The following is a 72,089-nucleotide window of genomic DNA, read 5'->3' as shown; positions in this document are numbered from 1 at the left end:
TATGACAGGGAGACGATAGAGCACCAACGTCGTCACCACCTACGACGCCTATTTCTTATGGAGTATGGTGAATGGGCACGTCATCGACCTTGCCTACTTTATTGCCCTCGCCATTCGCCACCAGACGGAGCAGCACAGGAGAGGGGTCATCTCTATTGGGCCTTATGTGACTCCATTGGCTCGGCACTTTGGGCTCCTCAACACAGCAGCACAATTATCCCCCCTCACTCTCATCGGCCAGATGTCCCCACAGGGCATCTCGAGCATGCTAAGTATGAGGATGATCGAGAAACGACGTGGCACATACCCTCCTTAGTACTGCCTCGCCCAGTCCACCAAAGAGGAGGACTCAGAAGACATTACTGATGATGTCCCTCCACGTCACGAGGAGCCACCGACTCAGCCACCACCTCCTCATCGTCCAGTTCATGCGACGGCTTCATATTCTGACATCTCTGAGCACCTTACACGATTTGAGCAACAGTATTTTCAGCGTTTTGATCACATTGATGCTACACTTCACCAGATTTGTCAACACATTCACATCTCATCGTCACCCCCACCTATCGAACCATCTAGCGATGAAGATGTTTAAAAACTTTTATTTATTATTTTATGTTTTTACTTTTATTCTATTTTAAGACTACTTTTTTATTTTTCTTTAAGCTTATTTTTACTAGGTTTTATAATTATTATTTTACAATTTTTAATTTCGACTATTTCATTACGAGTAATTATGCTTCTTTATATTCCTTAAAAAGTTCTCGATTCTATCACAGTTATAAAGAGCTCCAGAGCTCATCATCACATAGGAACTAAAAACTCCACCGGGAAAGGTTCTCCACGACTGCCATGTCCTGCTCGACCACGACTATAGCTACCACTGGATATAATATTTTTTTGGTGCAGGATTTATGGATTAATGAACCTCTACCACCGTCGAAGTATCCTCCTCTACTCTCATCATTGCTTTGGCCGATTACTCTCCATCATTCCAATTCAAGGAGTTCATTCATCATTCAGAAAGTCTCACTTCTATCCCTATCTTATGATTATTTTTATCAGTATATCTATCTTTGTACATTGAGGACAATGTACATCCTAAGTGTGGGGAGTTATTTATTTCTTTATCAGAAAAATCCCTAATTTCTGTCTTATTCTCATGTGATCTTCTCATATCATTATTAGAATGAATTTTAATTAATTTATGATTTTTATTTATATGTCTTGAATTAAAACATAGGCATTTATGCATTGATTATTTAAACTTGAAGACATTAGGGAATCAAGCATGATAAGTTGATTTTTGAAGAATTAAAAACTTTTAGGTTGTTTCCCTAAGTTTAAGTATTATCTTGAGTTGAAATTCACAAGTTTGAACATAAAAAAGCCATAATTTTTGTGAGATCTTGAGCCTTTAGAGCATATTTTACTCCTTTCATGCTCACTTTTATTATGAGTGCGTCAGTATTGATCTGTTATTCTAGAACTTGCTTGATTATGCATGTCAAGACCACACCATTTGATTTGATATGTCAAGATGATAAAGGCACTTAGTTTTAACCCGCTCACTCCACAAAACCCTACCTTCATAATTAACCCTTAGTGAACCCCTTTGAGCCTAACAAGCCATTAATTGATTTACCCTCAATATTAATCCATAACCCATTATTGTTGAAATACCCTAATTTGATCCCTATTTTTGTCAAGATTTGATTTGAACTAATTGCTTAGCTATGTTTTGCTCTTCTATGTATTTGACTTGTTCTTAAAAAAAAGTGTACTTCAATATATATTAGTTGTAATTCGTCGTTTTTGAGCTTAAGTGTCAATTCCATATTCTGAGAAGAAGCTTACATGTATTCAACTGACGGCTAGTCATTTTTCTAGCTAGTAATTTTTTAATTCAATCTCAATTCTAACCTTTTCTTTCAGCTTGTGACCATACCCCCTAACCAAAGCCACGTTACAACCTTCTAAAAAGACTTTTTTGATTAATGTATCAGCTCAATGTATAGTGGTGGAGATTTGATTTTCAAACAAACCTATGGTAATAACTTTTCATATTGACTAATGAGTGCCTTTATTGATGTCTTTAAACACCTTGAGTGATTTGAGTAAATCTTTAGTGAGGATGTTAAACTCTGTGATATTTTGATCAAAGGTAATCACTTAGATAAGGGGAGACACCTATGTTTTCGTGATAAAATGCTCAACTTGGAATGTTTGAAACTCTGATGTACTTTTAGTTGAATTTTAAATGTATGAATACTTATGGATTATTTTGTGATATTATTGATAGGGATTATAAATTGAGAAAAATTTATTTTGATTGTGAGTTGAGGATTTTGCTTGAAGACAAGCAAATGCTTAAGTGTGAAGGTATTTGATAAACCATAATTTATACATACTTTTATCCCAAGCTTAGCACATTTATGGATGGTTTCTCTTTAGAATTGGTGAATTCGATGCTCCTAATCCTTTAATTTCATATTTTATACTTAGGTGAGCATAAGAGAGTAAAAAGAGCGAGAAACAGGCCGAAAATAGAAAAAATGGACCCACGTGGGAAATCAACACGACCTGGACTTTTTCACACGGGCGTGTCCCTTTGGCAGGATTGAAGCACGGCTTACACGAGTATACTACACGCCCGTGCCTATTCAACAGCCTCGACCACGGGCTGGAGTAGTCGCACACGGGCATGTCACACAGGCGTGTCCCTGCCAAGCCCAAGTATAACCTATTTGGAAAAGGCCAATTTTGGGGGCTCTTAGGCATTCTAAAGCCTATTTAAACACCTAAGGAGGCACTTAGAAGGGGACGCAGAGTAGGAAGCAAGGAATTACTCAAGGAAAGTCGATTGATCCATCTTAGAAGCCGGATTCATCATCAAAACTGAAGATCTCCCTAAATACCTAAGGGGGCTCTTATGTTTTGTTATCTTTATGCTTTTGAGATGTTTTCTTTCATAAGTATGAACTAAACCCCCTAAATACCTAAGGGGAATGAAACCTAAGGCAAATCTTGTTATTATTATCTGAATTGTATTATAAATATTTGACTTGTTCTTAATTATGTGTTCTTAATTCTTTTTTTGATATTCCAGGATATAGATTCAAGCTCTTATTCAGAGGAGGAATAGACCTTGTCTAAGAGTAAATTTGTCATAATTAAGCAGAGTTGATTGCACGCCTAGAGATAGGGTGATAAGATTTTGCCGGATTAGGGTGAAACCTAATAAGGGAATCCATAGATCGAGTTAATGCAATTCTAGGGTGTTAATTAGAAAGAGATTTCAATTATTCAACCTAGGTTTGGACATTATTAGTCTCAAGAGAGATAATAATATAACTTAGGGATTTCTACGGATCAAGTTAAATGAATAAATCGTCTGATTCAGAGTTAAATAACAAGTGAAGTCTAGGTGGATTTTTCCTTAGGTATTGTTTTAATCAATCGAACTTTCCCAAAAGTATTTTCCCAAATTTTCTTTCTGTGCATTCTTAGTTAGTAATTAGTTTAGATAACCAAACCTCTTAATTTTTAGGCTAGATAATAAAAAGGAAGTAAATACTAGTACTCGTAGTTCCTTTGGGATCGACAATCCGATCTTGCTAAACTATACTACTATTCGATAGGTACACTTGCCTTAATCGTGATAATAAGTTAGTCTTAAGAACGATCCATTCATAAATCTTTAAAACCTGTCACGAATATCACGTACCAGCAAGTGTAGATTGAACAATCGATCCTGTTTTCGGTGTAGTTCTGAAGACCATTTTATCAAGGATTGCCCTGAGATGAACGAGAAAGAAAATTTTCAAAGTACAAGACAAAATGGCATAAATTCTAAAGGAAGACCATAGAAAAATGTTGGAATTGAGACTAGCAACAAAAATGTAACGAGAGACACCACAGTGAGATCAGAAGCTAGAGCTCTGACTAGAACCTACACCATACGCGCTCGTGAAGATGCATCTTCTCCCGATGTGATCACCGGTACATTTTCTCTCTATGATAATACTAATATTGCTTTGATTGATCCTGGCTCCACTCATTCGTATGTGTGCATGAAATTGGTGTCTAACATGAACATACCTGTCGAGTTTACAGAGTTTATGATTAAGGTGTCAAACCCTCTAGGCAAGCATGTGATAGTCGATAAAGTATGCAAGAAATGCCCTTTGATAGTTAGAGGTCACTATTTTCCGGCCGATTTGATGTTGTTACCATTCAATGAGTTTGATGTCATTTTGGGTATGGACTAGTTGACACTTCATGATACTGTAGTAAATTGTAGGAAAAAGTTTATTAAATTGAAATGTGAAAATGGTGAAACTCTTTGGGTTAAATCAGATGAACCGAAGAATTTGCCTAGTGTAATATCCTCAATGTCTACCCGAAAATGTTTGAAGAAAGGTTGTGAAGCTTATTTGGCTGTTATAATGAATGCTAAGGAGTCTGAGCTAAAGGTTGAGATAGTACCAGTTGTATGCGAATATGCGGACGTATTTTTGGAAGAATTGCCCGGGTTACCCCCAAATAGAGAAGTTGAATTTGGTATAGAGCTAATGCTAGGGACAACACCTATTTCAATTGCTCCGTATCGAATGGCTCTGACTGAGTTGAAGGAACTAAAGTCACAATTACAAGAATTGACCGAAAAAGGCTTTGTAAGACAAAGCTTCTCACCGTGGGGTGCTCCGGTGCTTTTTGTGAAAAAGAAAGATGGATCCATGAGGCCGTACATAGATTACCGGCAGATAAATAAGATAAAAATCACAAATAAATATCCGTTGCAGTGCATTAACGACTTGTTTGATGTGCCTAAGACTGCTTTTAGGACGAGGTATGGTCATTACGAGTTCCTCGTTATGTCTTTTGGTTTAACAAATGCTCTCACCGTGTTTATGGATTTAATGAATAGGATTTTTCAGCCATACTTGGATAAGTTTGTCGTTGTATTTATCAATGACATGCTGATCTATTCCAGAGATGAGGTGGAGCATATCGAACACTTGGGAATCATTCTACAGACTCTGAGAAATAATCATTTGTACGCCAAGTTTAGTAAGCGTGAGTTTTGGCCTCGAGAAGTCAAATTTTTGGGTCAGATTGTCTCGAACGATGGCATTAGGGTTGATCCCAGCAAGGTTTCTGCTATTGTTGACTTGAAACCCCCAAAGAATGTGACCGAGGTTAGAAGCTTTTTGGGTTTGGCAGGTTATTACAGACGATTTGTAAAGTATTTCTCCATGATTCCTACTCCTATGATGAGGTTATTACAAAAATAAGTTAAGTTTCAATCGTCGGATAAGTGCCAGTAAAGTTTCGAGAAGTTGAAGAAGTTATAGACTAAGGCTCCAGTATTAGTACAACCCGAATCTGGAAAAGAGATCGTGATTTATAGCGATGCTTCTCTAAATGGCTTGGGATGCGTACTTATCCAGGAAGGCAAGGTTATAGCTTATGCCTCGAGACAATTGAAGCCTCACGAGAAGAGTTATCTGACACATGATCTAGAGCTGGCGGCCATAGTGTTTGCCTTGAAGATTTGGCGACATTATTTGTTCGGAGAGATATGTCATGTATACACCAATCATAAAAGTCTTAAGTACTTGATGACTCAGAAGGATTTAAATCTGAGAAAACGTAGGTGTTTGGAACTATTAAAAGATAATGAATTGATTATCGACTACCATCCGGGTAAGGTGAATGTGGTCGCAGATGCATTGAGTAGAAAATCATTATTTGCACTAAGAGCAATGAACACCCAATTGGCATTGTCAGAGGATGGTTCGATTCTAGCTGAGTTAAAAGCTAGATCGACGTTTCTCCAAGAAATTTTTGAAGTTCAGATGAGTGACAATGAATTGTTAGCCAAGAGAACTCAGTGTAAATCGGGTGTTGAGTCGAACTTTCAGATTTATTCCGATGGTTGCTTGAGGTTCCGGGGTAGGATTTGCGTTCCTAAGGATACCGAGTTAATTCAGAAAATTTTAATTGAGGCACATAGTGGTTGTTTGTCGGTACACCCGGAAGTATGAAAGTGTACAAAAATTTGAAGAAAATGTATTGGTGGCTGGGTATGAAAAGAGATATTTTGGAGCTTGTATCAAAATGTTCAGTGTGCGAACAAGTGAAGGTAGAGCACCAAGTACCTTCGAGTTTACTTCAGCCTATCATGGTTCCCGAGTGAAAGTGGGATCGGGTTACTATGGATTTTGTGACAGGTTTACCAGTAACTCCGAGGAAGAAAGATGCTGTATGGGTTGTAGTTGATCGACTGACAAAGTCAGCTCACTTTATCAGGTACGAACGGATTTCTCACTTGATAAGCTAGTCGAGTTGTACATTTCAGAGATTTTGAGGCTTCATGGAGTTCCCTTTTCGATTATTTCGGATAGGGGCCCGAGGTTTGCTTCGAGGTTTTAAAAGAAGTTGCAAGAAGCTTTGGGGACAAAATTGAATTTTAGCACAGCTTTCCATCTACAAACCGACGGTCAATCGGAGAGAGTAATTCAAACTCTTGAGGATATGTTGTGTTGTTGTGTCCTAGAGTTCTAAGGTAGTTGGGAGAATTATCTACCACGGGTTGAATTGCTTATAACAATAGCTATAAGTCGAGTTTGAAAATGGAACCTTACGAAGCGTTGTATGGGTGTAAGTGCCAATCGCCTTTGTATTGGACCGAGCTTAGAAAGAGTCAGATTCACGGGGTCGACTTGGTCAAGGAGACTGAATAAAAAGTTAAGGTGATTCATGATTGTCTAAAGGCCGCTTCCGATAGACAGAAATCCTATGAAGGTTTGAAACGAAAAGAGATTGAGTTTCAAGTCGGAGATAAGGTATTTCTAAAAGTATCCCCGTGGAGAAAGGTTCTTAGATTCGGTAAAAAGTGTAAACTGAGTCTGTGTTTTATCGAAACTTATGAGGTGATTGAGAAAATTAGGCTAGTAGCCTATCGATTAGCCTTACCATCGAAATTAGAAAAGATTCACGACGTATTCCATGTGTCCATGTTACGCTGATACTGCTCTGACCTTTACATGTGATTTCTCCGACTGAAGCAGAGATTAGATCGAATATGTCTTACGGTGAGGAACCTGTTAAGATCCTAGCTCGAGAAGTTAAGCAATTAAGAAATAAGAATGTTCCCCTTATGAAAGTGTTATGGCAGAGACATAGGGTTGAAGAGGCCACATGAGAGCCCGAGGAAATCATGAAAAGCCAATACCCAAATCTTTTTACCAGTAAGAGTTTCGAGGACGAAAATCCCTAAGGAGGAGAATTGTAACAGCCTGATTTTGGGCCTAGTCAGAACAGTGGTTTTGGAACCACTCACCCAAGGTCAGAGAAAATATTTTTGATATTATTTTATGTGTTATAACATGATTATATGAGTGCATGAAAATTTTGGTGAAATTATTTTAGCAATTGCATGCTTAATTACGAAAAAGGACTAAATCGCATAAAGTGCGAACGTCCCATTTTGATAGCTAAGGGTGTTAATTTGCTATGATTCATAATGTGGAGGTATTTAAAGGACAATTAGCCCAATTTTAGAAGGTTCACCGGCCATAGGGGACAAGTTGGTCAAAAAGTCAAAAGTCTAAGTGGTTTGGTAACTTAATTGAATAAAATAAAACAAAATGACTTCATCTTTTCATTCTTCTCCTACCACCAAAATTTTCAGCCATTAGAGGGGGTTTTGAGCTTCAAAATTTTAGCAACTTTAAACCTTTGCAAGTAAGTGATCTTGATGACTTTTCTTAAATATTTTTGTACTTTTGAGACCCCTGTAGCATGAGCTTCCTAATGGGCGAACTATTTTGCAAAATGGTTGAAAGTCTAGGGTTTTGCCATGAGAGCATTTAGGTTGTTTGCTGAATTTTTATGGAATAAAATGAGCCTTGGATAGGTAATAAACAACTTTTGTGAAGAAGTTTTCCTGGAAAGCCTAACTAAGGACCATTTTGCATAAGTTGAAAAATAGGTGATAAATGTATGAAATAATGAAAATTGTTGACTGCTTTTAGTATAAAAGTATTCGGCTAGGCTTGATTAGTGAGAAAATGTGAGAAAAATTGAATTTCAAGCCTAGGGGAAAATGGTCATTTTGCCCAATTATAAAATTTTGAGTATCTAGATTGATATGCTGATGAAAAGAATGAATTTTATCAATATAGATCAAGAGAAGCGTGATTCGGGTCTTGATCGGGGTAAGAACAAAGTTTACGAGGATTAAGCTCTTTCCTATCATTATGTACCGATGTAAGTACATATGTAAATAATGTGTCATTATAGCTTACTTTTAAATGTTTTATTTTTACCATGTATCATAATTTTACTTGATGTCATAAAAGTATAAATAATGCGAGGTAAGAGTAACCTACGATATGAACAAGTGCGACAACGTCAGGTTAGATACGAAACCCCGTTGAACCTCGAAAATAGTATAGGATATAAAAAGGTAAGTCATGAGAAATTGAGTGGTCTGAATTCATAAGTTGAGTCTGAGTTCAAGAGATAAGCGAAATATGTAATGTAGGTCCGGGTACTAACTTTGTGTGCATACCCGTGAGTAGCTCAATGAGCGGGCATTACATGATAGAGCTATAGGGTCCGGGTACTGACTTGGTAAAAAGGCCCGTGAGTAGCTCAATTATGCAAGTATTACAAAGTACGAGGTAGCTTTGGCTACTTGTATACTACTTAGGAGTAAACTATCCGAGTATTCATTGGTATTTCTGAGTGTTCAATGGGTAACTCGATGAATGGATTGGCGATACTTCCAATGAGGTATGTTAATAAAGAGAATGAATTTGATTTATTTTATAGGTAATTGTAGGTATGTATACTAAACTCCCGAATGAAGACCTTAGTATGTGATGAGATGTAGTAAGTATGCATAGAATAAATGAAGAGTAAGATAGTGATATTAAAATGATATATCCGTTAAGTATGATAAACCACTATTTGATGAATGTGTTTCTAATTACACTTATTTACATATATGTACTTACTAAGCTCCTATGCTTACCCTATTTCCTTTCCATTTTCTTATAGTGTTGCCAAAGTAGTTCGAGGATTGTCGCCTACGTCGGAGAAGCCAGTCACACTATCCTTGAAGCACTTGGCATAGCTAGTTTTATCATTTTGATTGTGGCATGTATAGGAACTTTTTCTTTTATTTTTGTGTCACATTGTTTTGGGGCCAAAGGTGTTGGCTTGCTTTAGCATTTGACTCATTTTGTATAAGGCCATGAAATTGGCTAATATTGTAAGCCAATATATGAACGCAAGATAGTCTTTTACGACTGTGAAATTATTGGCTTGGTTGAATTTATGAAATGTATATAGGTCTTAGCTATGGTTGCTGGTTGATAAATCATATTAAGTTAGATTTTGATATGTTGATCGGTATTAAATTGTGTTTCAGGGTGGCATAGGACTTTGTAAATAGCCTTATATTGCCTACACGGGTAGACACACGGGCATGTGTCTAGGCCGTGTCTGACCCACGACCAGCCCCATGGGCGTGTTGTCCGACTTTGTGTCCCCTACACGTAAAATCTTCAAGTCAGTTTGCATGGTAGTAAACATACAGGCAGAGACACGGCCGTGTGTCTCAACCGTGTGGAGGACACGGCCTATGGCCATGGGAGTGTGCCCCTTATTGGATGCTGACGTCAAAATAGAATGTCAAGGTTTTTGGACACAAGTATGCCATGGCCGTGTGAGGGACACAGGCCTTAGACACAAGCGTCTGTCAGGCCAGGTGAAAACCCCTATAGGTTCGAATCTAGAATTTAATTCACATGGGCATGGGACACGTGCGTGTCTCTTGATGCTTAGGTCGTGTTTATTACACGGGCCATTAGCACGGCCATGTCTTAATGACCACACAGGCATGTCGCCCATCCACACAAGCGTGTGCTCTGTTTCAAGGGTTATTTTTCTAAAGTTGGTTAAGGACCTGAGCCGGTCTCGAATGGTTTCCAATAGACGTTTGAGGTCTCGTAGGCAAATGTTAAGGAGTTTGTATAAAGTTTTAAAATTTATCAAGTCTTGATGATTCAAAAAAGTTGGAATGAACCTGTTTAAGTGTGGTAACGCCTCGTATCCTGTCTCGACGTAGGACTCAGGTGTGGGGTGTTACATTTATGCTTACCCTTAACACATGCATCACAAACTTAATCCAGTTCAAAATCAATTTTTGTCAAACCTCTTACTAAGTCATTTTTAACTCATTTATATAGTATGCTCATGCTAGCATGTCGTAGTTTCTATGTCATAACAAATAGTTATTCTCGTTTTTAGCAACAAGGCATAAGTTAGAGTTATGCATATCATCTAAATACACAATATATATATTCTATCCTATGTTCTACAAGCACAATCTTATTAGAGGCAATGTCAATAACTTTACAACCTTTAGACTCAAATATGACATTGAAACCTTTATCATATAATTGATTAATACTTAGAATATTATGCTTAAGACCGTTGACATATAAGACATTCTCAATAATAATTGAAAAGCTTTTACCAATAGAGCTTATTCCTTCAACTTGTTTTGTAAATTTGTCACCAAACGTAACTTCTCTTCCACTTTTTTTGCTTCAAATTGATAAAGTGACTCTTGTCACCAATCATGTGACTTGAGCAACCACTATTGAGGTACCATAAGTTTTTCCTTGAATAATCCACCTCAAAGTTTGATTTTTTCTACGCAAATTCTTTTGGGTCGATAAGCATTAATTCTTATAATTATAGTCCCTTTAGGTATCCATTTTGAAATCAAGTTCTTATATTGTGAAATTATGAGTCCTTTAGGGACTCATATACTTTTAATGATTTTTCTATTGTAAAAGTTTTAGGAACCTCTATGCTTATAGAAATTAAAACTATTTTTAACAAAATTTTGTTTTGGATTTTCTCCTTTTTCTAAAACTTTGTTACAGCGAGCTTTTTCACTCTTAAGCAACTCAAGTTGCTTTTCATGACCATCATGAACTTTAGAAAATAAATTATGCTATTCTAAATTCTTCTTCTCAAGCTCATTAATTATTCCTTGCATCTTGTCTACTTTCTCTTCAAGTTCATGATTGGTTTTGGAAAGCAAGTCATTTTCATTTTTCAAATTTGAAATATATTTCTTATGTTTTGAATTCATGACTTCAAATTCCAAACCCAATTCATCATAAGCAACTTGAAACTCATCAAAAGAATAAGAATTTGAAATAGATGAGCTAGAAGTTACCTTAGAATCATCAATGGCCATGAGATACAAGTTGGATACTTCTTGAGTTTCTTCATCAGATGAGTCCTCATCACTCCAAATAGCAACATTAGCCTTGTGTTTTTGTTTATTAAACCCCTTATTCTTTCATTGAGAACAATCAAACTTGATGTGTCATGGTTTCTTTAACTCATAACGCCCCAAATTTCTTATGTCTATTTCTGTAAAATTTTGACACAAATATTTGTCTGCTTCAGTGGTTAAGTATTCTGGGAATGTTTGAGAGGTCTTGAGTTCAAGCCTTTGCTTTAGCAAAATTTGTTATTTTTAAAATAAAGTACTATCTCTGTTCAATCGGCTTATATTAAATTATTGAATAACCATATCAGAATGAGCCTACTGGTTCGAGTGGTAAAAGAGTCTGTGTGTTGTGTGGAGGTTCTGTGTTCAAATTCCTGCGTGAGTGTGGGAGTTTATTTTTGCTTATTTGACCGAGAGAGTTTTGGTCAAACAAGATTTTGAGGAAGTTATCAGTAGTGGGGTAGTGGAGTGAATTAGGGGATTTGGGGATAATTCGGGTTTATTCTTTTTCAAAATTGTTTCTAAAAAAACTGATGTTCTTTCTCTTCTCTTCATTGCCAAAATTTTGTCTCCCCTTTTTCCACTTCTTTTCTTCTCAATTTTCTTTCTGAATTCGTATCGTTCTTTTTGTGCAACGTTGGGCTATGTTCGTTCTGTAAGCCTCGTTTTTGTTAAGTCTTAATGTTATTCAATTTAGTGATTGATGAAGAGTTTGTTTTGTTACTTTCAATTTAGGTGAAAAGCAAGATTTGGCTAGGGTTCTTGCAACAATTAAAGTGTTTGGGGTTCAGTTCGATAATAGTAAGTCTTTGCGCGCATTAGTTAATAGTATAAGGCTTCGATTGTGAATTAAGTTCGATTATGATTTTCGTCAGTGTTATTAATTTGAGCTCTGGAATGTTAATTTCTAGGTTTTGGAGGTCTCGAGATTGCATTAGCTGTGAAAACTAGCCAGGTGTGTACCTGAAACACTAAAAAATGAGGTTCGAAGAAAGCCGAAAAACCTCACTGTCGACGCCACATGGTCGTGTGGTAGGCCGTGTGGTAAGCCTTGTGCGATGGCACGATCATGTGATCGACAAAGGACAGGCCGTGTGCAAGACATAGTCGTGTGATGGCTAGAGTATAGTCGTATGGGCCACACGGGCTAGACCGAATTGGGCGTGTCGGCCACACGGGCATGTAGGCCCACACAGGTGTATGATAACTAGGTCAGGCCGTGTAATCCATATGGGTTAGGCCAATCTGGGCGTGTCGGCCATACAGGCAACCCACATGGGCATATTGGGCTATTGTACTGAGATTTTTCGTAGGGTCGCACAGGTCGTCCTAATCGATTGTGGACCTACTGTAAGGTCGATAAGGGCTTACTAAACCCTAAATTTATGTGTTCTGTTAGAATGAGGTACTGTTATGAGCATGCCTATGTTTGATTATCTATTATTTGTTTATGAACATATGTTAACCATAACATACCAGTTAATTCTACATACATGTTCTATTACTGTAATTTGGGTGGGATGATAAATGTTGGAGGAAGTGTTTTGAAAGGCAGATTATGCCTAACATCTGGCAGCACAGCTGCATTATATATAATATGTGCCGCATCGGTACAGCATGGTGTGTAGGTCTGGGTAGGTGTTTAAAACCTCACATGGTGTGTATGGATAGTCGGAGATGGTGTGTAAAGGATGAGGGTAGGATTCTGTTATCTGCTTTGCATATCTGTAGCTGTGTCTGTGTCTGACATCAGCTCAGGCCTAATTGTGAAACTGTCTGATTTGTGATATTCTGTATGTGTACATGTTTAACTCTACTGGGTTACACACTGAGTTTATGTAAAATCACTCTTTTTCTATTTGTCTGTACAGGTAACCCACAGTGTTAGGCAGATTGGTGCAGCAAAGGGCTCGAGGGTGACCACCCGCCAAAATTGTTTTATTGGTTTTCATTTTTATTATTGTTTGGCGTTAAGATTTGAGAGTTGTATTTTTTTAAGACTCTCTGGACTGTTTTAAACTGTTTGGCTTTGGTTTGGGAGTTTTGATTTCAATTACTTATAACTTGAACGGTTTTCTAAACACAATGATTTTACAAGCTTCCACTACAAATACATTTTATCTCCAAATGATTAAATAAAAGAGAGCTTTGAAATTAATAATAATGATAAAGACTAAAAGAATTGGAAAGGGTTTTTTTTAATTGAATGACAACGGTTTTCAACATATTTCATGTGGCACCTCCAGATTCGGCCATAATGTCTAAGCCGGGTTTGGGGTGTTACACAAATGACGGGATCTTTTTCCTTGGTTGATTCAATTTTGAGTCCTTCATTCTTTTAAAAATTTTTTCTTTTATTGGACCTCATGAACCTCTTGAATTTTCTTGCAAACATTGTTATCTCTACATCATCATCATAATTACTATAATCTTCATCCTTCTCACAAGTTGTTGATTTGAAGGAAACTCCTACTTTATTTAGAGCTTATTTGATTTCTTATGCATTATGGTTGATCTTCATTTCATATGTCAACAAGGAACCGATGAGCTTATCAAGGGAGAGTGAGTTAAGATCCTTTGATTCTTCTATTGCCATCACTTTAGCTTCCTAAGAAATTGAGAGACTATTTAACATCTTATTCACCATCTCCTTGTTGGGATAGGTCTTCCTAAGGGTTTTGAGACCATTGACGATTTGGGTGAAGCAATCGAACATCTCTTTGTTTCATTTTTCAAGTTTTTCCTTAAACAACTCATAATAAAGGATGAGAAGACTTATCTTGGACTCCTTGACTCTACTTATCCGTTCATGGGTGACTTCAAGCTTGTTTCATATTTCTTTTGCATTGTCACACAATGAGACTCTATTGTACTCATTTGAACCAAGTGCACAAAATAGAGTGTGCATAGCTTTTGCATTTAATTCGTAGCACCCCAAATTCGGCCTAGACGTTATGGCCGTACCTGACAATGTCACACGATAGTTTTTTTGAAACCTCGTTGTTACGATGAAAACATTTCATGTTATTATCTTTAGTAAATCTTCTTCAGAACTTAGGAAGTCGTCTTTATTCATTTAAAACATTTGTTTTGAAACATCCCTCATCGTGGAAGCTTTAGTAAAACAGTCTAAGTGATCATGCGTTTACAAAATACTTTAACTTTTTGAAAACCGAATTTCCTACAACTAGCAGGTATAAATCCATAAAGTAAAATAAATAAATAAAAACCAAAATCCCAGAAGGTCCTTAAATTACAACCCAAATAATCAATAATAATCAAATTGTAAATTGTAAATTGAAAACCATTCAGTCCAAAAATTATTGTGGTCATCGCTGAGTCCTCCGTCGCACTGATCCGTCTAAGTCTAGGGATTACCTGTGCACATTAAAAAAAAGGGTGAGTTTACATAAAATCAGTGTGTAATCCCGCAGAAACAAACAAACAATTAGTATTCACAGTGCACAGTTGAACGGTCTTGGGCCTAAGCCCTTTTCAGTATCAATGATAGTTTGGGCCTTAACCCATCACAGTATCAGTAGCAGTAACAGTCATGCAGTAGCAAAATCCTACCCAACCAGCCTCTACACACCATCTCCTTCCAACCTTACATTCCATATGGGGATATAATCAACCCAACCATCCTTACACTCCAAGTAGTACCAAATGCGGTACAAAACAGTAGTTTGCAACTGAGCTACCAGTAAATTAGGCTTAAAGCCTTTCAGTACACTTCCACCGAATAACAACCCCCAACCCAATGCAATGCAACATACAATGGATGATATGCTATTATGCAATTTTAGTACATAAATTCAGTTCAGATATTAACATGCTCAGTACAGATATCATTCAGTCAATTTCACATATTTAAGGGTCTAAGTAGTGTTTACCGACCTTACAGTAGGTTCACAGTCGACTTGGGCGACCCATGCAACTTTAGAAACATTTCAGTAAACATGGGCTCATACGACAATGTGATCTGCCCATGTGGCCCACTCAGCCCAATTAGCCTTGGCCATGTGTAATATCTTGAATTAGGGCTTAATCAGATTTCGTGACCACAAATCCGAGATAGAAATAATTATTTTATAATTATTTTGATGATTATGATATGATTGCATGATTTTGTGAAATTTCGTGATGAAATTCTATGCCTAAAGTGCTTAAATTGAAAGTAGGGACTAAATCGAATAAGTTGCAAAACTTGCATTCTAGAAGTTTTTAGTATGAAATTGTTTTGGAATATTAATGAGGAGGTCTTAAATAGAAATTTGACCAATTTTAAGTTCATGGACAAAATTAGGATATGGAAGGAATTTTTGGAAAGTTTAGTAGTAAGGGTATTTTGGTCATTTAGTTATTAAAATGAATTAAAAACAAAATTAAAAGCCAATTTTTGTCCATCTTCTTCATTAGGCCGAAATTTCAAGGGTTCTCCATAGCTAGGGTTTGTTTCAAGCTTCCAAGCTCCATAGTAAGTGATTCCAAGCTCCGTTTTAATGTTCTTTACGTTTTTGGAATCCCGGAAGCTCGATTAAGCTTATGCTAGCAATAATTCAACCTAGGGTTTATATTTGGAAAAATACCCATAGGTGAAATTTGTGTATTTTGATGTTTTATGATAGAATATGGAGTTTTAAATTATGTTAGACAACTTGTGCTACTCGATTTTTAGTGAAAACGAGTAAAATGGCTTAATCGGCAAAAATACCTAATAGTCACAAGTATATGTTAGAGAGAGAATTTGATGTTGCCATAGAAGGGAAAAGTGATCAGCATGTTATAAAACATAAGAATAAGGAATAAAGTTTAATTCCCGAGCCTAGGGGCAAAAGCGTAATTATGCAAAAGTTTAGGGGCAAAAGTGTAATTTTTCCAAAGTTCGTATTAAATGTTGTTTTGATGAATGTATGTATTAAATAAGATTAATTTGGCATTATAGATCAAGAGAAACGAGATTCAAGTCGCGATCGAGGAAAGAAAAGATTGTGGACTAAATTGCAAAATCTTTATATTTTGGTACCAAGGTAAGTTCATGTGTAAATAATGTAGCATAAATGTTATTTTTAAGTTATTAATGTTAATTATATGATATGCTGATTTTTAATCGTGAAATATTATGCTTTGTGGTTAATGTTGAGTAATATGCAAATTATGTTTACTACTTGATAAATATGAATTGCTACCGAGTATCGGTTCCGCCATGGAAGACGGCAAATGTGAGATCGAGGGAAAAGGCCCGTTTGAACCTTAGGAATAGATTAGGATACAAGTGACATGTCACTAGGATGGTTGAGCATCCGAACTCGTTGAGTTGAGTCCGAGTTCACTTATGGATGCAAATGTCCGAACTCGTTGAGTTGAGTCCGAGTTCATGAGATGTAACTAGGCATCCGAACTCGTTGAGTTGAGTCCGAGTTCACTTATGGATGCGAGCACCCGAGCTCGTTGAGTTGAGTCCGAGTTCACTTAGGGGCGGGTTACATGATTTCTTGATTACATATCAGGCACTTATGTGCAAATTATTCGTGTATCCGAGTTGTATTCCGATGTGTTCAACGGGTGAAATTTCTAGTGAAATGGAAGAACACTTAAGATGCAAGTGACGTTTTGGTAAGTGTTGTGAAATGGACACTTTGGACAGGTATGTTCTTAACCCTCGGGTTGAAAATAGATACAACAACGATAAGGTGGTAAGATGATGAATGATGTTTAGAAATGTGATATATGTTTTGGTGATACCATGCTAAAGTTGTTTGGTATATTTGTATTGTTATGTTACTTGTTATTTACATATGAACTTACTAAGCATTTATGCTTACTCCTTCCTTTTCATTCACTGTAGTTTTGAACAAGCCGGCTCAGGAATCGGGATAGGTCGAAAGTTCGATCACACTATCCAAAGGACTTTTATCTTGGTAAATGGCTTGTACAACTACTTAAGTATGGCATGTATAGCAATATACCTATTTTGTGTAAATAATTTTATGATATGGCCATGTTTGGTTGAGAAAATGTTTGATATTGATAAGTCATGGTGATGGCTAATTTAGATCAAGTTTGATATCATGGAAGTTTAACAGGTTATCTAGTTCATAAAAATTCATGGAAAGATGAAACTTGCCTTAAAACAGAATATTGCTGCAGCAATGACATAAATTTGAAAAATCACTAAAAATAGTATAAATGGAAATAAATAATGAGTAAGTTATGAAATTGAAGCTTAATGAGTCTATTTTCATGTGGATTGAACAAAACAGGCATATAAATTATATTTTATGAGATATTTAAACTTTTGTGAAACAGGGCCAGAGTGATTTCTGGATCCCCTGTTCTGACATTAAAAAATTCATAATAAATTTTAAAAAAATAATTATAATTTTTTATTTATATGTACAGATTCCTTATTGAGTATAGTTTTAAGAAAAACAAACCTTGTAGTCATTGAAATTCTGTATAGAGAGATATCTGATTCGTAATACACATATGTCAGAGCAGTCGAACCCTGAAACACTTGAGACTTTAACTAATAAACTGTACTAATTGGCCCAACCAAAAATTCTAGAAAAAAATTAGCAAATAGATATATGAGTCTAGATTTAGGGAAAATTTACAGATCTTGATTTCGAGTTTCATAACTTGAGATATGATTTTTCTTGTAACTGTGATGCGAGTAGCTAGAAAGCTGTGAATATAGAAATAAATGATTTGAAGTTCTTAATTTGATAAATATTGTTCGGTAACCCCTCAAGCTCGACTCCGGCGATGGTCTCGGGCGTGGGGGCGTTATATTTGGTGGTATCAGAGCAGGTTTAGTCAGTGCTCGGACTACGTGTTGTAGGTACAGATTTTGCTATACATGCCTTATGTATGAATTGTGATAGTGTGACGACTTCTGACCTTTTTAAATGATTTTTATATAGTAAATGGATCCCGATCCAGCTGTGGCAGATGAAGTAGAGAGTAATGCGCCAGCTCCGGCTGAAGGGGCAGCGCCGACTGAAAACACACCTCCTACTGTTGGTCAGGGAGGAGGAGAAAGGGATCGGGAAACCTTTCTCCAAATGATGAGTGCATGGTACACTGAGTTCGTTCGTACGAACCCAAATGTACGACCTCCCCCACCTCCCCCAATTCCTCAACCTATGCCTCCAATGCCTCAAGGAGTGGATATGATAAAATTTCACAGAACCCCCGTTGATAGAATTCGTAAACAAGGGGCTGAAGAATTTAGAGCAAATATTGATGATGATGCAGAGAAAGCAGAGTTCTGGCTTGAAAATTCTATCCGGGTATTTGATGAATTATCTTGTACACCTGAAGAATGTTTGAAATGTGCTACATCTTGTTGAGAGATTCAGCCTATAATTGGTGGAAGACTTGATTTCGGTGGTACCGAAAGAGAGGGTAACCTGGGAATTCTTTCAAGAAGAGTTTCGGAAGAAATATATTAGTGAAAGATTTATTGATCAGAAATGTAAAGAGTTTCTTGAGCTAAAGCAATGTAATATGACAGTCTCAGAATATGAAAGAGAGTTTGTTCGATTGAGTAAGTATGCCAGGGAATATGTTCCTACAAAAGCCAAGATGTGCCGACGATTTGAAGACGGGCTCAACGAAGACATTAAAGTATTTGTCGGGATCCTTGAACTGAAAGAAATGGTAGTCCTAGTTGAATGAGCTTGTAAGGCTGAAGAACTACTTAAAGAGAAGAGAAAGGTAGAGGCTGAGACACGAAATTGGAAGAAAAGGCCAATGAGTAATGCACCTTCACAGCAACCCGGAAAGTCAAGAAATATGAATCCTCGTTCCCAAGATCATATGGAAATTTTAAGAAGCAGAATGTGGGTCCTAAATCTCAGAATACTTCTGCAGCCAGTGTAGGGAACTCGAGATTTGTTAAACCCGAGTGCCAGCGGTGTGGTAGAAATCATTTTGGTCCATGCAGAGCAAATGAATGTTTTCGATGTGGTTCTCCGGATCATTTTATTAGAGACTGCCCAGAGAGAGCTGAGAAAGAAAATTTTCAGAGTGTAAAAGCTAGTGGTGCAAACTCGAGGGGAAGGTATCCGAGAAAAGCTGAAAGTGAAACAAGCAGTAAGAATGTAGCCAGAGATGCAGCAGTTAGATCTGAGGGAAGAGCTCCGGCTAGAACTTATGCTATTAAAGCGCGTGAAGATGCTTCCTCACCCGATGTGATTACCGGTACATTTTCTCTTTATGATATTAATGTTATTACTTTGATTGATCCTGGTTCTACTCATTCATACGTATGTATTAAACTGGTGTCTAGTATGAATATACCTGTTGAGAACACAGAATTTATGATTAGAGTGTCAAACCCGTTAGGCAAATGCATGATAGTTGATAAAGTATGCAAGAAATGCCCTTTAATGACTCGGGGTCATTACTTTCCGGCTGACTTGATGTTGTTGCCGTTTGATGAATTTGATGTTATTTTGGGTATGGATTGGTTGACATTGCATTATGCTATAATAAATTGCGAAGAAAAGGTTATAGAATTAAAATGTGAAAGTGGTGAAATTCTGCGAGTTGAGCCAGACAAATCAGAGGCATTATCTAGTATGATTTCTTCGATGTCGGCTCAGAGATATTTGAGAAAGGGTTATGAAGCTTATTTGGCGTATGTAATTAATACAAAAGAAGTTGAAAAGGAAATTGAATCAGTGCCGGTTGTGTGTGAATTTGCGAACGTATTTCTAGAAGAATTGTCTGGTTTGCCTCCAATCAGGGAAGTAGAATTTGGTATTGATTTAATACCGGGAACAGCTCCGATCTCGATTGCTCTATATAGAAAGGCACCAACAGAGTTGAAAGAATTAAAGTCGCAGTTGCAAGAGTTGACTCATAAAGGCTTTGTGAGACCGAGTTTTTCACCTTGGGGTGCTCCCATGTTATTTGTGAAAAAGAAGGATGGTTCTATGAGATTATGTGTTGATTATCGGTAGTTAAACAAGGTGACAATCAAAAACAAGTATCCGTTGCCGAGAATTGATGATTTGTTTGATCAGCTAAAAGGAGCGACATGGTTTTCAAAGATTGACTTGAGATCTGGGTACTATCAGCTGCGAGTAAAAGAGTCAAATGTGCCTAAAACTACTTTTAGAACAAGGTACGGTCATTATGAATTTTTAGTTATGCCATTCGGGTTGGCAAATGCTCCTGCTGTGTTTATGGATTTAATGAATCGCATATTTCAGCCATACTTGGACAGATTTGTTGTGGTGTTTATAGATGATATTTTAATTTATTCAAAAGATGAGACAGAGCATGCTGAGCATTTGAGGATAGTTTTGCAAACTTTGAGAGATAAGCAGCTGTATGCTAAGTTTAGTAAAAGTGAATTTCGGCTCCGGGAAGTTGGATTTTTGGGTCATATTGTTTCAAGTGATGGTATACGGGTTGATCCTAGTAAAATTTCAGCCATTGTTGATTAGAAACTACCGAAAAACGTAACTGAAGTTAGAAGTTTCTTGGGGCTAGCTGGGTATTATCGGCGGTTCGTAAATGAATTTTCTATAATTGCTGCTCCTATGACTAGACTACTCCGAAAGGATGTTAAATTTGAATGGACGGAAGAATGTCAACAGAGTTTTGAAGAATTGAAAAAGTTATTAACTGAAGCACTAGTGTTGATACAACCCGAATCAGGTAAAGAATTTGTATTGTATAGTGATGCTTCTCTAAATGGTTTGGAGTGTGTACTCATGCAAGAAGGAAAAGTGGTGGCTTATGCTTCGAGGCAGTTAAAACCTCATGAGAGGAATTATCCTACTCACGATTTGGAATTGGCTGCAGTGGTGTTTGCTTTGAAGATTTGGCGACATTATTTGTATGGTGAAAAGTGCCGAGTATATACCGATCACAAAAGTCTTAAATACTTGATGTCACAAAAAGACTTGAATTTGAGACAGCGAAGATGGTTGGAGTTATTGAAAGATTACGAGCTTGTTATCGATTATCATCTGGGAAAAGCGAATGTGGTTGCCGATGCTTTAAGCAGAAAGTTGTTGTTTGCTTTGAGAGTTATGAACACTCAGTTGAAAATTTCAGATGACAGTTCGATTCTAGTAGAGTTAAGAGCAAGACCGATGTTTTTACAAGAGATTTCTGAAGCTCAAAAAAATGATCAAGATTTGCTAGCCAAAAGAAAACAGTGTGAAGCTGATACGGGATCAAATTTCAGAATCGGTTCTGATGGTTGTTTGATGTTTAAAAATTGGATTTGTGTACCGAAAAATGATGAGTTGATTCAAAAGATTTTGCATGAAGCACATAATGGTTGTTTAGCGGTTCATCCGGACAGTACGAAGATGTATAATGACTTGAAGAAAATGTACTGGTGGAGTGGAATGAAAAGAGATATTTCCGAGTTTGTATCAAAGTGCTTAGTTTGTCAACAAGTGAAAGCTGAACACCAAGTACCTTCGGGATTACTTCAGCCTATTATGGTTCCTGAATGGAAATGGGATCAGATTACTATGGATTTTATATCAGGGTTGCTGTTAACTCCAGGGAAGAAAAATGCCATATGGGCAATAGTTGACAGACTGACTAAATCGGCTCATTTTATTCCGGTACGTACAGATTATTCTCTTAATAAGTTGGCTGAATTGTATATTCGAGAGATTGTTAGACTTCATGGGATACCTTTGTCAATCATTTCGGATAGAGATCCGAGGTTTACCTCACGGTTTTGGCAAAAGTTGCAAGAAGCATTAGGTACAAAGTTAAATTTCAGCACTGCCTTTCATCCACAAACTGATGGACAATCAGAGAGAGTAATTCAGATTCTTGAAGACATGTTCAGATGTTGCGTATTGGAATTTCAAGATAGTTGGGAAAGGTACTTACCATTGGTAGAATTTGCTTATAATAATAGTTATCAAACAAGTTTGAAGATGGCACCTTATGAAGCATTATATGGACGTAAATGTCGGACACCATTGTATTGGACTGAACTCAAGGAAAATCAGATTTATGGAGTTTATTTAATAAAAGAAACCGAAGAAAAGGTGACAGTGATTCGAGATTGTTTGAAAGCTGCTTCAGATAGACAGAAATCTTATGCGGATTTGAAACGAAAAGAAATAGAGTTTCAAGTTGGTGATAAGGTATTTTTGAAAGTGTCTCCATGGAAGAAAGTCCTTAGATTTGGACGAAAGGGCAAGTTAAGTCCGTGTTTTATTGGACCGTATGAAATAATTGAAAAAGTTGGACCGGTAGCATATCGGCTAGCGTTACCACCCGAATTAGAGAAGATTCATGATGTGTTTCACGTACCTATGTTACATCGGTATCGTTCGAATCCTTCACATATAATTTCACCGACAGAAATTGAACTGCAACCGGATATGACTTATGAAGAAGAACCGATTAAGATTTTAGCTCGAGAAGTCAAACAACTAAGAAATAAAAGTGTTGCACTTGTAAAAGTGTTGTGGAAAAAGCATGGGGTAGAAGAGACTACATGGGAACCTGAAGAAACTATGAGAAACCAATACCCACACCTGTTTACGAGTAAGATTTTCGAGGACGAAAATCCTTAAAAGGGGGGAGAGTTGTAATATCCTGAATTAGGGCTTAATCGGAATAGTGGTTTCGTGACCACAAATTCGAGATAGAAATAATTATTTTATAATTATTTTGATGATTATGATATGATTGCATGATTGTGTGAAATTTCGTGATGAAATTCTATGCCTAAAGTGCTTAAATTGAAAGTAGGGACTAAATCGAATAAGTTGCAAAACTTGCATTCTAGAAGTTTTTAGTATGAAATTGTTTTGGAATATTAATGAGGAGGTCTTAAATAGCAATTTGACCAATTTTAAGTTCATGGACAAAATTAGGATATGGAAGGAATTTTTGGAAAGTTTAGTAGTAAGGGTATTTTGGTCATTTAGTTATTAAAATGAATTAAAAACAAAATTAAAAGCCAATTTTTGTCCATCTTCTTCATTAGGCCGAAATTTCATGGGTTTTCCATAGCTAGGGTTTGTTTCAAGCTTCCAAGCTCCATAGTAAGTGATTCCAAGCTCCGTTTTTAATGTTCTTTACGTTTTTGGAATCCCGGAAGCTCGATTAAGCTTATGCTAGCAATAATTCAACCTAGGGTTTATATTTGGAAAAATACCCATAGGTGAAATTTGTGTATTTTGATGTTTTATGATAGAATATGGGGTTTTAAATTATGTTAGACAACTTGTGCTACTCGGTTTTTAGTGAAAACGAGTAAAAGGGCTTAATCGACAAAAATATCTAATAGTCACAAGTATATGTTAGAGAGAGAATTTGATGTTGCCATAGAAGGGAAAAGTTATCAGCATGTTATAAAACATAAGAATAAGGAATAAAGTTTAATTCCCGAGCCTAGGGGCAAAAGCGTAATTATGCAAAAGTTTAGGGGCAAAAGTGTAATTTTTCCAAAGTTCGTATTAAATGTTGTTTTGATGAATGTATGTATTAAGTAAGATTAATTTGGCATTATAGATCAAGAGAAACGAGATTCAAGTCGCGATCGAGGAAAGAAAAGATTGTGGACTAAATTGCAAAATCTTTATATTTGGTACCAAGGTAAGTTCATGTGTAAATAATGTAGCATAAATGTTATTTTTAAGTTGTTAATGTTAATTATATGATATGCTGATTTTAATCGTGAAATATTATGCTTTGTGGTTAATGTTGAGTAATATGCAAATTATGTTTACTACTTGATAAATATGAATTGCTACCGAGTATCGGTTCCGATATTCCATGGAAGACGGCAAATGTGAGATCGAGGGGAAAGGCCCGTTTGAACCTTAGGAATAGATTAGGATACAAGTGACATGTCACTAGGATGGTTGAGCATCCGAACTCGTTGAGTTGAGTCCGAGTTCACTTATGGATGCAAATGTCCGAACTCGTTGAGTTGAATCCGAGTTCATGAGATGTAACTAGGCATCCGAACTCTTTGAGTTGAGTCCGAGTTCACTTATGGATGCGAACACCTGAGCTCGTTGATTTCAGTCCGAGTTCACTTAGGGGCGGGTTACATGATTTCTTGATTACATATGAGGCACTTATGTGCAAATTATCCGTGTATCCGAGTTGTATTCCAATGTGTTCAACAGGTGAAATTTCTAGTGAAATGGAAGAACACTTAAGATGCAAGTGACGTTTTGGTAAATGTTGTGAAATGGACACTTTGGACAGGTATGTTCTTAACCCTCGGGTTGAAAATAGATACAACAACGATAAGGTGGTAAGATGATGAATGATGTTTAGAAATGTGATATATGTTTTGGTGATACCATGCTAAAGTTGTTTGGTATATTTGTATTGTTATGTTACTTGTTATTTACATATGAACTTACTAAGCATTTATGCTTACTCCTTCCTTTTCATTCACTGTAGTTTTGAACAAGCCGGCTCAGGAATCGGGACAGGTCGAAAGTTCGATCACACTATCCAAAGGACTTTTATCTTGGTAAATGGCTTGTACAACTACTTAAGTATGGCATGTATAGCAATATACCTATTTTGTGTAAATAATTTTATGATATGGCCATGTTTGGTTGAGAAAATGTTTGATATTGATAAGTCATGGTGATGGCTAATTTAGATCAAGTTTGATATCATGGAAGTTTAACAGGTTATCTAGTTCATAAAAATTCATGGAAAGATGAAACTTGCCTCAAAACAGAATATTGCTGCAGCAATGACATGAATTTGAAAAATCACTAAAAATAGTATAAATGGAAATAAATAATGAGTAAGTTATGAAATTGAAGCTTAATGAGTCTATTTTCATGTGGATTGAACAAAACAGGCATATAAATTATATTTTATGAGATATTTAAACTTTTGTGAAACAGGGCCAGAGTGATTTCTGGATCCCCTGTTCTGACATTAAAAAATTCATAATAAATTTTTAAAAAATAATTATAATTTTTTATTTATATGTACAGATTCCTTATTGAGTCTAGTTTTATGAAAAACAAACGTTGTAGTCATTGAAATTCTGTATAGAGAGATATCTGATTCGTAATACACATATGTCAGAGCAGTCAAACCCTGAAACAGGGGAGACTTTAACTAATAAATTGTACTAATTGGCCCAACCAAAAATTCTAGAAAAAAATTATTAAATAGATATATGAGTCTATATTTAGGGAAAATTTACGGATCTTGATTTCGAGTTTCATAATTTGAGATATGATTTTTCTTGTAACTGTGACGCGAGTAGCTAGAAAGCTGTGAATGTAGAAATAAATGATTTGAAGTTCTTAATTTGATAAATATTGTTCGGTAACCCCTCAAGCTCGACTCAGGCGATGGTCTCGGGCGTGGGGGCGTTACACCATGTGGTCCATTTTTAATTTAACCCATGCTAGCTAAATATTCATATACGTTTTCACTATTTACTTACATGTTCATTCGAAGCTATCTACTTTAGTCATTGTCACTAAATTATTTATATCTTGAGCTAAAGAATTCCTAAAATTAAGATCCGCTTGATGTTTTTGAAACTAGACTCAAATACCTTTCTACATAAAATTTTCAAAATTTATAATCTATCAAATAGTACAGTAAAATCTTCAAATTTATCCCTATTCTACTGTTTGACAACTTCAACATTTTCTTACTAAAAATTATTTATCTCTTAATACAGAATTTGGATAATGTTTCTGTTTGTTTCTATTGAAAATAGACTCATTAAGGATTTAAACATATAAATTTAAGCCCATAGTTATTTTTTTACAATTTTTGAGGATTTTCCAAATTCAAAATAGGGGAACCCGAAATCATTTTGATCTTGTCTCACAAAATTTATTATATCTCATAATTTACAATTTCACTGCTCACACTGTTTCTTCCAGGAAAAAACTAGACTCAATAAAATTTAATTTCATATTTTATTTAATCTTTAACTCAATTTCCACTATTTTTGATGATTTTTCAAATTTAGACTACTGTTGTTATCCAAAACTATTTTAGTACAAAATGTTGATTTCAAAGTTTATAACACCCTTATCTCCTTTCTCTACAATTTTTTTCGCATCATTTTCTCTTATTTCTCTTGTTTCTCGACAGCAAATAATTTTGGCTTTTCGCCAAATCCTGTTTTCTACGTTTCAGGTACACACATGGTATCGTTTCTAATGCGTACGCACTTCTAAGCCTCTAGAACCTCGCCTGAGTAACCACGACTTCACACAATCACAGCGTCGATTCAAAACCACCAGCCCCTTGATTAACTCTGAACATGCGCAACCAACAATGAACAACTAAATCAATTAGAAAAAAAAAAGAGAAAGAAACGGAAGGGAAAAAATAATGGAAATTTCGACAGCAACTAGGAGAAAGAATCGACAGAGGAGAGAAAAAAGAAGAAGAAGAAGAAAAAGAAAACGTTAGAAAAAGTTTTGGGGAGTTGGAGAGAAAACTGAAACTTTATTATTATTATTATTATTATTTTGCAACAAAAAGATAATCAGATTATTTTCTGATAACCTCTCCACAATTATCTCCTAAAATCACTCCCTATTAATCCACTAAAACACAACTACTCATAATTTTGCCCCAACACAACTCTTAGCAGAAATTCGAGCAAAAATACTGTCTCTACGCCATCACAGAGAATTGAACACAAGACCCCCAACACTCCAATACTCCACTTAACCACCAGGCCAGCAGGCTCATTCTGATATAAACTTACCAACAATAAACTTAAGCCCTCTGCACAAAGTTAATACTTTATTTATAAAAATATCAAAAAGGCTTGAACTTGGGACCTCTTACACACACCCAAAACACTTAACCACTGAAGCAGATACACAGTCGTGTGTCACACATACATGAAATAAAAAATTTAAATTTTGGGGCGTTACATAATTGTACCTTATTGATATCATTATCATTACATTTACTCTCTTCCTTTGAGACAATAACACCTCCAACCTTCTTTATTAGAATAGATGACCCATTAGTAATTATCCTCCAAAATTCATAGTCGTTAGCTTGGATGAATATCTTTATTCTTATTCTCCAATATGAGTAGTTGGTGCCATTGAATAAAGAAGGCCTTATGGTGGAATGCCCTTCGCCCAATATGGTGGAATTTTGCTCCAATGTCATGAAGCAAATTTCTTTACTTGTGGCTTCTATCTTGGATATCTTAAGGATCTTCTCTCTTGGTTGTAAAATCATCTCTAAAGTTCTAACTCTGATACCAATTGTTAGCCCGATGGAACAAACTAAAAATGCCAAGAGGGGGTGAATTGGCCTTCAAAAATTGTGGTGAAAGTACAGACAAAAATGAAACAATGAACACAAAGAATTTAGAGTGGTTCAACCCCAATTTCCTACTCCACTACCTTAGCTTTTCACCACTAAGGATTTTCCTAAACTCAGTAATTTGTTCAACCTTTAAGGAAAATGTTTAACCTTACAACTCTTTAAGATTTCTACCCTAAATCTTAAGTTACAAACCCCCTCAAAGAGATACAAATAAGCAAAAAAAATCCTGAAAAGATAAATTTGTTTGCAAAATAAAGCTCAAATACAATAAAAAGCACTTGAGAAAGTGAATAGAGATAAAACTCACAAGTGTATGTAAAAAGAATGTGAAAGTATTAAGCTCTAAGGTTCTTTGATTGATGATTTTTGCTTGAAAGTGCTTATCTTGGAGGATGGTATTTGTACCCTCTAATAGCTTTCCAACTATTGAGGTTATTGGTGTAGTGAATATGGCCGTTGGGGATGTAAAACCAGAGCATTTATTTCACCTACAACTGCGAGTATCGATACCAATAAATATTTTATTAATACTTTTTGAAATAGGTATTGATACTGAATCAATACTTTGTAGGGTTTATAAGAAACATAATGTTATTTTCGTATCGTTTTTAAGAAAGGTATCGATTATTTTTAGAAAGTATCGATATCGGTAAAACAGTGTCGATAATTTTTAAGGTTCTTGAAAACAAAATACATATTTGGTCTCGATTTTTCCTAGGATATCGATAATTCCAAAAATATCGATACTTGGTCAGATGGTATCGATACTTTTTGGCCTAGAGCAATTCTAACTTTTTTGAAAATCATTTTGATATGTTAAAATGATTTTAACTTGATGAAAATCATTTTGACTTGGTTAAAATCATTTTCACTTTATTTTAAAATTGTTTCAATATTTTCTAGGAGTTTAATATAAATATTCAAAGTTTTATTTCTTTGGCTTCAAGTTTAAAAATCATTTTGTCAATTTTAACTTATATTAAAAAATACTTTAATTCGTTATATCAAAATATTTTATCAAATAAAGCTTGGTTTAACAATAGTAACTAACTATAGGTTAGGACAAACAGTTGGACTATGATCATAACTTTAATAATAGATGTAAGACCCCAAACTTGGCCCAGATGTTATGGCCGAATCTGGCTTGTCACATTGCACTGTTTTGCGAAAATATGAACTCTGTCGATTTTGAATAGTTAAAATCCTATTGTGGTTTGATAAGTATATTAAATTCCTTGTTATTAACCGATTAGCTAGTCAAAACATTAGTCATATTAAATTGCCATTATTTTATTACAGTGATTTAAATACGAAAGCTTTTCAAAACTATAAAGGATAAATCGTGTGTCTTTGCAAATAATCGATACTTTCAAAATCCGTCTTCCCCTAGACTAGAAGTTTAAAAGTAAGCAAGCAAATGCCCAATTAAAATTTAAATCCATAAAAGGCCTCATTACAGAATTAAAAACCTAAAACAAAAATTCAGATAAAAGTAAAATCATGCATAGCATGATTACGGTCATATGGCCACCTCCGAGTCCCTCACAGCACCAAATCCTCTAAAGCTAGGGATTACCTGCATAGTTAAAAAGAATGGTGAGTTTACAAGAAACTCAGTGTGTAACCCCCTATCTAACAGTCAGAATACAGTACGCAGTAATAGTCCGAGCCTGAGCCCATTACAGTAACAGTGTTAGTGCAGTAATGCAACAGTGAAACCTACCCCAATCCAGCCAGACACACCACTCCGTACCACCAATCACACCATGTCAGGACAAAGTTGACCCACCTAGCCAGACACACCAATATCAGTATCGCAGCAAAGCTGGCAGTAGCTGTATCGCAGCAAAGCTGCCAGTAATCAATATAAAGGCTAAAAGCCAACAGTACAGTATACTTCCTCCATAAACAATACCCCAACTCGATGCAGTATGTCATGTCATAATCTCATTCGTGCATGCAGAATGTCATGCTCAGAGATAACAGTCAAATCATAACACAAATCAGTCTTTTACCCTTGAGGGGTAAAATAGTCATTTTACCTTATAAGAGTATTTCGGTCTTTTTACCTGCCTTGCGGTCTAGGTACTCTTATCGACCCATTAGAAGGTCTACAGTCGCCTCAAGTGACCCGTGTAACCTCAACTGTCCTAACAGTGTAAATGAGCCCAAAGCCCATGTTGCAGCCCAAGTAGGCCCACACGCCCGTATGGCCCATCAAGCCCAAAAGTTACCACAGCCATGTGAACTACATAGCCTAATCTAGTAATTACCATATATTACGGAATTTATTCGTATGAAGCCCACAAGCCCACTGGCCCACACGGCCTATTTCGACCCAACATGGCCCAAAACAGCCTAAGCCTATGAGGATGCCCATGGTGGCCTCTACAGTTTTACGCCCATGATTTATGGGCTTGGTTTACCACACGAGCGTTCACACGCTCGTGTGGCCTCAAATATCGTATTTTCAGTTTTTCGGTTTTTACCAATTTGTAGTTCAAAGAAGGTGTGATTACACACCTGGCTGCGAATACTCGCAAAAAGCCTACGAACACCAACCTACATTAATCAAGACATTTGGTTAAACATTTGGCACTAGATTTAACACCCACATACTAATACTTAATCCCAAAAAGAACAACATCAACACTTGTCTTTATCCACGAATATAGTTTAACCCGTTAATAATATTAATCGTAGGTTGGCCACACCTTCTTTTGCCGAAAAGTTGCGTTATCTAGGTAACCCATTAACAACAATCGTATAAACCAAAGACTTGAATCGATACTTATTGCCTACATAAAAATCAAAACCAAAGATAGGGCCTTCGGCCAACACCCCAACTGTTAGCCCACATACTTACTTTAAGTCGAGTGAAAAAAAAATGATTTCGTCAGCTACATGTCACCCAAAAATGCCTTCACTTCTCGAGGAAATCTGATACTCAAAAGAATAGCACACCTAAAAGAAGAGGACAAGAATCGGCCATAAGGGAATAAGAGAAGGGAGGAGCATTCGGCTTTAAGCAGAGGTAACATGAAAAGATTAATGAACAACAAGCAAGAGTCGAATGTACCTACCACAGTCATCAAGCCACAACAAGATGAAAATATGAGGAGGAAAAGAGGCAGTGAGCAATTGGTTTACCAACAAAAAGGGAACAAAGAGGGAAGAATGAAAAAATAACACAGAGAAGAGAGAAAAGAGAGGTTCGGCTAAAAAGGAAAACCGAAAGATAGAATAGTGAGGGAGAGAAAAGGTGTATTTGGCCTACCAAAATAAAGAGATTGAGGAAAGAGACTTGGTTACTCAAGAACAGAAACCACAAACCCGAAAGGTACAAAGAAGCACTCAGCTTACCAGCAATTGACCAAAGTGTGATTTACGTTGTTATGAACCAAGAATATTCAGCCAGAGAGAAAAATGCAAAAGAAAAGTGTCCAAAAGAGAAACCGAAACAAGGAATACTCCCCCAAAAGAAGTTACAGCCAAAATTCTGAGGAGCTAGAAACCCAATTCTGCACTACTACATCTATACCCTCAAAATCCTTGATCTTCTCCTAATATATCTCCCTGATTCTCTCCACAAAACACTCCAACATCCTATTCAGACTCTATACAAACTCTTATGACCAATTCAACCTCAAAGTCTCAGTCCAACTCCACTACCTACCTAGCTCACACAGCAAAATAATTACTCTATTGCACAACCCAAGACTTGAACTTAAGTCCCCTAGCAGAAGCAACACGCCACCTTGCCACAAGACCACACGCTCTCTTTGTGTCATAAAACCACCACTATTATTTATAAGGCCTATATGACAATGTCCAGATTCATTTAAGAGCAACATTAAAAATTTTGCAAAAGCCAAGACTTGAACCCAGGCTTCTCAAACACTCCCAACCCACTCAAATCACTTAGCCAATAAAGCAAACATGTAATTCATGTTAGATAATTCAAAAATAAAGATCTTAAATTTTTGGGGCGTTATAATAGAAATATTGTTGATAACATTGGACAACACACTCACACTTATGAGATCGCTTAAATGGTACACATTATTTTACAAACTATTAAGGCATTGATTACTTTTTTTAGTATCTTCATTATTTTCAATCAAACGTTCACATTGTTGTAGGATAGACTACAATAAGGAATGATCATTTTTCACCTTTACTACTTTGTTGCGATATGATGTAAATCTATAAAAATAACAAACTCCCAAGCAATTTTGCTTCCAATCCTACCACGCTTTTTTTCCTTCTCTTTTCTTTCTTTTACATGAATTTTTTACATAATGGTTTTTTTTTGTCTAAACAAAAATCAAAACACTAAAATAAGACAAAAATGAATAAGGACTCACGAAGAGATTCAAATACACTTAAATAAACTTTAAAAAAGAAAAAGAGCAAAATGTCAATGCTAAAATGAATAACAACAATGAACACAAGAATAAAAGTGAAAAACATTAAGACATAACAACACAAACAAAATCAAACAAGTTCATAAATAAAAAATGCAATTAACACAAAAATAAAGAACACAAAAATTACAAGAATAGGTTATCTTAATTTGGAAAAAAAAAACCTCTAAAGCTCTAATACCAAATGGTGTGAACATCACACAATTGCCATGAAATCCAACAACAATAAACGGAAATAGAATCCCTAAATTGTCAAAGAACATGTTTTTAATAACATATACTATTAATTTGTTTATAGAAAAGCAAGAGCCAATATTATTAGTTGAAATGGAATATTGACTCGTTGATTATATTAAATTAGGAATCAATATTATCTTGCAATTAAGATTCACAATATTTCATATTTAAAATTGTTGGAGTTTGTCCGTGACGGAGATGAGAAGATCCTCTCAATTTGATTTTTATACAAATTCAAAAAGGTTCAAGATTACAAAAGGAGACTATATACCTATTTTAAAAAAAATTAGGGTTTCACCTAAAAGTTCTCCAAGCCTAACTTAATAATAATAAAACAAATTAAAAACAATTAAAAATATTAGCAATGCTAGAATAGAGATCTTAATCTGCTTCACTATGCAACAAAAATATGGAAAACCTCAAAAATTATAAACGATTTTACCAGATTAGAAATATTTTTTTACTGGAGCATACTTTTATCTCTAAGAATCCGTAACATTAAGTTAGAAATTGCTTCTTATATCTTCCTAGCTTATACTTTTGTATTTGAACTCATTGGCACACAAGTTTTTTTTTTTTATCATTATCACTAATCTTGATTTTATTTTGAAGCTTGATTGTATAGGATGTTTTGTTGATGACGAAATTGTTTATGTCAATTATATCAAAATTTTGACTCACTAGCACAAAACATCAAATATACTTTTATTCTAAATTTTAAGTATACCATAAAACACATATATTCTATGAAACATATGATATATATTTGTTTAATTTACTCATCAATGGATAATTATATACTAGATTTTGAGTTGATTGCACTAGACATCTCAAACTACGACCCTCATTCTAAATTGGTCCTCATATTTTAAAACGTTCTAATTATATCCTTAAACTATTGACGTTATATCATCAAGTCCTTACGTTATATCATCAAGTCCTTTCGTTATTAAAACTGTTAAATGACATGTTAAATATTATACAACTAAATATAAAATAAATTTTTTTAAGAAAAATAGAATGTTATCGTATAACTTTTAAAAGTAAAAGGAAAAAAAGAATGAACAATAAAGCTTGTGTAAAAGCTTAGAAAACCTCAAAACTAATATTTTTAAAACATTAATTTTTACAACTTTCATTATTTCTTAAAATTTTCATTTTAAATTATGTCACATAATATCTAACATTTCATTTAATAGTTAATTTAATGATTTTAGTGATTGAAGGACCTAATTTGCATAACCTCAATAGCTTGGAGATGCAATTAGAATGATTTGAAGTTTAAAGACTAATTTAAAATAAGAGTCATAGCTTAAGGATGTTTGGAATAATTAACTCCTAGATCTTATTAAACATCTATACTTATTATTTAAGCTCCTGGCTGAGTCGATGTCATCCTCAACTAAGCCACTAACTCAATTAGGAAGTCACAAGAATGCCATTTTTGTAATTAAAACAAATAATATTATTCAAGAATATTTCACTTTAAAAAATTAATAAAAATATATTATACGGTGAGATTTGAACCTGTGCCACTTACATTAGTAAAACTTTTAATTTATCATTCATCTAAAACTTTATTTCATTATTTTTATACATTATAATTTTATTATGCACACTTTATTACCTCCATTAGTTGTATATATTAATAATTTTTTTTTAATTTTAATAACCTACATATTTCATGTGTTATTGTTAATTAGTTAAAACCATATGTTTATTGTGATTTGTTAGTAAGTTTTGTGTTTAGATTAATTATTTGTTTAAGATTTATTGTGATTTGTATGAATGTTATGTTTTAAATTTTTTTACTATATTTGAAAGTTTTTATGTTAGTAACTATTATAAAGTAATTGTTAGTCAGTGATAACAATAGAAAAAAATAGATAAATACTGAAAATATTTCTGTCATAGATATTGTTAGAAATGAGAATAAATTTTATATTTCCTGATGAGATAATAACTTCGGCACAAAAGGAGAACGTTGATAAGATGATGAGAGAATTGCAAGATTATAGAATGAAACCAGAAGAAGACATCGTTTAACACCTTATTACCATAAATCAAAAGATGCAAGAAGTGTTATGAAAGGGTCATGAACTGATTAGAAAGAATAAAGTGCAATACGTAACCCTTAGAGGTATATTAATAGAACGGAAGCATCAAATCATTTTAGACCAACTTTGGAAAACATTGGTACCACGAACCTATTGAAATCTAGTTATATACTTCGTGAAGTTTATAATCTCTTATGTAGTAAGGAAAATAGCGAGATAAAGTGTCACAAAAGTTGACTGGTAAGCAAAATGTGTTTGACATACCTTGGATGGATAAATTAGTTGTTAGGAAATTACCAAGAGAATTTCTAAATTCAATACCTGTTATAAAGATTGAAGAGGAAGAAGATCTTGAGGAATTTCCAAATTGGATTGTAGAAGATAAATTTAAAGAGAATTCAAAATTTAATATAAAGAATTTCCCAGAGGAAGATACAGGATCGGAGATGGAAGAAAATGTAGAATTGAATTTAAGTGGTTAAATATAAAGATAAATGTTGTTCATGTACAAAATGAGAACTGAAAAATTCTAAGCTTATGAATGAAAAAATTGCATATTGATATAATTTTGGTCTCTTTTTATTCATTAATTTTTTTATGTAAGTATTTTTATGTTGTTCGAAATTATTTTGAGATTTTTTGTTTATTTTTTAACAGATTGAGTATTGAAGATGGATAATCAGTTTTTCATATGCGTTTATTTCGATAGAATAATCTTGACAACAATCGTTGGATGTATATTTGAATCTTGCCAACAAATAGCAATAAGATTTAATAGAAATGTCTCGTTCGATGATATGAAGGAAATGATTAGCGCAAAAATTGTTAGACGTTGTGGGAAAAAGATCTTGAAACTTTTCTACAAGTTTTCAATTTCGATAGATCCCATCAAATTTACTGAAATGGAACTTGTAGATGATGAAGATGTGGAGACAATGATCGCTATTTATTGTGGGAATCGAAATGACCAAAATACACCGATTCAGTTATTTGTTGAGTTAGTTGGTGTGGAGCCAACTAAAGATCTCACTGCATTAGGTGAATAACACGGAGCTCAAGAACCTTGTATGGTGGCTCCAGTATCATACGTTGATAGTAAATCGACTATATGCGGGATCAATATCGATCTTAATGTTGCACCCGATATTGATGTGGTTGGTGATGATGGATACGATAGTAATGATCCTTATAATCACGAGGTCGATAGTGATAGTAATTCCGATGTGGACGAGGTCCCTAATGATATTGACAACGAAGACGTGAATGACAATGGAAACATTAACGTGTCTTCAGTTGGGAACCGGATTCGACATATTGTGATACACAATAATCCTGGGCCAAACATGTCGCTCATAGACCCCGACACGGCGCACGTAGCCGAGTTCCCGAAGTACCCTGAAATACTACCTACTCATTGGCTGGTCGTAGATTCCAATCCTGAGGAGTTGTTTGTAGGCCAGAGATTCGAAAGTAAGGAAGAATGCGTATTTGCTATTAAGCAGTATAGCATGAATATATCAGTGGACTACAAAGTTGCAGTGTCTAAATCGACATTATATATTAAGGAGTGTTGGAAGTCGATGGAAGGCTACAATTGGCGAGTACGAGTTGCATTTATTCAAAAGTCGCAGATGTAGGAGATACAAAAATTTATTGGGCCTCACACTTGCACATTAACACATATGACAAGATAATCGAAAACTTGATTCCAAAACTATTTGTACGTGTATCATGCCAATTGTGAAGGAAATGCCAATCATTAAAGTTTCAGTACTGATTGTCGAAATGCAAGCACGATTCTAGTATCGAGTATCATACTGAAAGGCGTGAATAGCTAAACAGATGGAAATAGAGCAATTGTACGAGGATTTTGATGCGCCGTACAATGAGCTACATGGATGGATAGCCGCTTTGCGGGAGTACGTACAGGGGACTGTCATTGAGTTACAGACACGACCTTGTTATGGCTAAAATGACCAACTACAACCGGGAAAAAGAATTTTCCATCGAATATTCTGGAAATTTGATCCATATGTGCACGTATTTCCCCACTATAAGCCGTTCGTGCAAGTAAACGAGACTTGACTATAGGGAAAATATACACAGATCCTACTTCTTGCAGCTACTCAAGACGGGAACAAGAACATGCTCCCAATAGCATTTGCCATTGTAGATAAGGAGAACATGGAATCGTGGGAATTCTTCCTTACCAACCTGTGGAGGTATGTTATTAGCAACGATAATATTTGCATTATCTCCAATAAAGAGAAATGATTAATTACCGCCATTAAGCGTTTCAGCGTGCCATGGAGATCCGTTTACTGCATTCAGCACATTGCGGCTAACTTCCATTGAGATTATAAGAATGCAAACTGACGAAGACAAGTTGTGAGAATGGATAAATGATAATCTTATCTTTTCAATGTAAATTTTAATGTTTTAGGGTAATATTGTAACTTATCTTTTCTTAATACATATACAGCACATGAGCTAGAGCCACACATTTTTCGCCAAAGAATGACTCAACTTGAAAGTGACATGAAGGGTCAAACGAACACATATTTTTTACAGTGGTTAGGTACCATGGAGCCGTGGCAATGGGCTCAAAGTTTTGACGAGGGCTTTCGCTATGGTCATATGATCACAAACTTGGTGTAGGAGATCAACTTTGTGTTGTTGAAAACATGACATCTTTCAATTTCATCTATCTTCTCGGCTACATTGTACAGGTTGGCTACCTTGATGCCAATATGGATCAGCAACAAGTCAACCAGATGGAGGTGGGACACGTGTTTGTCAAATATGTCAGGGATGCAATGGTTGTAAACCATCGGATGGCGAGGTCGATGAATGTGGAAGTATATTCACGACGTCTTGAAACGTTTTGAGTTGCAGAGACCATCGATCATCAACTCGGTATACCACCTAGATCCTATGGAGTTGATTTTCGAAACAGACAGTGCAATTGTAGAAGGTTCCAAACACATCATTAACCATGTATGCATGTCGTGGCAGCGTGTGCTAAAGTCTCGCTCAATGTTAAACAATTTGTCGATGATGTGTACACCCTCAATCGTACGTTGATTTTCTGAGAGAATAAGCTCCCAGTCCTACCTGACCTGTATATGTGGGATGTTCCTCCAACGACTTTCGAGCTTGTCCCATACAAAGGGTTGCATAAGAATCCGAATGGTCATCTGCAATCATCCAGAATCCATAATGAAATGGACATTAGGGAGAAATATGATGGTAAATGTTGTGGATTATGCAGATTAGCTGGTCATAATCGGAGTAAATTCCCGCAACGAAACTACCATATTGGACAATCATCACGATCGGGTAGGAATTGAGCTTATGTAATCCAACGTACCTAATTTATATTACAAAGTTCGTTCCAAGTTTTAATGTTGCAATGTATTTAATTTATATTACAAAATTTATATTACAAAGTTTGTTCCAAGTTTTAATGTTGTAATGTTATAATGTTGCAATTAATTAATTTATGACAACAAAGTTTGTTCCAAGTTTTAATGTTGTAATTAATCTAATTAAATAAATACAAATATTGTCTTTTTCTTGATTTATATTTTTTTAGAATAAAAAAAGTACAAACTTTGTAATATTTAAATTGCAAGAAACCCCTAAAATTGATAGTTTGATGGTGTGGTCCTAGGGTATATTTTTGCGGGGGTCGATGTTCACGTTGTGGGTGATCGCGACAATCAACATTCTCTTCAATCGTAGGTGGGGGTATGCAAAACACGGAAGAAAAATCATATGCCCCGAACGCCATCGATGAACTTGAACCGAGAGAAGTTCTATACTGCAGTGGATACGACCTAGGAGGAGTGGAGTAATGCGGTGGATACAGGTTGAGAGAAGTGTTGTACTACCGTGGTACTGGACTGAAAATATCAAACCCAGAATGATATCTGTGTCCTGACAAGCCTGAAAAATAGTCATTGACCCACAACTCCAAATGATAAGAACTATCCCTAAAATGTGTATACGAACGCTCAGGCTCGTATGTCCCAAGTCGATGCATGTGCAGAGGGACTACAGTCGACTGCCCACCAAGTAAATATAGTTTTCTCGTACTAGAGTACCATTGTATATACTCTAACAATGGTTGCAAATCGAAAGAAATATTCATCTGAGGTCTTTGCACCATCCGATTTTATCTCACACTGCAATATATTTCTGGTGCACAACCCTCTAATTATTTTCATGTTTTCCTCTCTTGTTAATCTCGTGAATCTTCCCCAACTGCATTGGCAAAGACGAGATATATTGGACGCAACCAAACTGCCGGAGTAGTCGATCCCTGTTATACCACTTGACTGTCTAGAAATTGATAATTGGTGCGTTAATGCACCACATGTGAGAATGAATGTGGGCAGACGAGAGTATAACAGCAATAATTTCTGGTCTTCAATATGGCATCCAGATAAACTGATAAACTACATGTTTAATAACATGGTTAAAATTTAACACGATTCGAGTAAAATATACAAAGTAATTACATGTCACGAATATTGGAATAGCTTACCCCATCCCTAACATGTTGTTCAATCATTAGACGATATATCGGGACAGTGTATAAGCTCTCGATACCCAGATTGGTACTCCATGTACGAAAACAAATTACATGTTAGAATAGTATCATTAGAATAATATCATTAGAAAAAAAATGTCAATTAATTGCTATAACAAGTTAAATTTTATCACCTGTTTACCAATAGAAATACGTATGCTTGGTGCTTAACCGATGCTGAGAATGGCATCCAATAAAAAGCCCATGACTGCAGCAATATGAGGCATCTGCCTATATCTATGACACAAAGTTAATGATACAACATAGCCAAAACTGCGGAACCCCAACTATATGAGCGAACATTCTGCAAATCAATTAATAGTGGTAAATACATCAAATGAACCCTATTGTTGTTCGCATCCGGCATCAGTACACCCCCTATAATATGCATAATGTATGCTCGAGCTACGCACATCACCTCCTGTTCAGTGGCATTAATTGATAAATGTTCAAAATTAACTTTCAGCCATGAAAATTTCAAACTCGTAAATTTGGACTTAGCATCAATGGGCGAGACTCCTAGTAGGCTATAAATAAGGGCAGCCAGCTCAACTATCGTACTTACACTCATTACAGCACTTCTGTCAATTGGGAGGCCAAGTTGCAATGCAACATCCTCTAGAGTGACAGTGCACTCCCCACATGGAAAATGAAAAGTGTGGGTATCTGGGCGCCAACGCTCAACCAATGTGGATATTAAATCGTACAGCAAATCAAACGTCTGGATCAATGCTGCTGACTCGAATCCAGCTAACTCTAAGTATGGCATTAGTCGTTCATCCGGGGGATATCCTAAACCATTCATCCGACCTCTTAATGCGCGATATGGGCCCTGACACTATTAAATTACAGAAATAGTTATTATAACATAATTTATTTTCGTAAATGATGTAGAACCTTTTTTAAGGGAACCCATGATTAACAAATAACAATATATTATCATATTATTAACTGTGTTTGATATGTGATCATCGTTCTTAATCAATGAACCCATTGCGATACTTGCAATTTCAAAACAAATTTCGGTAATTAATTTCTAAGTTTGATGCATTTTAAATATTTATCAAAATACCTAAATTTTATATATTGCTTTTAATTACAAAAAATATCAAACAGTTTTGTACTCGTCATATTTTTTGATATACTACAATAACAAAATAAATATATCTTTTAAATTCCAACTCAAACTCCAACTCAATGGTCTCATTCACAAATCACATCTCAATGGTTTAATCTTTTACCTACATTAAAAACAAAAAATTTATATTAAAATAATAAAAATAACATGCCAATAAAAAAAATAATATAAACATAACATAAACTATCTCAACATAATAAATATGAATATTTTTATTATTATTTTAAAATGATAATAAGTAAATTGTATTGGTTTAAAATCTAATATATATATAATATCATGCCAACTTAATTATTGTCAAAAAAAAAATTTTGCATCGAAAGATTTAAAAGAAATTTCATTTATAATATTTATAAAAAAATTTAAAATAAAATTTAAAAACATAAACACTTATTCTTAATTATAAAATCTTAAAAAATTACAATATGTAAACTATTATTCCTGATTTATCTCATAAATTCCAACTTAATGGTCCCATTCACAAATTCCATATCAATGGTCTCATCTTTTACCTACATAAAAAATTAAAAAATATATATTAAAATAATCAAAATAACATGCGAAATAAATTACATAAAAAATAAATTTAATCAACCTAAAACACACATAACAAATAAATTACATAAAAAAATAACACATTCTTTACACATAACATAAATAGGGTTTTTTACTTTAATAAACATTAAAAATAACTTATGAATGAATGAAAATATAAAATAAATACAAACATACGTTAATAGCTCTTTTTAACCAAATAATATCTTACAAAAATAAAATTAAAAATTAAATCCGAATTAAATCAACAATAACAACAAAAACAAATTAACGTTTACTTATAACAAAAAAATTATTAAATAAAAAAATTATCTTTTATGATTTTTTTAAACACCAAGTCTTCTCTAAACAACAATCTCTCCTTTCCTTTTCTATTTATTTTTTTCCTTCTCTTTCTCCTTCCCTCTCTCTCTATTCGGCTTCTCTTTTTTTCTTTCTTTTTCCCCTTCCGGCTCTCTCCTTCCTCTTCTTCTCTTCTTTAAAGATTTTCTTCTCTCTTTCAGCAAAAAATAGGACATTGGGGACCTTATAATGGTCCCCAAAAATACAACTCACCGGCATGCCATCCGACACGTCCCATCGCTGACAAGCCACAGGTGTGCCGCCTGGGGAAACGGCGTGACCAGGGGTGTGCTGCCTCTCTAGTAGGCATGACCAGTGCTGCTTAGTTTTCCTATCCTTTTGTGACAGTAGGTCGGGTACGGGTCGTATTTAACCCGTATTTCTTTAGGTGCCACCTATTTAGTTGCCATTAGCAATTTTTTTAATAATTTTTTTCAGTCAAATGTATCAGTATTTTTTGGATATACCATTTTTGTACATAATTTATTTAACATACTATTTAAATAATTTATTTAATTTTTATAATACATAGGTAAAAAACCCAATAAATTCGTTCTTGGTTATTGGGGCTACATGAGGAAGTGGCTTAATTCAATTTTTGCGGTTTTTATAGGAAAAGAATTTAATTTTTATTATTAATTGATTATTTTTTACATTGATCTATGCTCCTATTTTTAAATTACATTTCTCCTCTGCTTTTTGAAATGATATTATAAACACCATTTAAGCTTCTTAGTGGACTCTCAATAGTCAACAGTCCTGTCGACCCAACCTTGAATTTTGGTAAATTTTTTTGGAAGGTTTCAGAAATGGTATAATTTGTTTTTAATTTTATAATGAATTGTTTGATTTTCATATTTTATATAATGGGTGAGTATTTCACATATTCATATTGTCTAAGTAATTTAAAAAAATAATATTTTATTCTACTTTACATTTGTATAATCTAAAAATTCGTACCAAATATTTTTATTATATAATTTATATATATCATAGTGAAGTAATTTAAATGAGCATTCACTAAGAAAAGGATAGAAGGGAAGGGAAGGGAGATTTATTATAAATCATGACATAGACGGAGAAAAAGGTTGGAACTAACACAAGACAAACGCAGTCTTTGATACATTTTAAATACGCTTGAACCAAACCCACTTCTCTCTCTCTCTCTCTCTCTCTCTCTCTCTCTCTCTCTTCACATGACTCGTCCTTTTAGGCTCCTTGGCGCCGCCAACTCCTCGGCCACTACTGAGCCGCCACCTGAACAAGCGGCAACCGTCGACTCCGACTTCGTCGTTATCCTTGCAGCTCTCCTATGTGCCCTTATTTGCGTCCTCGGTCTCATTGCTGTCGCTCGTTGCGCCTGGCTTCGCCGTCTCTCCGGTGCCTTTGCTCCCAATCCCTCTGCTTCATCCCGTCCCCCCCCTCCTGCTAACAAGGGCCTCAAGAAGAAGATCCTCAAGTCCCTCCCTAAGGCTACCTTCTCACCTGATTTCTCCGCCAAATTCTCCGACTGCGCGATATGCCTCACGGAGTTCGCCGCAGGGGACGAAATCCGGGTTCTTCCACAGTGCGGCCATGGCTTCCACGTCGTCTGCATCGACACCTGGCTGGGCTCCCATTCTTCATGCCCTTCCTGCCGTCAGATTCTGGTTGCCAGGTGCCAAAAGTGTGGGGGTTTACCCGGCCCGGGTGCTTCAACTTCCGGAACTAACACTGAGGCTAGATTGAAAGAGCGTGAAGATGATGTGAATAGATTCCTGCCCTAGCCAACCCAAGCCACCTTCTGGGTTCCTCCATTTTTTTTCTTTCTTTTCCAAGTGAAATCATGTTAGGTTAGGTTTTTCATTAGCTAATTACCACCGCCAATGATTATTATTAATACCACTACTATTCCTAATAGGAACATTTAGGTTTTGATTGATTTGAATTGTATGTAATAGTATTTGATTTGGTGTATTTATGTATGTAAAGTTGAACATAATATATATATTTGTGAAATATAATTATAGGCAGAAAATCAGAATATGAAATTCCTGTAAGACGAACTCCTCTCTGTTCCCTTTACCTGAATCATACCCACCATCAAAAAATTGCAATTTAGTAATATATAGATGTTATCTGGGCTCATCCATGATATTTTCTTCACTTGTAAAGCATGTCTTGTTCTTTGCTTTGATGTGGTCCTCCCAAGTGAATCCGGTTTCAGGCTGGGATTTGATTTAAATATATTCCGATGAAACGAGGGTTGGAAATTTTACCTGTAATAGAAATAATAAAAGGTAAAAAGGGGCATGTGATGAAGAGAAAATATTTGGAAACAGTAGGTGATAAGAGTCCATCTCTTTTGTTTTTCTTCATCACTTTTAGGCTATCTGATTAGCAAAGTATAAAGTGGGTAGCTCAACGTTAAACAAGTGGTTTATGCTTTATTTTTGGCTTTTGGGGAAGGGGGGGTCTTTTATCCTCCCCTTGTTTGGTGGCTGTGGGGCTGGGCAGGGGCATCAAGATTCTTGTTCCACCTCCACTTACTCTTCACTCACTACAGGTTAAAAAGTACCTAAAAATAAAATCATTCCTCTTGGGTTGGATATGTTATTATATTCAGCATTGAAAAAAGCTTTCACTTTCTACATGGGTTAAAAATAGGTCAAAATTAATGAAAACCCAACTTCTTCCCAAGTCCATTGGGTGCAATCCAAGAGATATGATGATGGTGAGCAAAAGGTTTCATTAATTTATTAATTCCAGGATTTAGGAAGATGGAAGGAAAGCAGGCATTTGTTTCCATTCTGAGTAAATGTAACTGATTTTGGCAACTTGTGAAATGGAATTTGTGATTGAAAGGTGGCGGTGGGGTGGGTGGTGCTAAAAATTGAATGCATCACTAACGATCATACTTGTATTTATTATTATACACAGGGTGATAGGAACAAAAGTGCATATAAGCCACTAATTGGGAATTTTTAAACTAGTAATTAACTCTTGTCTTGACCTAACAAAGATAGTATATTCTAGTCCACTCTTCTTTATGCCTGTTACCATGAAAATTTACTTCATTAGTAAAACATATAATATGTGCCTTTGATTTCAAGCCGTCCATTAAAATAAGGTGGATGGTCCACTAATGGAGCAGAATAACCAATCAACTGAGATACGATGGGATTGGAAGTCCTGCCTCTCTCTGACCGTCTTTTATTTTATTATCATAAGAGAACCCTAGTCGTCTAGGCGGCAGGACCTATATACCACCACAGACCTGGTTGATGCAATTATTGTTTATGAAATCCAAGTTAAAAAGGGTGGTTCACCATGAAAAATACACGTAAACTCAATTTCTAGTGGGAAAATTTTATAATTTTAATGTTTGAATAAGAGGATCCCTCATTTTCAAAGCAACAAGAAGGAACAAAAATGTTGAAAGCTTAACAGCTGAAATTGAAAAAAGAATTTGACACCATTGAAAGCAGTGTGACTTCACTCATTCTTTGTAGCACCAGCTTGTCTTGCACCAACAGCAAAGAACTCGGTAATGACTTCAAGTGGCATTCCTTTGGTCTCTGGTACTTTCAAGAACACAAACACCCACGATATCAGACATACAACAGCATATATCCCGAAGATGCCCGCTAGGCCTATAGAACTCAGCATCACTGGCAGTGTGTAAGTAACAATGATGTCTCCGATCCAATAAACCAAAGCACAGATTGCAATACAAAGCCCCCGGACCCTTGTTGGAAAGATCTCAGAGCAGAGGATATTTGGTATTGGTCCATAGCCCATCACAAAGCAGCAGAAGTAAACAATAACACATGCAGTTGAGATGGCAGCATTCACAACTGTGCCCAAATCCACAAGTTCACTAAAAACTAGAATGATCAGTGACACTATAAGCACCGGGATCGTGGTGAGTAGCAGCCGCCTGCAAACGATACAAGTATTAGTTTCTTTCCATTTTTAAGGATAAAAAAAGAGAAGGGGTGTTAAGGAGAATATTAAGAGAAACTGAGATTACCTTCTGCCTGATATATCCATGAGTTTCATGGCTACACCTATACAGGGCAGCATCAGCAAGGTTGTAAATGCACTAATAAGAAATGATGCAGAATCTGAACCAAGGCCCAAGTTTGAAAGAAGCACTTCAACACCTGCCTCTTCAAGAATTTGAGGAGTGTAGTAGAGAACTCCATTAATGCCGGAAAACTACATGCGAGTTTCGAAAATTATTTTAACTTACCATGGGAATCATAATGCAATTAGCCTCAACTGATAAATACAAGATTCAAACTTCTCTGTTTGAAGTACAAATTCACAAACATTGTTATGTAACAAGCTGCCACTGCTATTTAAAATCTATAAACTTTGTAGAGAAAATGAAGTCCAAAAATATAACTGCTGAGTACCTGCTGAAGAATCTGAATCCCAATCCCAACTAATAAAGCACGTTTGACTCCCGGGTCAAGGAGAGCAGTCCAAACTGGTCCTTCTGAGACAGTTTCAGCTGGATGAACCATTGCTGGTCCAACAGGATGCTGATCCATAAGCTCCTTGGAATAAAGAGCAGGTTGGCTCACTAGTGCAGCTGCCTGGATAAACTCACCTTCTGCAGGCATATCATTACCTGGAAGTGATACAAGAGAGCCACGTCGAGATCCCGGGATTCCCTCCTCATGCAAATAAATCCTTTTAAACCCTCCTTCCTTCTTTCCATCCTCACCTTCTCGCTCAGACCATTTCCATGCCAACTGCCAACCACCTCCAATCCCTGTACCACCAACTGATTCTGTACCATCTTGCACAAGAGTGCTATGGCGTCTCATGCTTAGAGAACTGATATGGGAAGCTGGGGGAATCATGTCCTTTTCCAAGCTTGTTGTTTGACGTGAGATTAATGGGCTATGCAAATTGTCATCCGAGTCTCCTCCTGCAGCATCTGATGCATAGTCCTCACCTTCTCTCTGCAGGCTCTCCTCATCCCATTGTTCATTTCTAGCATGAGGCTCTGCTGTACTAAACATGCTTCCAAAATTCGGAAAAAGCATACTACGCGTGCTCCCTGTCTCGGGAAGCTTTTCATGAACACTACCAAATAATGTCACAAGAGGGTCCATAAGGGGTATACTTTGGTTCACCATGCTTCCGGGGCGAGAGGCAATACTAAGAATGCTTTGTCCAGCGACAGGCTTGGCAACCCAAGACAGGCCCTCTTCCGGTCCATATAGTCTGATTTTGTCTTTATCAGCACCGGGTTCCTGACTTTCATCAAGTTCATCAGCTGGACCTATTATGTACTCTTCTATAGAGGTTTCACCTCCAATGCCAAGGCCCTCAACCAGCAAAGCCATCTCTCCTGTAGATCAAAGAAGTCTCAGTAAGCTCCACACCTTCAATTAGTCTAAAACGAGTTAAATAGGAGGACACAGGAATTTCTGTCATTTTCAATAAACCAAAAAAGAAATGCTATGAAGGCTTCTTTGTTATTACTTATCAGGTATAAAGATTAGGCAAGTGCGTGCCGTGAAAGGGCTTAATAGACAGGAATGGAGAAGATTTTCCTCTCTTTCTTGCCCCCAACATCTATTCTGCACATGATGCCTACCTCACTAATACTCATGAAAAGGATGCCAACAAAATTAGGAGAAAAGCACTCAAAAAGTATTATATTGATGTGAACACCCCAAGGTTAGAAACCTTTCCCAAAAATACAGATAAAACCAACTAACTTTCCAATCCCTTGTATAGTCTACCAATATATAAATCAGACCTGTTCAAGTTTCCGATGACCTACGTGCATGCATCATGCCTTTTTGTTTAGATCTTAATGAATAAAAAGATAAATAACAAATGGAGCTTATGCTCATTCATGATTTATGTAACACCTCTCAGTGGATCCAGTAGAGCAAGCAAACAAGTTATACTATTAGCTCCTAGTAGTGTATCTAACCATTCAACGGCCAAGTCCCCTATATTTTCAACATGTTCAAAGGAAAGGGGAGAAAAATAAGGAAAAAAAAAAACCTGAAACATCTTCCCTGCCACGTAATCTCTGAAGAACCTGTTTAGCTTCAAGCATTCTTCCTTTACTCACAAGCCACCGAGGAGATTCGGGCAAATAAAAAACCGTAAAGGCAAAATAGAGGAGAGACGGGATGGATAGAACCCCAAGCATCAACCTCCAACTTGGTGAGTCCATCAATGACATCCCAAAAACCATACAATAAGATAGAAACATTCCCCCGGAACCAGTGAATTGTGGTAACGTATTTAACAATCCCCTTATCTCAGATGGGGCAGTCTCAGATATATAGACTGGGACAAGAGTCACGGCTAAACCAATTCCAAATCCATCTAATAGCCTGGCTAGGCACAAAATATAGACATTAGGTGACCACAACATTACCAAACCACTGACAAAATAAAGCATTGAAGACATTATCAGCATTGGACGCCGACCAAGCCAATCTGATATAGCTCCTGAGCATGTTGTAATAGCTGTTGCTCCTATCAGTGACATAGCCACCACTAGACCTTCAACGCTAGTTCCTAGATCGAGGTCATTCTTAATGTACACAATTGCTCCTGAAAGCACAAATGAATAAAACAAGTACAAGATGTTTGTTGGAAGCATGGAAACACCATGATGCTGAGAAGAAATAAACAGGTAACAAATATCAATGTGAAAGAAGGAAGTACCAGCAATGGTAGCATTATCCCATCCCTGCAAAAAGTTACCAATTGTAGCAGCAATGGCTACAAGAGCATCACCCCTCATCTCTTTTCAACAATGAATCAAACACCTTGCCTGGAACTTATCTGCAAGCAGAGAAGAAACCTGGATCACAAATCAACCATTCCTCCATCTTTATTTGAAAGACACCAAACATTGAATTGCATTTAATCAACCCACCTAGACTCTACCCCAAAACCATGGCAATAGCACATCAACCCCCCCCCCCAAAAAAATTACTCAAAAATAAAACAAAACTATTCATTGCACCAAAAATATTTATATCTTTTAGTAGCTGTTAGTGACCTTGTATTGTATGAGCCAAAAAGGAGAAGTGAACCTTTTGAGACAGAATTTAAAGTACAGAAGATGGAAATCTATATATTAGAGAGAGAGAGTTTGAAAAAGAAAACTTTTACTTAAATTATTGTGAGACAGAGGAAGGGATGGCTGTTGTAACTAGATACTAGCACTAGTACCAGAGAAGAGAAGAAAAGAGTCCTTCCTGTAGTAGCAAGTAAATGAGATTTTGGGGTCTCGAAGTCAAATGCACAACCACCATTCTTCACCATATTGTCAAACAGAAACCACTCAGCCAGTCACAACAAGAGAATCATATAGTACTATGCATCCAATATTCTTAATACTTAATCTATGGCTACCCAAGTTGAAGGAGCTGGGTGAAGGTGGAGAAGAGAGATAAGGATTATCTTGTGCCTAATAGATAGCATATGTGAGATATTATTTTAATAATAAATAAAAAAAACTTAATATATTCCATGCTAACACCAAGACAATAACAATGGTAACTTGGTTGTGAATATTTATTGGTTCTCACCCGCTCCACCTTTAAGTGATAATAATTGATAAAGATGCTGCTGCTTCTGCTCAGACTCAGTGGACCTCAGCTAGTACAGATGGATTGCTAACTTTTGGCATGATTGTACTGTCTTTTGGATAGAAAGGTAATAATGGGGGAAAAGGCAATCTGAAAATCAAACTCTGACATATATCTATATAAACAAATAATAAAATGAGTAGGATGGGAATAATAAGAGTGCAAATTAAGATGTATGAAAAGAAGAACGTAGGTTGGGAGTAGGGACGGAAGGTGCAAGACTCTTGGAATAGAAAGTAGAAAGACTATTAGTTATCTGTTTAGTAGTAAATCAATAGTAGAGTGAGACTTTTGGAGGGTGCACATGTTTGCCATGTGGATGTGGGGCTGCCTTTAGTCACGTTGAGTCTAGAGCTGCCAGATATTTACTACTTGTTTGTTTGCCATTTTCTAGTCCTAATTGCACCAAATGTTGTTAAACTACCCATATGTTCATCACTAAAACTTTAACATGTTTTTACTTTTTCTGACCGCTTCTTAGTTACTTTCTTCTTTTCCTCATAAAAAATCAAACGATGATATTATTAATAATTTTAATACTATTAATTTTATAAATTTATTTTTTTAACTCTCCCTTTTGTTTTATGCATTTAATGTTTAATTAGTTTTTACAAATATTGTATTTTAACTTACAATAATTAATGCAAAATAATATTTTTTTATTTGAATAATTAAATATAATAAATTATATAATTTTTTCAATTCAAATATTATAATTAAAGTATTTTTAACATATTCAACATACAATATGCAAATTTAGTTCCTGTAATTAATGCAAAGTAGCATTACTCTGAATAATAACTAATTAACATAATTAACTCTAATATTAATTAAGTAACAATAAATATGCTTAAAATCATATTCAAATAATAACTCTATTTTGCATCAAAAAAATTAGCACAACTTTTGTTTATATCAATTAATAATTCTAGATTAAATATTATGGTTACTTTTAAATGTGAATTTAATAATATGAAGAAAAATAAAGGGTATTATCATTAGTTTAAAAGTTTATTCAAACTCGTGTTTTTATATATATTATAGATTAATAGACAAATAATTATTTTTATATTAATTTAATTTAAATAAATAATTTATTAGAGTATATATTTTTTTACATAATCTTTTATTTTCATTACTTAATTAAGAGTATTTTATTTTATATTTTCATTTAATATTTTTGTTTTTAGAATTAAATTAGTGAAAATAAAATTTATACTTACTAATTTAAAATATGACCTAATTCTTTTTGTATTTATTTATAACCAATAAAAAGGAAAAGTATAATAAATATTGAATGTTTTTAGGAGTCAATAAACTTTTATTGTTTTTTTTTTGTATTTTAGAGAATGAAAAACAAATTGCCAAAAGAATAAAGAAGAAAGAAACAAAAGAATGCGAAGAAAGAAAAAATAGTATTAAAATATAGATGTCAATTAATTCAATATTTTATAATATATTTTTAAAATATTAAATTAAATTATAATATATTATTTATTTATATAAAACAAAAATGAAAAATTGAAATATGTTGGGCAAACTATATCATTAGTTACTAAATTATAGGTAAATTTTTACTTTAGTCACTTAATTGAAAATAATTATAATTTAATCAATAAATTATTCAAAAATTTATCTCGATCTAATTGTTCACGTATATTATCCTTAGGAATTCTACCTTGCTCCCAAGTCAATCATAGCACCTAGAAACCCAAATCACTTAAAACATAATCCCCAAGTAAGTGACCCCAGCCCTCTAAAATAGAAAATTACATCATTTAAAAATTTTAAAAATTTAAATTAGTAAAGATAAAATTGTATATTCTTCTACATTAAAAATGAAAAAACTTCTTAAAAATTATAAAAATAAATAAATAAACTATTAAAAGTAAGAATATAATTTCGGTTCTGGCTCCCTCCTGTCCCAAGCTGATAAAAAATCTTCTATTTTGTAATTAACCACTGTAGGAATATGTGGTCTACTAACCAAATTATTTTGCCATAAGTTTCAACATTAGACCATAGGATCTAAACACAAAAATCCATAAAAATAGGACATGCAAGGGGTCCTCTCTAAATCAACAATAAATTATTATTAAAAATCCAAGGCCATCATTCTCTATTTCATCAACATTGATTTCATAATAAAATATAATTTTTCATACACTTCCCATAGCATTTCAAATGAGAAAACACTTAACTAGGTTCATGGCATTGATTTGCCATGCCTCCTCTTTCTCATAATCAGTTATCAAATCTCCTATTTTCTTTTTAATTACCTCACAAATCAAACAACAAAAGAACAGAAAATATGCTATAAGAGTAGATTTAACTTTCATTTTTAATATTCCTTCACCATTCATTGAGTTATATCTTCAGATAAAAGATATAATTTCATTAACATTTTGTTTGAATTTTGAAAGATATTATGAATACAAATGGAATTGTTGTACAAGAATAAGAGATATTTTGCCTTTAATTATTTTACAAGAATTATGTTTATATTTTATTTAAATATTTAAAATATCATTTGAATTAATTTACTTTTTTTTGCACTTTATAATATTTAACTTTTCACAATATAAAATCTTAAATAAAACTTACTAAAAACTCTTTTCACAACATAGAAACATTTTTAAAATACAGTACTAGAGTAGTAATTCCGCCACGCAATTGATAAGACCATGTGGCCCAAACCCACCCTTATTGGGACCACTGTCCTCTTGCTTACAACTAGCATTTATATGAATGGTGGAAGTTAGTTAATTAGAAGGGTAGATTTAACCCCATCTAGTCAACATACTAAAATTCACCTAATAAAATTATTTCAGGCACGATTCATAACTTCAGTTTCAATCTGATTAAAAAAATAGCTTAAATGTTTGTGTAAGTCTGACCTAGATAAAAATACTAAAATTTAAGTTTAATTTATTTTATTTTTTTATATAAAAATTTTAAAAATATAATTCATCAAAAATATTAAAATAAATGTTTCCCAACAACTTGAAAATAAATTTTAAAAAGAGAGTAAATAATTCTAAGATATGTACAATTTAACATGCTAATGCCTAAAATAGTAGCAAAATTAACAATAAAATAAAAGTTATACAATATCCAAACAATAACAACAAAATAGTAACAGCATAATAGTCAAATGACAGCAAAATAGTGAAAAAATAACAGCAAAATAACAGGTTTTTTTTTTTTGCAAATTCGGGTTGGGACAGGTTGGTCCCAAGCTAAAAATATATTGCCAAACTCGTTTTCTAAACGAGCTTTTTTTTTTCTCAAATCTAATTTTTAAGTTTTTATTTTTGCTCAAACTCGTTTTCTAAACGAGCTTTTTTTTTCTCAAATCTAATTTTTAAATTTATATTTTTACTCAAACTTTTCCACTTTTTAAGTGGGCCACTGACCCATGGACAAGTCTAACTATGGTAATCTCACGTTTTGCATTGGATAAATTAATTGTTTTGTATTAAATTATAGAGTACAAAAAATTTAAAGATTAAATTATGTTCTAAGTTTTTATACTCTTCGTACATTTATAATTTAGTCTCCTACTTTTATTTTCAGGAATTTTATCTCTTTAGTTTTGATATTTAAAAATTTAAGTCCAGAAGTCACTGTCATTAAAATTCTTTTACTAGATTCACTAGTGTGTCATTTTGAAAGAAAAAAATATTTATTTGGTAATCGTGTAACAATAAAAATAATGTTGAAAATGTTGATTAATGGCTAGTACTATATTGTTGTTACGACTGAAAAATGCTTTTAGAAAAAAAAGTGTTTTTTAAAAAGCATGGTAAAAAAGTATAATTTTTGAATTTAGTATTCTTCGTTGAAGGTTAAAATATCCTTTTTGGACATAATAGTAAAAAGTATTTAAATTATATATGATATTTAAATAATTTAATATAATGGTATATGAAGTATAAATTTTATATACCTTTTAATTAATCAAATATAAATTATTTATAAAATTAATGATACATAAAAAAAATTAAAACTTAAATCTAATAATAAATTATATTTAAATACATTAATATAATGATAAAATATATTTAAATAATTTAATACATCAATACATTAAATACAAATTAATTTAATTTTTATATATCTTTTAAATAAATAATATAAATAATGATATTTTGATAATTTTCGCTTTCAATTACAAAAGTAAAAAAAAATTACCTAAATCTCAACTTTTATATGGAAAAGCACTTTTCCACCACAATTTTGACCCAAAAAGCTAGGCATTCTTTGGTTAGGCAGTTGAAAAGCACTTTTAGAACCCTAAACTCAATGAAAAATGAAGCCTAAAAGTTTTTTTAAAAACACCCATTTGAATTCATTATGATAAAAAAATTAAAATAGTGTATTTAAGAAAAATTTAGGTTTAACATTTTGATTAAATTATTAACTATTTATGTTATTTAATGGCATTATAAAAGTAGAAGAATCAAATTAAATAAAAAATGACAATATATATTAAATCTTAAGTTTCAGCATAATATAGGCCAAAACTAAAATTTAACATCTTATAATGTAAAAAAAAAACAAAATAAAAACAAATAAAAGGCAAACCCAAAAAAGGGAAAAAAAAACATGTGAAGTAGTAAGATTCTTGTTAAAATTTAAATGTTACAATATGCTCTGAGTTTTTGTAGTTTTCTTCACATTTATAATGTGGCCCCTATACTTATATTTTTAAGAATTTAATCTTTCTTTTTTCAAATTTAAAATTTTAGATCTAGTTGTTAACATAGTTAAAATTTTTTTTATTCAATTTACTGCTGTGACATTCTAAGTTTTTTAAAATAAGTACTCACTATTTAATCATGTGACAAATATGCCATTGTAATGGATCTGAGTTTAAAAAAGAATGATGTTAACAATTCTTAAAATTTACGTCAACATTTTAATCAAATTAAATTATTTATACTAACTAATTGCATTAAAAATGTTGGGATCAAATTATGTTAAAAATTAATATATAAATATTAAATCTAAAATTTGAGCGAAGTATAAATACCGAAATTAAAATTTAACTATTTTTATATAACCTAAGGGATGATTTGAAAATTGACCCTTTTATATACCACCTAGAAAATAGAAAGATCAAAGTTGAATTTCAACCATTATTAACTTAATGTAAAAAAAAAAAAAAAAGAAGCTATAGGAGGCTAGACGTGTGTCAAAAAAAGGAAGGTCATTTGGACCTTCTTTTTATATAGACATATAGAATAAACAAATTCATCTTATACAAACTCAATTTATGAACTCACACAATCACGGAAAAAATACTTTTTAAAGGCTACACTTTATTAAGGAAAATAGGCAAAAAAACCAGAGAACAATATCGATGGAGGATAGCTAAGCTGTCTCGGAAAAAACGTTCAAAAAATTGCAATAGAAAAGTTAAAAGAAAACACAAAAATAACGACATCTATCTTCCTAGCAAGCATAAAGTTCAACCTAAGCTTTTAAGTTTCAAAAGAACCTAACAGCTATCTCAAAAGCTAAAATCTGGGCAAAAATTCTGAAAATGTTAAACCAGCCCAGCAAATATCGATTAGCAGCAAAAGTTAGTTCGGTGGATCCACCCACCACCTATCTTTCTCAGTAGTGGCCATAACCGACATCAGAGCTCTCTCTACCCAAAAGTTATCAACGCCTGGATGGATTCCTTCATGAGCTAAACTGTGCGCAGGTATATGACCTTCTCTCTGAATAAATCTGAACTAGCGTTGTGTGAATCTTGTAGCCAATGCCTTAGCTTCGTAAATAGATCTCCTTCAATCTCAACGTATGCAAAGCCTAAATTCTCTACAAACCATAATGCATGAATAACAGCTGTGGCCTCCGCGGTAAAAGAATAAGGTATGTAGGTATGATTTAGGAAGCACGAATACCTCTCAAGGTTAAACGTTCTCAAACCCCTAAAGTTTGGATGATCAAGTTGGCATTAACTTTCCGAAACATTACTACGAAAAAAATCTGACTTATCAAAATTTACCTGCTACATTGATAGAGATTCGTATTCTGAATTATGGATCGAACCACTGAAATGCTCATCGGCGACGCTTCTCCAAATATAAACTATCATCTGCAAAAAAACTGTCAAACTCGAGCCTTCTCTGTAAATCTACGTCTTTTTCAACGACCTATTAGTCCTAGCCAAATGCAGCAAAGCAGCAAATACTTTAGAACAAATAAAAAATAAATAAGGGCTAAGGGGATGACCTTGACGTAAGCCTCTCTGTAGAAAGAATCAGTCACCTATAATCCCATTTATGCAAAACGAGTACTAAACCGATTTAACACAATGCATTACTAAATCGACCCACTTCGCGTTGAGACCTATGTGAACCATAATAGCTTATATTAAGTTTCACTTCGCCCAATCGTATGCCTTACTCATATCTAATTTTAAGGCAAAAGATTCTTTCAACCTAAGGTGACAGTTCTTGAAAGAATGAGATACCTTATATGCTTGTAAAACATTATCTAAAATAAGCCTACCATGCACAAAAGCACTCTGTGCATCATCAATACAATCATTCAAAATTGATTTTCTATAACCTTAGAGACGATTTTAAAGAGGATGTTACAAAGACTTATGGGTTTGAAATTACACATACTATGCGCATCTCCCTTCTTCAAGATTAAAATGATAATCGTGTCATTAATCTAATTAGCATCAATCTCATTGTTTAACATCCACATACAATACTTCTTAATATTCAACCCCACAATATGTCAAAACTTTTTAAAAAATATAGTCAAGAAACCATCAGGACCCGAAACCTTAGTAAGATGCATCCTTTTAACAACTTGGAAAATTTCATCCTTTGTAAAAGGTGCTAAAAGAGAATTATTCATATCATGAGAGATACAACAATTAATACCTGAGAGTACTGATGAAAAATCTATTTCCCTTTGAAACATGAGTAGATCAATGAAATAATCCTTTGCTACATCCTATATCGACTCATTAGAATCTACCAATCAAGCCTTCCAATCTTCCGAACATCGAATCATGTTTATTCTTCTTCTCTGATTAGCAAACTGACGGAAAAACATAATGTTTTAATCTTCATTCCATATCCAATTCACTTTAGCTTGTTACTTCCAATACCTTTCCTCCTAGTCAATCTTCCAATTCGTATTTAATTTCATGTAAATTATTTCATTTAGTACCTTCTCATCGGGATCCATGTTGCAAAGATCAACAAGTCGATCATTCAAAATTTGCACTTTCTACTTGGATGTCGTCTTCCTATTTCAAGCCCAAGATTTTAATCCTTCCCCCACAGATTTTAGCTTAGTCGACCCATCACTTGTACACATTAACCATAATTGGCAGACCTCCTTCTCCATCATGTCTTTCGTAATCCACCAAGCCTCAAACCAAATAATGTTTACCTCCTTAGGCATTCCTATCCTCAACCTAACCACTTCAATATCGAATAGAAGAGGGAAATGGTTAGAAAAAAAGTATAGAATATGAGTATTAGATGCATTAGAAAATATACCAAACCAAATTGTAGTAGCTACTCGCTTGTCCAATTGCTTTTGGATATTGGTGTGCGGGAGATGACCTTTTTCCCAAGTACACTAGTGACTATTATACTCTAAATCAACTAGACCCAAGTCATCAAGAGCTGCCCTAAATACCCCCATCTAACTTTCCACATGTTGTAGGCCTTCCCTATTTTTAAAAGCATATGTTATCTCATTGAAGTTTTTACCAACCAACCAAGAACCAATATAATTCCCACTCAATTCTTGAAGGAACTCCCATGAACGATTCTTATTAGATAACTCTGGTTTTCCATAAAACCTTGTGAATCTCCAAGCATTTCCATCAACGTCTTCCCCAATATCAATGACAATATAATTGTTTGGAAAAGACCTTAAATGCACATCACAATTATTATTCCACCCCAAGGATAGACCCTCATGATAACCATATGCACTTATGTAACACCCATTAGCCTGTTAGGAAGACATGGTGTATACCAAACAATCAAACAATCCGCCCAACAGATTAGGTTGTTACGGACAGACTCAAAACCTTTGGCTTGTTTCGAAGTTTGGGAAAAACAATTATAAGGATTTCCTTTTTACGTTAAAATCATTATTCCTTTCTCATTTGGTATTACATTTTTAAGAAGAGTAATAGGGATTAATAAACTACCCATTAGATTCCGCCATCAAAGACAAATACATTTAGGAAAAGATAGTCTTGAAAATTGTCAATTAAGGGAATTGGCGATCACAATTACAAATAAGGTCAATTACACTTTATAAGTTAAAATAATACATTGGTGAAGTAAAAACAAAAGATAAACACAAAATGTGTGTATGCGCCTTTTGTCGAACAACCATGCATGATACAAAACAAGCAAGTGGCTCACTTGTAGACGTAACTCTTGCATAGTCCCCTTCTATGGATATTCTTTTACTAATAAATTTTTTTAGAAAGAAAGGTGACAGAGTACTTTCATTTCAACTTAGTGAGTTCCCAATAGACACAACGTGATTATTAGGTTACCCCTGATCAAATCGAAGATAAAGACATTTTTTAAACTTTGCCCTATAGTAACATTAGGCCAATTTGCTAGTATATTTCACTGGCGCACGCCCCATAATTATAACACACAAATCCCTTAGTTGACACATGCCAATAACTCATGCACACAAATCCAGCATTGTGTCAGCCTCAGACCTATAATTTAGAAATCAGAATCGCATATCAGTTATAATCATATTATTATTCATATTCCTTGTCATATTGAACATGTGTTCTCCCGCAAGGTTGGGCTATGATCTGCCAATTCAGTTTGCAATAAAGCTGCGTCACTAGAGGTATCACAAATAAAACTTCTTTCCGTATTTTCATATTTCACAGATAGTTTAGTACTAGGCTAGCACACAAGGTGGGTATTAACCATGACCATGGCCATGGACACACAACACTGACTCATCAATACACAACATATAGACATATATTCCGTAGAGACAACTTACCTTACACAACTCTATATCAAAGAGTTTTTAAAACTCAAAGGAAGTAAAAGGAACTCACCAGAACATTCAGGGTAAAATCTACTCTATTGGTCATTTGCCTCGATTGTTTGGACCATCTCTAGCTTCTTGAGCTAAATAAGAAATAATTATAATTATCAGGCCATTCTACTATAAATTGATATGCATGTACTAGAGCAAAGACGTAAATCTCCTCGACAACGACCTAAGGGTTTCCCAGAAATTACCAGTCTGTTGGTACTTATTAATGGCGTTTGTTAAGCTTTTGGAAATTTTCCTCATCTCCTCTAAAGAAGATAACTTAAAAGAAATTTCTTAAGGATGTAGGAGAGAACACAAAGAGAAAAATAAAAAGTAAAACATGATGGTTATAAACACTATTTTATAGCACAAACAATGAAGAAAAGCTTAGTGGAAAGGTTTGAGTTCCCATTATCGACCTTGAATTCAAAGACTAAGTTTGTCTAATAAAATTTGAAATCTAACCTATAACACCCCTAACCCGTATCTATCGCCGGAATAGGGTTACGGAGTGTTACCGGATATTTTCAGAACATTTATAGACATTTTATGTTATTCACTATTTATTAACTGAGATCATTCAAAATGTCCCTTAATTGGACCCTTGAGGCCCAATACGAGCATTAAAATCAAGTCGGGACTTAATCGAAAACTCTAAGAATTTTTCGCGAAATTTTAAATTTTTCCAAGGTGCAGGGCTCACATGCCCGTGTGGTTCAAGGGACACACCCATGTGACCCTGGGACATGCCTATGCTACAAGCCGTGTTCGACCCCGTGTAACTCTTTGACTTATGCACACGGTCATGCCACACGCTCGTGTGGTAGACCATGTGGTTAATTAATTCATTTCAAAATTAGGTGTAGGTTTCACACGGCCAAGACACACACTCATGTTCTGGGCCGTGTAGCATACACGGTTGAGACACACATCCATGTCTCTACCCATATGCTCAATTTCTAGCATTCTATTTTCTCAAAATTAAAGTTCAGGGGACACACGACTTAACCACACGCTCGTGTACCAGGCCGTGTGTCATATACGGTCTAGACACACGCCCGTGTGTCTGTTAGTGTTGATAAAATAAAGCCATTCCTAGCTTCATTTCTCACCTAAAATCACACCCATGACTTGCACTTTAATCACACATCCAAATACCAATCATTTCAAGCATTCAAATCAAGTAAATTCTATCATTCATCATGGCATATCATTTCATGCATACATGTCTATAATCTTACCTTAGTTAAGTCCTCAAGTTAGACATAGTTTGATCAACTACTTAACATATATGTAGCTACCATAGTTTGACATTACAAGTATATTAAAACAAACCATTACTAGCCATCTCAATGGCTAGATTACAAGTATCATTTACATGCCAATATGGCCAATATATCCTATACATGTCATTACAACCATAATTGATTTACTATATTGTGCTGACATGGGTCGATGGATAGTGTGAGTGATCTCCGCCAAGCTTCCAATCCAACAAGCTTCCGATTTACTATAAAACAGGAAAATAAAACTAAGTAAGCATAAAATGCCTAGTAAGTTCGTATAACATGGTACTTAACTTACCATTCATTCTATTTCGAGGTAACTATGTAAGGCATATTCAATCAATTTGACATCAAGCCCTACACACATCCTCATTGCCCTTGTTAGTCATATATTCCATAATAATATCAAAACATATATGAGCTCAACAATAATTAAGTTTTCAAGCACATATGCTTTCCACATCATGTATTCATTCAACATGCATAATTCATCTCATTATTACAAGTATAATTTCATAATAGTTCATTTCGAGTTTAGATCATTTTATATCAGAACTTCACTCATATTACTCGGAATATCAAGGTCATGATTAGTACAATCAAGGTGTACAAGTCCATAGTCAAGAATGAACATATATTCATCAAATAAAGTCCATGTACAAATATCATCATCTCACATTTTCATATATCATTTGTCATGTATCATCATTTTCTTGTATTTTAGACGGATACGTGTAATGACTCATTTTATCAATCATATCTTCTCATGTCTGAAATTGTCACTCGTTGAATTTATTCAGAATATCAATAGATACGCAGGTTGTCATGGGTTGCGAATGAAAACCTACAATCATGATGAACTTGTGCGATCCATCGCATTCGAGAGAGGTCATTCAGCCCAATCAGACTGGTCCATTGCTTGAAGAGATTGAATGCCCATCTCCGGAGCTTGGTAAATATGGAAAGTGATCTTCAAAGATATGCTCGGCAAATATGGAAGGGGATCTCTAAAGATATGTGATCCTAGACATTAAATGTAATCTTTAGAAGATATGATTCTGTAATCTTAGAGATTTGATATCTAGATAGCTTTAAATCTTATCCATTGATGTATTTCAATATGTACCGTTGATATTGGAAAGGTTCAGCTATAAATAGAGGTCTTTCCCTCTCATTGTACTTCATTCAGTTATTAATAGAATTCTGAGAGTATTCACTCAAACTTTTCTCTCAAGTGTTCTTACTTTTCTATGGCTTTTGTTCATCTTTCAAGTTCGTTCTTACTTCGTTCTTTTGTTATTCTTCTTGGGTGCCTTAGAGGAGTTTTGTTGAATCATCAATTATTGCGAGTTAGGCTAACTTAGGCATTTTTTAGCTAAGAAACTGCCTAAGACCACACAGATTACTTGTGAAAACTCTAATTCCGTGACAGTTGGTATCCGAGCTAGTGTTTGAAGGCACCATTGAAAGATATCGAAAGAAGTTGCTGAGAATGTTGATGGAATGGAGACCCATAGAAGGGCTAGGAAAGCTAGCCATTCGAGGGACATACTGTCAGCTTTGGAGGATCGAGTCGTCACTCTCGAGGAATCCATAGGGGATACTAAGGAGATGATTGATAATGTCGATGATAGGCTTAATGATGGGTTGTATTTTATGCAAGAGCAGCTCAAAGAGTATGTGTTGGATAATGTTGAAAAGCTGACTAGTAGGGATGATGCCATTGAGGCTATGATGACTGGTAAGGCTGATGCCATTGAGACTATGATGGCGGCCTTGAAAGAGGAGATTGTGAAGCTCAAGGGAGAACTTACAATCTATAAGGCTACTTTGGGCAATGGAAGGTTAGCTGCTGTCGTACCCAAGCCCAATGTGGATGTTCCCAAGCCCAAGGAGTTCAAGGGAACAAGGTCCGCAAAAGATGTGGACAATTTTCTATGGGGAGTCGAGCAATACTTCTATGCCAAAGGCATCACAAATAATGCCACTAAGGTAATTACTGTTGCTATGTATCTTACTGACGTTGCCTTGTTGTGGTGACATTAGGGGTGAGCGTTTGATCGAATCGAATAGAATGAAAAAATTTTGAGTTAATTGAGTTGACAAATCATATTTTATCATCCTAATTTGATTTGAAATTTTCTCAATTCGAGTCGAGTGAGATGGAATTCGAATCGAATCGAATCGAATCGAATATATTTGTTTGAGTTAAATTTTAAAAAATAATTTTAAGTCCTTGTAACCACTGTCACCTATCATAATAAAATTTGTCCACCTTAATCAAATTTTTTATTAACTTTCATCACCTCATAATTTATTTATTAATCTTTTATATACGGGTTAACTTCTTTGCTTGCTTAGTTGTTTCAATTATCTTCAGATTCTTGCCACCATGTATTTTTGGAATTAAAAAATATATTAAATGTAAAAATGTGATTTTTTAATAAAATTTATTTTAAAGATAAATGTGAAATTGATACCAATATAAAATTTTAACACGAATATTTTATGGCATAATTAATAATTCAATTTTAATATAAATATTCAATATGACTAAACAATTCAATAATATAAATAATATAAAATGTGAAATTTAATTTAATAATATAAATAGTATATATATAAATTAAATTTTACTATTTATGTTTAGTAATTTTTTTTGGATAATTTTGATTTTTTATTTGAGAGTAAGGGGTGAGAAGTAAAGTTAGGAGGAAAATAAACAGTTTTGGGGAATAAAAGTTTGAGGGAAAGTAAATGGGGGAGAAAAATTTTGGAGGGAAAATATTAAAAATTTTGGGGGGGTGGGTTTGGGGTAGATGGGAGGTGGGATGGGAAGGGAGTAAAAGTTTTAGGCGGAAAGTGAGAGGGAGTAAAAATTTTGGGGAAAAATAAAAATGTTTTGAGGGTTTTTGGGAGTAAAATTTTGAGAAAAAAGTAAATGGGAGAGTAAAATTTTAGTTGGAAATGGATTTTGGGTAGATTGGGGGTTGGGATGGAAGGGAGTAAAAGTTTTAGGGGGAAGTGGGAAAGAGTAAAAAGGTTTGGGAGTTTAGGGTAAAAAATAAAATATTATAGTTTGATATTCGAATTATTCGAATTATTCAAGTTATTCGAACTCGAAATTCGAAAAAAATCAAGTTGACTCGAGTAACTCGATTCGTTTAACTCGAAATTTGAGTTTTTTTTCAATTTTTTCGAGTTGAATCGAGTTTTACTCGCCCCTAGGTGACGTCGTAGGTCCACCGATGTGAGATGTGGTGGGACAGAAATTGAAACTTGGAAGGAATTTCAATGTGAGTTCAAGGCACAGTTTTATCCAGAGTATGCCGAGTATGAAGCTCGGGCAAAGTTGCGTCAGCTTTCACAACAAGGCATTGTGAGGGAGTATGTGCAGGATTTTAGCGAACTCATGCTTCAAATATCAAATATGGGTGAGAAAGAGGCATTCTTTTCCTTCATGGATGGGTTGAAACCATGGGCGAAGTAAAAGTTGCAATGCCGAGGAGTCTAAGAGCTTACCAAAGCCATGTCTGTAGCAGAATCGTTGGCTGAATTTAGTGGGAAGAAAGACAAGCCTGAGTGTTCTAAGCCCAAATTCAATCAAAAGGGAATAGTGGGGAAGCAAAGAAAGGCCCCCTAGGAATGGCAACCGTAGGAGGCCTTGGGACAAAAAGAAAAGTGGGCCTATAACAATCTTGGTTCAATACTAGAGGGTGTTGAAGATAAGACGTGTCATGGGCTGATGTTTGTAGACATCATTGTGGCCATTAAAAAATTGGTTATGCTTGTCGACATAGTTGCTTCTGATTTGTTCATGTCCGAAAAGACTGCTCGTAAACTTGACCTCAAGATAGAGAATAAGACGGGTTGGATCAAAATAGTGAACTCAAAAAGTGTTCCAATCAAGAGGGTTGCGAAGGGAGTGGATCTCTAACTTGGTGATTAGACCGGTAAAGCATCCATTAAGGTAATACCCCTTGATGACTCTGATTTTGTGGTTGGACTAAGCTTTTTTGACCAAGTTAATGCTTTCATTGTTCTTTCGGGAAATTTCATGGTGATTTCGGATTCAAACTATCAATACATGGTGAAAATGAAAAGGAAAAGAGACTTGAAGGGAAAAAAATTGTCAGCAATTCAATTTGCTAAAGGAGTACGTAGAGAGAAAGTCTCCTATTTGGCCACCTTGAAAAACGAGGAGGCGATTAATTTTGTTGGTGAGATTCCGAAATAAGTGAAGGAGTTATTACAATCTTTTCGATATGTGATGCCTGCTTAGTTGCACAAAAGCTTTCCACCTAAGAAAGAAGTGGACCACAAGATCGAGTTAGTGTCCAACATGGTGCCACTAGCAATGGCCCCATGTCGTATGTCTCCACCGTAATTAGAAGAGTTGCGGAAACAATTGAAGGAACTTTTAGATACAGGATTTATTAGGCCATCTAAATCTCTATATGGTGCGCTAGTGTTGTTCCAAAAGAAACATGATGGGTCATTGAGAATGTGCATAGATTATCGAGCCCTAAACAAGATTAGTGTGAAGAACAGGTATCCTATTCCTCTTATTACAAACTTGTTTGATCAACTTGGTAATGCAAGATGGTTTACCAAGTTATATTTGAGATTAGGGCATCATCAAGTTTGGATAGCCGAGGGGGACGAGCCAAAGACAACTTGTTAATAAACCATAATTTATACATATTTTTATCCCATGCTTAGTATAATTTTGGATGAATTATCATTAGAATTGGTGAATTCGATGCTCCTAATCCTTTAATTTCATGTTTTATACTTAGGAGAGCATAGGAGAGTAAAAAGAGCGAGAAACGGACCAAAAACAGAGAAAATGGGTCAACATGGGAAATCAACACGGCTTGGACTTCCTCATACGGGTAGTTCATATGCCCATGTCCATTCAACAGACTTGAACACGGTTTAAAGCAATCGAACACGGGCGTGTCACAAGGGCGTGTCCCTGTCGAGCCCAAATCTAGTCCTATTTGGAAAAGGCCACTCTTGAGGGTTTTGAAGCATTCTAAAGCCTATATAAACACCTCATGAGGTACTAAAAAGACACACACGGAGTAGGAGGCAAGGAATTAATCGAAGAAAGCTGATTGATCCATCTCAGAAGGCGGATTCACCTTCAAGACTGAAGATCTCCCTTCAATTCCCTTCAAGAGTTCTTGGGTTTTCTTTATGTTTTGAGATGTTTTCTTTCATAAATATGAACTAAACCCCCTAAATACCTAAGGGGAATGAAACCTAAGATGAATTTTGTTATTATTATATGAATTATATGATAAATATTTGACTTGGTCTTAATTATGAGTTTTTAATTCTTGCTTTAATATTCTAGGATATTGATTCAAGTACTGATGTGCTTATTCAGAGGAGCAAAAGTCTCTGTCTAAGAGTAGATCTAACATAATTAAACGGAGTTGATTGCACGCCTAAATATAGGGTGACATAATTTTGTCAGATTAGGGTGAAACCTAATAAGGGAATCCATAGATCGAGTTAATGCAACACTAGGGGTTTTAATTAGAAAGATATTTCAATTAATCAACCTAGGGTTAGATGTTGTTAGTCTCAAAAGAGATAATAATATAACTTAGGGATTTCTACGGATCAGGTCAAGTGAATAAATCATCTGATTCAGAGTCAATAACAAGTGAAGTCTAGGTGGATTTTTCCCTTAGGTATTGTCCAAATCATTCAGTTTTCCCAAAAGTTATTTCCCCAATTTACTTTCTATGCATTCTTAGTTTAGTAATTAGTTTAGATAAAACAAACCCCTTTATTTTTAGGCTAGATAATAAAAAGAAAGTTAATACTAGTACTTTTAGTTCTTTTGGGTTCGACATCCCGGTCTCGCCATAAGTTATACTACTATTCGATAAGGTACGCTTGCTTTTGTCGTGATAATAGTTAGTTTTCAAGAACGGACATTTTTAAATTATAAAACTTATCACGATTCACATCACATCAAGTTTTGGCGTCATTTCCGGGGAGCTAAGATATTAGGAACATTTAATTTTTATTACTTTAGCCATTTATTTTATTGCAATTTAAATTTTATTTTGATTTTTGTTACTAAATTTTCTTTTCCTTCTGACAGGTTTTTATAGTTTATGAATAGAAGAAACCCGTCAGGACCATTACTTTTTGATAGTGAGATTAAACACACAGCTCACAGAAACCGAAGAGAAATAAGGCAAAGTTTAAGATACATAGAGGAATGACAAGAGGACGATATTCACACCACAGCCAAGGAGATGGCTGAAAATCAGGAAAACCTGCTACCTCCTGCAATTGCTGCTGATCCAGTAAATCAGAATTCTGCTCCACACATTATGTATGATAATGCTGAACCTACTTTAACAGGAACTGAGTCAAGTATAGTTAGGCCTGCAGTTGCTGCAAATAATTTTGAACTGAAACCTAACACAATTCAAATGATCCAACAGTTTGTTCAGTTTGATGGTTTGCAGGGCGAGGACCCAAATGCTTATTTGGCGAATTTCTTAAAGTTTTGAGACGCTTTTAAGATCAATGGTGTTTCTGATGATGCCATTCGCTTTTGGTTGTTTCCCTTTTCGTTGAGGAACAAAGCTAAATAGTGGTTGAACTTGTTACCACGAGGGTCAATCACTACTTGGGAACAAATGATCGAAAAATTTTTACTTAAATATTTTCTACCGACTAAAATGGTTAAGTTGAGGAATGATATCTCTTCTTTTGTGCAGATGGATCTAAAAACACTCTATGATCCATGGAAGAGATACAATGATCTATTGAAAAGGTTCCCTCACCATGGGTTACAATTATGGTTGCAGGTTCAAACGTTTTACAACGGCGTGAACCCCTCAACAAGGCAACTTATTGACGCAACTGCTGGTGGGACTATCAATAAGAAAACACCTGAAGTGGCTTACGAATTTATTGAAGAGATGTCACTGAATAACTATCAGTGGCAAGTCATGAGAACAAAGCCGACAAAAGTAGCCGGTGTATTCAACCTCGATGCGGTTACTATGCTATCTAACCATGTAGAACTTTTAAATAAAAAAATTGACGGTTTATATAGTTCTACTCAGGTACATCCAGTGATGAGGTGCGATTCAAATGGAGGAAGAGCGCACACAGAATATCAACCTTTCAATCCTAGCAGTGAGGAGGAACAAGTTCAATATATGGGTAATAATAATTCTAGATCCCAAAATAACCCATATAGTAACACATATAATGTAGGTTGGAGGAACCATCCCAACTTTTCGTGGGGTGGTCAAGGGAATCAAAGGCCACAACATCCTCTAGGTTTTCAACAATCACCTTACCAACAGGAAAAGAAGCCGAGCCTTGAGGAGATGCTAACAAAGTTTATCTCGGTGTCAAAAACTCGCTTTCAAAACACCAAAACAGCACTTAAGAATCAACAAGCATCAATCTAAGGCTCGAAACTTAGATAAGACAGCTCGCCAAACTAATTTCTGAACGACCACAGGGTAGCTTGCCAAGTAATACTGAATCTAACCCAAGGGAACAACTCAACATGATTACCACTCAAGGTGAGGAAGGGTTAGTTGAACCTGAAACAAAACCAAGGCAAGGAATGGTGGTAGGTAAAGGTAAAGGTGAGATAGTCCACTGTGAGCAACAACCGGTAAGTAAAGAGTACAAACTACGGATGCCATACCTCAATGCGGCAAGGAAAGATAGCACAGATAAACAATTCGATAAATTTCTTAAACTATTAAAGAAATTGCATATTAACTTACCGTTTATTGAAGCTCTTTCGCAGATGCCAAACGTAGTTAAATTTTTAAAGGAGCTTTTAGCAAATAAGCAGAAGTTGGATAAGGCGTCGCATGTGGAGATGAATACAGTTTCCTCAGCCATTCTGCAGAATAAGCTGGCCAACAAATTGAAAGATCCAAGGAGTTTTACGATTCCTTGTTTAATTGGCAGCTTAGATGTTAGTAATGCTTTGGCTGATTTAGGGGCCAGTATTAATGTCATACCTTACAAAATGTTTAAACAACTAGGTCTTGGGAAACCCAAACAAACTAGGATAAGCATTCAGTTAGCAGATAAAACAATTAGATTTCCTAAGGGCATTATTGAAGATGTACTCCTTAAAATTGACAAATTTATATTCCCAGACAATTTTTTTATTCTATATGTAGAAGAGGATAGTGACGTGCCTTTAATTTTAGGAAGGCCCTTTTTAGCAACTGCTAGAACTATAATTGATGTTGGTCCAGGTGAACTTCGTATGGGTGATGAAACAATCACTCTTCAAGCTCAAAATTCTACTAATACTGATCATGTGGTGCAACCTTCTTTACAGGAAATACGTTCGAAAAGCATACATGAGCCTTGTTCAAATAACAACAAAGAATCCATCTATGAAGAACGAATGCTACAAATCGAGGAACTAGATGAATGGCGGACACAGAAACTGAGAGCATAAGATAGACCAAAACCATGCCATGACAAGCTCAATGTTTCACCAAATCAACTTAAGGTTGGAGACAAAGTACTACTAGATACAACAGACCCTCATATTGCCACTTCTGACCCAAATGGAGCAATCCCTCTTACGGTACTTAGCATTTTTCCATACGGTACAGTCGAGGTAATTCATCCCAAATTCGGCACTTTTAAGGTAAATAGTACTCGTCTAAAGCCTTATTTTGAGTTTGATAGCAAGAATGAAGAGTGTAAACTCCTCGCACCACCATGACCATGCATAAAGAGAGGTAAGTCGAGCTTGTACTATAAATAAGCGCTTTTCGGGAGGCAACCCGAGCACTAACAGTGTTAACTTCTTTTAATTTTGGTTTTTAACATCTAATTCACTAACTGAGCCTTTGAACACAGATTTTCCAAATCCACACGGCCAGGCACATGGGCGTGCCTTAAGTCGTGCTCATACCACTAGAGGAGACACGACCGTGTGATATAGCCGTGTGAAAACAGAGCGAAAGTTTTCCCCAACACGGGATTCGATACGTTGCCATGGTCGTGTGAGATGACCGTGGATGAAATTGTCAAAACAATACGGGTGTGTGCCATGTCCGTGACCAGAAGCTGTGGTTGAAACTGAGAAATTCACACGGGCGTGCAACACCCCATTGCCCACCACCCATGCTTGAGACTGTGAAATTAACATGGGTGTGTGCATCCATACACGGGCGTGGGAGAAGCAAACGAAGTAGGACACGGTCGTACGACACGACCGTGTGCACCAACGTGGCTAAAGAACACAAGCGTGGGCCGAATTTCAGACGCGCCCTGTAACACCCCCTACCCGTATCTATCGCCGGAATAGAGTACGAGGCATTACCGAGGAGTATAAAAACACTTACAGATAATTTAAATATATTTTCATAACAACTTGTCTCGATTTCATACTATTTCATATTTAAGCTTTACTCACCAAAGTATTTGAAATATCATCTTTATGCAAATAGCACACATGAGGTACATAATTCCATAATGAAGAATGAACAAATTTATCAAACATATTCCACATTCATATATCAATGTCTCACATTTCCATATATCAATAACCGTCATTTTTCTTGTTTTTCAGATAATTATGTGTACCATTGATAAGCATGCAATTCACTGTTTCTTCCTGTCAATCACAATTTCAAATGACAAATTCGTATGAATGAGCTCAACCTCATTAGGTGTTTAAATTCTGTCACTTTGATTCACATACTCATAATTTACAAACATATCCTGTCAAACACAATCTCTGAATGACAAAATCACATAATTGAGCTCAATAATAATAATGATAACATTACTTACATTTCTTTTTCCACATGTTACATTTACGACTTACCAACTTGTCCATTCAAGGAATAGCTTACGGATTTGAGTACATCGTGATCTGAAGCCCGAAGTCTAGCTCAAGCACATAAGTGCTAAACGGAAGCCCGAAGGCTAACTGAAGCACATAAGTGCTAGACGGAAGCCCGAAGGCTAACTGAAGCTCACCAGAGTTGAACTGAAACCCCAAAAGGGTTAACTAAAACTCATATGAGTTAACGGAAGCTCGTAAGAGCTAAACAGAAAGCAAACACGACAATTCGCAACAAATGCTGAATCTCGGTTTACTTGGGTAATTTACCGTCAATTCATCTTTTTCACTGAAAGATTGTACTTATTTCCTGCGTTCCGTTCCTCAGAAATTCTCAGTTCAATTTCATAACTTTTGTACATAATTTACTTATTTTCAACAATTAACATACATAAATATTAATCACCATTCATAAAATAATATTTAAATTTAATAATATTAATAAATGGTCACTAAATTTAGTTATATAAACTCACAAGTTCGATTTTTGTATTATAGCGATAATCATAATTTCATAATAAATATTCCAAATAAAACATTATATTGTTTCTAATTCAACACTTATCGATTATAATCGGGCATGTGATCAATTTATACATGAGTCATTCATATATTTTTGTATATTTTCCTCCTCCTCCTCTCCATCCACATCCTTAGTATAAACAACACACTTGTAGGTAACATTATCCATAATTTTCACTATCTACTTATGTGAATATTCAAGCCGTCCATCTGTGTCATAGTTACTAAATTATTTTTATCTTGAGCTAAAGAACTCAAAATTAAGATCCATAAATTTTCCCAGAAACTAGACTCATATGTATTCTTACCATAAAAATTTCATAATTTTTAGTTGGGTCAATTAATACATTTTATTCATTGAAGTCTCCCATGTTCTGTTGTCTGACAGTTCCGACCCTTCTTCACTAAAAATTAATTATCTCATCGTACAAGATTCGAATGATATTCCCATTTATTTCTCTTGAAAATATACTCATTCAGGATTCTAAACACATAAATTTAAGCCCCTAATTATTTTTATCCAATTTTTGATGATTTTACAAAGTCAAAACAGGGGAACCCAAAATCATTCTGGCCTTGTCTCACAAAATTTATCATATCTCATGATTTAAAATTCCATTGCTTACATTATTTCTTCTATAAGAAACTAAACTCAATAAGATTTAATTTCATATTTTATTCATCCTCTAATTCCATTTATACAATTTTTGGTGATTTTTCAAAGTTAGACTACCGCTGCTGTCCAAAATAGTTTTAGTGCAAAATGTTGATTTCCATTTTGCCCCAAATTTCACAATTCATACAATTCAGTCCTTGCTCAATTAACCCCTCAATTAAGATAATTTTCTCAATTAATACTTTTCATAAACATTACAAGTTATTTCATAACTATTTAAATTCAGAATTTCCACATAAAACTCTAACTTCAAACTCTTTTACAATTAGGTCCCAAACATTCACTTTCTATTGAATTCTTACAATAAAATAAACATATAAACAATTTAAAACTCTAATTCCATGCCAAATCATCATACTTCCAGCACATATGTATAGAAACTTTCAATTTCTTTCATAGAATCAAAAACTAATGAATTCAACAAGTGGACCTAGTTGTAAAAGTCATAAAAACACAAAAATTTCAAGAAATAATCAAGAATTGAACTTACTTGGAGTAAAAATATGAAAAAAAGCTTAATAGAACTCCTCCATGGCATTTTTCTGATGAGAATGCAGAAAAATAAGAGAAATCTAGATAATTCCACTTTAGTCCTAGCTTTATTAAGTAAATTTTCCAATTTTGCCCCTAATTCTCCTTATTTTCTCGCTGATTTCATGCCCTTGCTGTCCAGCCCAAATAGGCCTTGGGTCTATTTTCCTTTTAAACCCTCTTTCTTTTATTAATTAAGCTATTTAATCATTTCCCACAATTTTGCATTTGATACAATTTAGTCCTTTTTGTTCAATTAACTATCAGAACTTTAAAATTTCTTAACGAAACTTTAATACTACATATTAACACTCCATAAATATTTATAAAAATATTTATGGCTCGATTTAAAATTCCCGAGGTCTCGATACATCGTTTTTTATTCTAATTATTTTAATATTTATTTTTAGTACACTATTCACTATATCAAATTTTTTCCTAACTTCACATTTAATTTATACTCACTAAATTAATAATATTTCCTACTCATTTGTCGGATTTAGTGATCTCGAATCACTGTTCCGATACCACTGAAAATTAGGCTGTTACACGCCCAAATTTGAAAATCACGAAACACACAGGCTGAAATAAGGCACGGCCGTGTGCCCCAAAATCTATATAAATCCCTCACTATTCATCATCCCCTTCCCTAAAAACCCTAACCCTAGCTGCCGAAATCTCTTCTCCCACCATCGACCGGCCACTCCTTCCTCTTTCTCCTTTCATTTTTCTCCTTTCTTCCTCTCATTCATCCTCTATTCTCAACCTTGCACACCATACAACCTCATTACCCACACCCGTGGCCAACCACATCACTCCTCCACCAAGCACTATTGCATTTGTCCATTGTCTTCTCTCTATTCTCTTGTTATTTATTGTTATTTCTTGTTTATTTGAATGTTTTTTTATGATAATCATGCTTATACTCTTTGTTTTTATTTAGAAACTAACCATTTTAGTTGATACATTATGATACATTCATCCTTGTGTTTCCATAGATTTCATGCCATATTCTATATTATCATTACCATATGCACTAGGTATTTCGTTAGCACTATTTTTGTATTCTTAATGCTAATAATTAATTGCTATATCTATTAAGACTTAGTCGTTTCAGTAGATTTTCCCTTTAGTTAGTAACCCCTATGAAGTATTCTTGTTTAGTTTTAACATGCCTGCATACTTTTACATGCTATTCTTGGGGATTATTCTTATAACTTCGTCTTTTCATTGCAGATACCATGACGAACCCAATAGGCAGGAAGACTGTCGTCTCTGCCTCGAAGAAGAGGAAAGGAGCAGCATCATCTTCGGGTCCTGCTGTTGAGATCAGGTACCCATTCCTCCAATTTCCACTGGGACCACAAGAGGAACTTTTTCAGATACTCCGGGCTCGACCCCTAGGTGCGGGCCGTTACATTGATTGGGCCACTCTGGAGTAGATTTAACTTGCCGAGGCAGTTTGGGCCTTCCTGACTACTAACCCGTGGGGCCTCTTCTTTGAGATTAT

At 34.9% G+C, this 72,089-nt stretch overlaps 2 protein-coding genes and 1 non-coding gene across 8 annotated transcripts; 1 reads left to right on the top strand and 2 right to left on the bottom strand.

Annotated features, from left to right (window-relative positions):
- Positions 1-42,007: 42,007 nt before the first annotated feature.
- Positions 42,008-43,026, top strand: LOC107917879 (RING-H2 finger protein ATL80). Its single transcript, XM_016847259.2, has one exon. The coding sequence runs from the start codon at positions 42,184-42,186 to the stop codon at positions 42,751-42,753; it is 570 nt and encodes a 189-aa protein (XP_016702748.1). The 5' UTR covers positions 42,008-42,183; the 3' UTR covers positions 42,754-43,026.
- Positions 43,027-44,310: 1,284 nt separating this feature from the next.
- Positions 44,311-48,840, bottom strand: LOC107917877 (monosaccharide-sensing protein 2). Of its 6 annotated transcripts, none has more exons than XM_016847258.2 (6): positions 48,550-48,840; positions 47,678-47,797; positions 47,003-47,563; positions 45,388-46,334; positions 45,000-45,187; positions 44,311-44,906 (listed from the first exon to the last, which is right to left on the bottom strand). In XM_016847258.2, the coding sequence occupies exons 2-6, from the start codon at positions 47,754-47,756 to the stop codon at positions 44,462-44,464; spliced, it is 2,220 nt and encodes a 739-aa protein (XP_016702747.2). In that variant the 5' UTR covers positions 47,757-47,797; positions 48,550-48,840; the 3' UTR covers positions 44,311-44,461. The 6 variants fall into 6 exon arrangements, with proteins under 6 accessions (XP_016702747.2, XP_016702746.2, XP_040971079.1 ...); XM_016847257.2 differs by having other exon boundaries at positions 48,191-48,551; XM_041115145.1 differs by lacking the exon at positions 48,550-48,840 and adding an exon at positions 47,892-48,526.
- A 16,849-nt stretch (positions 48,841-65,689) lies between these two features.
- Positions 65,690-65,796, bottom strand: LOC121206528 (small nucleolar RNA R71). Its single transcript, XR_005901569.1, has one exon. It is a non-coding gene; the product is annotated as a small nucleolar RNA R71 (small nucleolar RNA).
- Positions 65,797-72,089: the final 6,293 nt, after the last annotated feature.

Source organism: Gossypium hirsutum, chromosome A01 (assembly GCF_007990345.1).
Source record: "Gossypium hirsutum isolate 1008001.06 chromosome A01, Gossypium_hirsutum_v2.1, whole genome shotgun sequence".
Classification (NCBI taxonomy): domain Eukaryota; kingdom Viridiplantae; phylum Streptophyta; class Magnoliopsida; order Malvales; family Malvaceae; genus Gossypium; species Gossypium hirsutum.
Note: the sequence above shows the minus strand (reverse complement) of the source record. Positions and strands in the feature narration are given on the sequence as shown.

What these genes read in the sequence shown, in the direction of transcription:
- LOC107917879 (XM_016847259.2), top strand. Translation starts at nt 42,184, where the DNA reads ATGACTCGTCCTTTTAGGCTCCTTGGCGCCGCCAACTCCTCGGCCACT.
- LOC107917877 (XM_016847258.2), bottom strand. Translation starts at nt 47,756, where the DNA reads ATGAGGGGTGATGCTCTTGTAGCCATTGCTGCTACAATTGGTAACTTT. An exon ending in GGATAATGCTACCATTGCTG is followed by an intron (nt 47,564 to 47,677) that starts GTACTTCCTTCT and finishes TTGTGCTTTCAG; the next exon opens with GAGCAATTGTGTACATTAAG. An exon ending in ATGGATATATCAGGCAGAAG is followed by an intron (nt 44,907 to 44,999) that starts GTAATCTCAGTT and finishes TATCGTTTGCAG; the next exon opens with GCGGCTGCTACTCACCACGA.